At 34.5% G+C, this 72,089-nt stretch overlaps 1 pseudogene across 1 annotated transcript; it reads right to left on the bottom strand.

Moving 5' to 3' along the window:
- Positions 1-35,891: 35,891 nt before the first annotated feature.
- Positions 35,892-36,782, bottom strand: LOC308264008 (serine/threonine-protein kinase Nek7-like; annotated as a pseudogene). The gene has a single exon. The product of its transcript is annotated as a serine/threonine-protein kinase Nek7-like (transcript).
- Between the last annotated feature and the right edge of the window lie 35,307 nt (positions 36,783-72,089).

The raw sequence follows: 72,089 nt of genomic DNA, 5'->3' as shown, positions 1-72,089 counted from the left end.
TTTTGTGAGGTTTTTTTTTTCTGGAAATCTAACCCAGGGGCTTCCTTCAAACTATAATATCAGCACTATTTTTTATTCTTTATTTAGAAACAGTGTCTCACTAAGTTGCAGAGGGCCTCAATAAGTAGCTGAGGCTGGCCTTGAACCTGTGATCCTTCCTGTTTTAGCCTCCCAAGTACTGGGATTACAAGCAAGAGGTTGTTTTTACAAGAAATTAACACTTGAATCTGTAGGATAATGAAGATCATCCTAATCAGTGAACACTGGCATTATACAAGCAGTTGAGGACTTATGATAGAACAAAATCTGTGGAAAAAGGATAAATTAATAACCATCTTTCTCTGCATTTGGACATTGTTGCTCCTGTTTCTTTGGTCTTTGGTCCTTGGCAGGTATTTGCACCATCTTCTTCCTTGTAGTTAGTCCTTTGGATTCATACCAAATGACACTATTGGTATTTCTGGTTTTACAACATGAAACTATATAAGTTACAATATAAGGTTTCTTCAACATTTCTAATATTACATCATTTTATTAAGAAGTCAATGCTGATGAGAAAATATTAGAGAATGGATTTAAAAATACTTAAGATTATAGAATGTTTATCAATATTTCTTAACTAAATATCATTTAATATTTTTGGCTTCCACTTGAAAAGACCACTACATGTTTTTTAATTATTCTGCCATACAAGTCACAAAAAATTAAATTCTAGTTTTAATCCTATTTTATTCAAACAATCAACAATCTTTATCATGTATTTTCACTAGAACTAGCTTTAGTTGATAAAAAGACTAATGTATACTTTTTCTTTTCTATAGAGTTTGAAATTTTGATGGCTACAGGAAGAAGTATAAAGGTGAAAGAAAGATGCAGAGAAGCTATAAGCTGGGTAATAAACCTTTAAATAGTTCATAACTGGTTGTAAGGTAAAGTAAAATTTAGTAACAATTTTCAGAAATATTCATACCTTAAAATGTTGATAACTCATTCTTTTGACATAAATAAGTGTATGGTCCAATAACATCACTTATAATATTACAAATTTAAGGAAATTATATGTTAAAGATGTTTCTCTTAGATAACTTTCTAACAGTCCAATCTCAATTAATACTTCACTTTCAAAATCAACAAATTAATGATAAATTTATCTTTGAATAAAATAACATACAAAATAATGAAGACAAATTGAATTTTTTTCAACTGTGTTGAATATAAAGATTTCATACTGGCATGGTTTCACTGCATATTTCTATGTTAATATTGTCAGGTAATCATCTTGAAAGATTGGAGTGATTAATGTGTTAAAGCATAAACTAGAGAAAATGTTCAACATTTGATATAGACAAAAACATTCAAGACAATGCAAAACATCTGCCAAGAAGATTGCTTTCCAAAAACAGAAATTTATAAGCAATTATCAAGAATTTTAACTCATAATTCCTTCTTAGTGACAGCTTAAGTGCTATTAAGCCTCATTTTTCAGCAGTAGAATTTTGGGATAATCACCATATGCCTGTACCTTGTACTCCTTCACCTTCCTTATTTGTACATGCTGAAAACATTATAATGATAAAATTAAAAAAGGGTAATTAGGTTGGAATATAAAAATATTTTATTTTTTAAAGAAGAGTGGAAAATTTTCTGATATATTGTGATTATATAAAGTTTGAGAACATACATTTTATTTTAAAATTTACCCTTTTATAAAATTGTATCAAGAAAATTACTTCACAGGGTACATATTTTGATGTATACATATAAATTTGCCCACAGTATAGAATTATTAAAAACGTGTATTGAAGGAGCATATGAAAATAGTATGTTTTGTGTCAAGCAAACTGATATTAAAATCATAGCTTAATGTCCATCATTACCTTAGAGTCAAAATCTACCTGTTTATAAGTGGGAAATATATCTGTTAGAGTCATAATGATAAGGTACATGTAGCACTGGTATTAAAATAAACAGTACAGCCCGGCATGATGGCGCACACTTGTAATCCTCGCGCTTGGGAGGCTGAGACAGGAGGATCGCACAGGTTCGAACCCAGCCTCAGCTACTTAGTGAGGCTTTCAGCAACTTAGTGAGACCCTGTTTCCAAATAAAATATTAAGGTCTGGGAGTATAGCCCGGAGGTAGAAAGCCTCTGGGTTCCACCCCCAGAACCAAAAATAAATAAATAAATAAATAAATAAATAAATAAATAAAATAAAGAGTACATAGTAGACACTCAGTGAATAATAGTTATTACTTGGTGTCAAAACTATACTTTTTAAAAACAAGGTTATATCTATTTGATATTATTAGTAGTAATAGGTAATTTATATATTTTATTCTCATAAATTAAACAAACTTTCCATACAAAAATGATAATTCATTATTGAAAAGGCCATTGAAATTATATGTAAGGATAAAAGAGTACTGCCAGAACAGCAGTGCAAAAATTCTATGCATTTTTAAAAGACACAACTCAACATCTTTGTGTGTTATGTACTTTCTTTTGAATTATTCAGCCTACCATCTGTACATTTGAGAAACGGAACCACAATGTAGTTTTGAAATTAAGCTAAATTTCTCTTTCCTATCTGCATTAGAGAAAAATTATATCCATAGTGGCACAGATGTGATCATAATTATAATCCTTATATTAAAACAACATTGGCATTTTAAGTGAAACACTAGATGCTAATGACTGTTCTATAATCTTCAGGATTCTGACATTAGCATCTAGTGTTTCTTTTTAAAAGATTTGATGCCTGGCAAATTTTAAATACCAAAAAATGATAAGCTGTAGTAAGAATGGATAGTACAAGTGCTTTATATTATATATCATAGTATTTATGCCCCTAGAAATAACCCTGTACTACATTTTAATCAGAGTATAGTATATAAAACATGTTAAATTCTCAGTAAAAGTATAAAATGAAGCTATTTAACTTGCTTGTGTATTTTTATGAAAATTTCAAAAGAAATTCAGTTTTTTCTATAGTCTTGAAATAATTTTTATTATATTTTAAGTTTTGACACAACTGTAAGATATATGTTTCAGAATTTAAAATATATTTAACACTTTATCATTTATTCAGGATTATAATGATCATGAATTGCTGTCAAGTCATCACTAAACAAAAACTCTCCTGAATAGCAATCTATTTTATAATTTGTTAACATATATATAATTTATAATTCAGAAATTATTTAAACAAATGAATAAAACAGAATTATGATCATCATTATAATTATTGGCTTTAACATTAGTCTTAGTAACTTAAAGTGACATATACATTATTAGGCTACAAAGCTATCAATTTTTTTTTTTTTTTTGGTGGTACTGGGGTTCCTGGAAGCCCTTCTACCTCCGGGCCACACTCCTAGACCTATTTTATATTTTTTTGAAACAGGGTCTCTTAAGCCAATGCAGCTGGCTACAAACCTGAGCAATCCTCCTGTCTCCACCTCCCAAGCATGGGATTACAAGCGTGTGCCACCACGCCCGGCCTCAAAGCTATCAATTTTATTAATAGACACATAAAGACATTAAATGTCTGCTAAACATTGAACTATATTTTGAATCTAAGTCTCAAATAAATATGGTACAAATTATACAGATAAATGACTACTTAAAAATAATTCATTAGGTTGCTGGGCTGACTTCAAACCTGCAACGCTCATGTTTAAGTCTCCTAAATAATGGGATTACAAGCAAACACCACTTCTTTTCAAAACTTCAGAAAGCCACTTTATAGATTATTATGAGAAGAACTATATTTGATAAGTATAACACTAATTTGATTATTTTTCTTAAAAATTTATCAATAGTTTAAAGGGCAGTCTCATTGTTACAGTCATGAGAGAAGACATTTGTCAGTTATTTCTCTGATAAAGATAAATTCTAGAATATACAAAGAACTTAAAAGACTTTACTCTAAAATAACCCAGTAAAGAAATAGACAATTTAATTAAATGGACACTTCACAAATGAATTGATACAAATGGATAATAAATACATGAAAAAATGTCCAACATGATTTTTAATCATGGAGATGCAAATCAAAACTACACTGAGATTCTATCTAACCCTAGTCAAAATGGCAATCAGCAAGAAGTAAAGAAACAATAAATTCTGGTGAGAATGTGGGGAAATAGGAACTCTTTTACACTGTTGGTAGGGTTGAAAATTACTGTATCCACTATGGTGATCATAATGGATATTCTTTAGAAAATTTGGAATGGATCCATCATATAATCCGGCTATACCATTTCTGGTTATCTGTCCAAATGGACAGAAATCAGAATGTTATAGTTCCATATGCATATCCATGTTTATAATAGAATAATTCACAATAGCCAAATTATGGAACCAAACTATGTATTCATCAACAGATGAATGGATTACAGAGTTATGGGATATAAACAAATAGAATTCTACTCAGCAATAAAAAAGAACAAAATTATTTCATTTGAAGGAAAATGGGTGGACCTCAAGAACATTATGTCAAGTGAGATCATCTAGTTATAGAAAGTAATCTGTTTTCTCTTATTCATGGAAGCTAGGGAGTAATAAACAAGGGGCTTTAGATAATGAAGGAGACAACCAATGGTGCCACTATGGTGGTCTAGGGGAATGGCAGTGGTGAGAGAGAAGATCAATGAAAGAATCACTTCCATAGACATTATATACATGTATGAGAATGCTAATGTCAATCTCAATATCCTGCATGGGGAAGGAGAAGGGAGTGGGAAGGGAACCAGGAAAAGTACTGTGTGCATGTATGTCACAATCACTATGAACTACATTGTGATGTGAGACTGTACTGCACCAATAAAATATTAACAACTCACATACTTTATTTTCTCTCAACGTTGACAAACTTAGTCAAAAGTAATACATAAAAAGAATGATAAATTTGTCATCCATTTACTTCTTAATATATTTTCTGTCTTCTTTTTCACCTGTGATGTTGGGGATTTAACCAGAAACATTCTACCACTGAGCTAGAGCAACAGCCCTATTTCATATTTTTATTTTAAAGCCAGATCTTTCTATAGCACTCCTGGGTATCTTTCCAAAGGGGTTGAAATCAGAGAACTACAGTAATATATGCATACCCATGTTCACAGCAGCACAATTTGTAATAGCCATAGTATGGAACCAACCTAGGTCTCCATCAACAGATGAATGGATTGAAAAATTATGGGAAATACACACAATGGAATTCTACTCAGCTATAAAGAACAAAATCATGTCATTCTCAAGAAGATAAAAAGATCTAAAGAACATTATGTTAAGTGAGATCAGCCAATCAAAGAAAGAGAAGGGACTTATGTTTTCTCTAATATTCCAAAATTAGGGAATATTAGGGCTACAAGAGTAACTCCAGATAATAAAGATGAAACCTTAGCAAAGTTAGAATGGAAGAGTAGGAGAGGAAAAAGGCTTAGGTTGATTAATGGAGGAGCTACATTCAAATATATGTACAAGTATGAATGCAGCATGGTCAACCTGGACACTCATTGTTGGGAGGGGCGAAAAGGGGAAGTGGGAGGAATCAAGCACTGTCTGAATGCATGCCACTTTCAATATGATCCACATAAAAATAAAACATTAAATTAAATTAATACACAAAACCAGATCTTACTAAGTTGCCAAAGCTGGCCTTGAACCAGTGATCCTATTGTCTCAGCCTCCCAAATAATGGGAATATAAGTGTGTACCACCATTCTTGGCTTCACATAACATTTTTAAAAAGAGAAGAAGGGAAAAAAAATAAAGTGAGAATAGTGTTTTAGCACACAGTGTTAATTATATTACTTTCATTAATATTTATTTTCAAAGGAAAGAAACCTCTTTTATTTATTTATTTATTTTTTCTTTCAGTACTGGGAATGAAACTCAGGTGCATTCTACCTCCGAACTACATCCCCAGCCCTATTTTTTTATTCTTTATTTTGAAACAAGGTCTCACTGAGTTGCAGAGAGCCTCACTAAGTAGATGAGGCTGGCCAGGAACTAAGTAGCTGAGGCTGGCCAGGGGATTACAAGCAAGCAGCACCACCCCCTGCATGAAACCTCGTTTTTGGTTTTAAAAACATACCCATTAGCTGGGCGTAGTGGTGCACGCTTGTAGTCCCCGAGCTTTGGAGGTGGAGACAGGAGGATCATGTGGGTTTCAACATACCCATTATGGTTCAAGTTTAATATCCTATTTTTTTCAAGTCTTAGGAAAATGGCTGTATTTATGTAGTAAATGTCTAACATTAATCTTTTATATGCTGCTGAGGTTTTAAAATTTAGAAGAATGTCCCCAAAAACCAATCTTACTGATTGCATAATTAGTTGACAGAAGATACATTTGTAATAAAATGAATTATTCCCTATGAAAACAATAAATCAGATTATAGTAGTCAATGAGCATGAGTTTTGGCTCATGCTTATAATCCCAGTACTTGGGACACTGAGACAGGAGGATTGCAGGTACATAGCCAGCATCAGTTACTTAGTGAGGCTCTCTGAAACTTAGTAAAAGCTTGTTTCAAAATAAATAATAAAAAATTAGGGCTGGAGGTAGAATAAGATAGTCAACTTTTCTTTGAAATAGTAATAATTTGTTCTAAGGCACCTGAGTATTGAAACATTTAATAATTTTCTTCAGAATTCTTAGAGTAATATTAAAAATAATTTTAAAGTATTACTGGAGTTGATAAAACAACTCACAGGCTAGGACACTTACATAAATTATCTGCTGTGAAAAGTTACAAGGTACTATCCTAAAAGTATTTCTTTATTCAAAGGAGCTTGACCCTTTTCAAAAAATCTTAAATAATTATTTTTGTGGGAAAATGGTACTGAATCAGAAAGTTATTTCCTAGTTGAATAATCTATATTGAAAATGAGTTAATAGGAAAAACAATTTAAAAACCCCTTTTTTTCTGGATCTTTGAAAAAAGTATTTACTGACTAAAGAGAATTAACAATTTATAATATGCAAGTAAAAAGAATGCTTATTCCATTCATTTTGTGAGAAAAAAGTTAATGTACTATGTGTGGACTATTAAATATCTGCATTTATTTATAAGAATTTTTTTGTGTTAACAAAGAAATATAATTTGTGGAATATATTGTAGAATACATAAAAAAGAGACAGAAATTTCCCTTGATTTTGGTTGTCTGGAGCTAGATTATCTATACCCGAGCCAAAATAATGGCCAAGGAACTGAAAATGCTTTTGAAGTAATTTTATGCTTAAAACTCATGCATTGTAAAGTAATCTAAATTTCTGCAATTTTATAGAAAGATGGTAATTTAATGTTGACAGAAAATTTATGTCTAAAATAAAAACTAAAAAATAGGGTTCTCTTATCTGTCTACCTAATTTTTGTTCTTTTTCATGATGTAGTCCAAGTAATTATTTTAATATTTTTGCTTCTCAAAGCTCAACTCATTCTGTTCTTTAGCATCTCAGGCAATGTGATTTTAGTTTAATGTAATGTTTGACATTTTATTTTGTTCTCTTCATGGTTTCTTAAAATGTAACCTATTCAGCAACTTTGTGTATGACCAAGTACCAAGGATAGGTGATTAGGTTTTCAATGTCCACATTTTATCATTAAAAATCATAATGTCAGGAATTTTCAACATTTTTAGGATAGTGTTTTATTTTTTTAACTTATGCTTTCTCCCAAAGTCTAATTTTGGCTATATTTCTTTCCTTGGCAATTAGGAACTAAATGAATTCAAACTGAAATTTTCTGTGATACACTGGGTCTCACTGAGTTTCAGATGGCCTCAAATAAGTAGCTGAGGCTGGCCATGAACCTGAAATTCTCCTGTGTCAGCCCTCTCAAGTACCGGTATTATAAGTATGCACTACCATGTCCTACTTTTATCTTCTGCCTGTTTTTTTTTTTTATATTTGTACTTATTCAGATATCCAGTCTACTCAATCCAGCATTTTAACATGTAGCCAGTGTCATAAATATAGAGTTGAATGTTTTGTGGGGGATATTTTATACAAGGTCTGATATTGTTATACATAATTTATTTTTATTTATTTTTTACTAGAAAGTGAACAGAGGGAATTCTGCCACTGAACAACATTCCAACCCTTTAATTTTATTTTGAAATGGGGTCTTTTTAAGTTACCATGCATTTGGCTTAAAATCTGTGATCCTCCTGTCTCAGGCTCCCAAGTATTAGGATTATAAATGTGCACCACCATGCCTGGCTGTTACACATAATTTCTGCATAACTTTATTGCCTGGAATAGGACAGGATGACACTACCTGTTAGATAGATAGGAAATACTTCAGATTTATCCATAGCTTAAAGAAGAATAGAGATGAAGCTGAGTATTAGTATTATTTGCCAACAGCCAGAAATTTTGAAAAGTTTTTATACAAATGTATTTATCTATTTATGCATACATATGTGAATATATTATATGTATATGCTGTATATAATACATCTTTATACTTTTGTTTGCATTTCATTTATACATACATATACATATGCATATATATTATATATATGTGTGTGTATATATATATATATATATATACACACACACACACAAACACACACACACATAGACACAAAACACATTTTTTATACACACAGAAAGAGGTATACATATTCTTCCATGAATCAAACAATAAACATTTGAAATGAGACATTTGTATTTCTACTTTAATGAAGAGAATATTCTGATAAATGTAAACTTATAATAAAATGGTACATAGCCATTTAATTAGGGTATCCAGATTTTAATTAAAATAGTATCAGTTATAGTATAAAAATCCAACAATTGAATTAACATTTCTATTGTGTTTTATAAGGTAATGGTAATTTATAAATAGACTATACACTGTACTGTAAATAACGTTTATTATACACACTACTATTATCCTAAATTCTATTGAGTACCTCAGTAATTCTGTACACTCATTTTGTCATTTCACATATTTGGCCTGGGAAAAGTTGATATATGAATCTTCTTAAGAAAACAGTCCTTTTGGTTTCATCCACCTTTGAGGATCATAAAACATGAATCTCAATAGATATCACCTATGTTATTTGACCAGCTTGGTGAGTTACTACTGAATTCAATTACTGGTTTTCAGTAGTGGAAAATGTCCAAATCCTTCATTGAAGATTATAGGCCCAAATTTGCTCATTTTTTTATACCGATTAGTAAAATTAAAAGAGAGCCTCATAACATATAATATATGCAAACGTATAGTTTTCCAAAATAAAATGAATCAATCAAAAGCCAAATAAAACAAATAAAAATATTTAAAATAAAATTTAAAAAAGTAACAAATGTTTTTATAAATGCATTTCATTTACTAAAGTAGAATCAATTATAATTACACAAGAAAGATTATTTCAGGTGAAGAAAACATTATTGTCTTTTATAAATTTGGAATGATAAAAATTGCAGCAATGCTTATCTTTTTCCTGGCCTAATCTCCAGGTCTAAGTTGAGTACCTACATGTCCTATGTGACCTCACAACACAAAAAAAATATTCCCTATCTTAATATTTACCACAGCACATTTTAAATTATTAACTTTTCTGTGTCTTCTAATTACCTGGTAAATTTCAAAAGTACAGGGATTATGGATTGTTTATTTCAGTTCTCTTTTATTTTTTATAAATTTTTATTGGTGCATTGTAATCAAACATCACAATGGAATACAAGACTTGTGTGGATATCCAAGTACGCATCATCTAATTAGACTTTGTCCAGTCCCCATCCCATTCCCTCCTGCTCCCTCAATCCCATGCTTAATTTAGTGATTAACATTGATATATTTGTTTATATACATCTTATGTTCTAATGAGATTACATCTTCCCCCTTCCCATCCCCTCTGATTGGTCACCTTAAATGCTCTTCCATAGGGCCCTTTCTTCCACTAGATTCCCTCCTATTACCCATTTCTTCCTAGTTTTTGCATATTAGAGAGAGCATCTGATTTTTTTATTTTTGACTTTTCTCTGTATATGCCACATTGTAAGTTCTGATCCCACTCGCAAAGGCCCCAGTACTGGCCTGGTCACCCAGCAGTTTCTGTTCCCAGCCTTGCTGGCTCCAGCACCGGCCTTGCATCATGGCAGGCTCTGATCCTGGCCTCACTGGCCCCAGCGCCGGCTTCACCCCTTGGCAGACTCCAATCCTGGCCTTGGAGACACCAGCACAGGCCTCACGCCTCATGGCAGGCTTCAATCCCAGCCTTGCTAGCCCCCAACACTAGCCTTACCCCTTGGTAGGCTCCGATCCTGGGCATGGAGGCCCCTGCATCAGCCTTGCCTCGTGGCTGGCTTCAATCCTGGCTTTGCTGACCCTGGCACTGGCCTTATCCCTTGGCAGGCTCTGATACAGGTGTTGGAGGCCCCAGTACCAGCCTTACCTCATGGCAGGCTCCCATCCCAGCCTCATTGGCCCTGGCACCAACTTCACCACTCGGCAGGCTCTGATCCTGGCCTCGAAGGCCCCAGCACCGGCTGTGCCTCACAGTAGGCTCCAATACTAACCTCACTGGCCCCGGTACCAGCCTCACCCCTCAGCAGGTTCTGATCCTGGCCTCGGAGGCCCAAAGACCGGCCTTGCCTTATGGCAGGCTCCGATCCCAGCCTTGCTGGCCCCAGAAATGGCCTTACTCTTAGGCAGGCCCCAATCCTGGCCTTAGAGGCCCCAGCACCAGCTTTGCCTCATGGCAGGCTTTGTTCCGGCCTCCCTGGCTCAAGAACTGACCTAGCACTGTTCTCACACCTCAGCAGGCTCCAATCCTGGCCTCGGAGGTCCCAGCACCAGACTTGCTTCACAGCAGGCCTCAATCCTGGCCTTGCTGACCACGGTTCCTGCCTCAACCCTTGGCAGGCTCCGATCCCGGCGTCAGAGGCCCCAGCACAGGCCTTTTCTCATGGCTGGCTTTGACCCTGGCCTTGCTGGCCCTGACACTGGCCTTACCCCTCGGCAGACTCCAATTACGGCCTTGATGGCTTCGGCACCAGCCTCACCCCTTGGCAGGCTCTGATCCTGGCCTTGGAGGCCCCAGCACCTGCCTTGCCTCATGGGTGGCTCAAATCCTGGCCTTGCTGACCCTGGCACTGGCCTCACCCCTTGGCAGGCTCTGATCCCGGCCACGGAGGCCCCTGCACCAGCCTTGCCTCATGGCAGGCTACAGTCCCAGCCTCACTGTCCCCAACACTAGCCTCACCCCTTAGCAGGTTCTGATCCTGGCCTCGGAGGTCCCAGCACCAGCCTTGCCTCATGGCAGGCCCCAATCCTGGCTTTGCTGGCCCTGACACTAGCCTCGCCCTTTGGCAGGCTCAAATCCCAGCCTCAGAGACCCAAGAACTGGCCATGCCTCATGGTAGGCTCAGATCCTGGCCTCACTGGCCCCAGCACCAGCCTAGCCACCTGGGTAGGCTCCCATCCTGGCCTCAGAAGCCCCAGCACTGGCCTTTTTATCTTGCTGTGCATCAGGCTCTGTTCTCTGCCACTATGATCAGGTCGTATACAGATGTTCCCTATTTTCTTTATTCTTTTTTATTTTTTTTGTCATACTGGGGTTCCTGGAAACCCTTCCTTCCACCTCTGGGATCTACCCTGGGGACCCACATTTTTTTTTTGAAACAGGGTCTCTCAGGCCATCAAGGCTGGCCACGAACCTGTGAGATCCTCCTGTCTTCACCTCCCAAGCACAGGGACCAGAAGCATGCGCCCCATGCCCGGCGTTCTTTGATTTTTTTTTTTTTTTTTTTAATATGAGAAAGCAGTACATGTCTTTTGCGAAAGCTGGGACACCAAATTCCTAGTGGCAATGAATTTTGTCCCCCCTTCAAAGGCAGAGGTCCACAGCTTCACTCCAGAGAGCAGGCTCCGCTGCTCCACATACACCCTGGCCTCCCGCTGTGCCCCGAGGAGCAAAGTGGCTATGAGGGCTAATGAGACCCAGAACACACTGCATGGCGCCCCATCCCAACCATGCTAGGCTCCCTCTGAAATGCCCCAAACCCTTTTACCACTTAGAATGTTGACCAAAATTTCCAAACATGTGTGGCAGGAGCAGTCTACTTTTGGAGAGATTTCCTCAAAAATTCAAGGTGGACTGGACTTGATATGTCAGCCCCTCCAAACTCTGGTTACTGCCCCCACTGCTGCCACCACTACCATCTCAGTTCTCTCCTGACCACCTTTCCCACACTATTTGTTTTCCATGGTTCCTGAGCATGTATCGCAGTAGCAGTATGCCTTTGAGGGTATTTCTTTAAAAGTATGGGTTGGATTTGATGCATCTCTGCCTCTACCAAATACTGACTACCACTTCCGCTGCCCTGCCAGCTCGGTTCTCCTCCGAGCACCCTATTCACACAGCATGCTGTCCCAAATTCCCAAGTGTGTGTGGTAGTAGCATTCTACCTCTGGGGCAATTTATTCAAAAGATCAAGGTGGATAGAATCAGCTCTCTGCCTGTTCTGGATACTGGCTGCTGTCATTGCCGCTGCCTCTGCCATCTCAATTCTCTCCCTAACACTTTTCCCACCACTGCATGTTGTCCAGAATCCCTGAGCATGCACAGCGGCAGCATTCCACCTTTGGGGCAATTTCTACAGATGATCAGGGCGGGTTGGATCATATCCCTGCTTCTCTCAAATGCTAGCCTCCACCACCACCGTCATTGCTGTTGCCACCACGTTACTTCTAGTCTGCCACTGGTCTCCTTCCTTACAGATAATGTTCAGAATTCTTAAGGATATGAGGAGGGAGTGGTCCCCCTTCATGGGGATTTTTTCCCAAAAGTTCCATGTGAATTGGATAGGATTTGTCTGCATCTCCCAAATCCTGCCTGCTGCCACCACCATCTCAACCCCTCTCCAATATATTTTTTTTTTAATACGAGAAAACAGTATGTGTGTTTTGAAGTGGTGGTGGGATCAAGCACTTAGCTGCAATGAATTTTTTTCTCCCTTCTAAGAGCAGAGGTCCACAATCTCACCATTCCGAGCAAGAACTGCTGTTAGGAGCACACCCAGGGCCCCATTGGAGCACAGAGGCACTGGGCTTCTCAGGCCATGGGGGGCTCGGCTTCCCGCCCTGCACCGGGCTGCCCATGATGCAGTGCTGTGCTGCCTGGGATGCTAGGTTCAACTTCTCGCTGTGTGCTAGGCTGCTCAGGATGTGGCCCTGTGCTTCCCGGGACCCAAGGTGCTGGGCTGCCAGGAATGCTGGGCTCAACTTCCTGCTGTGCTCTGAGCTGCCCTGGCCTCTGGGCTCAACTTCCCGCTGGGCACTGAGCTGCCCGGTAAGTGTGGCTTGGCTTCCCGCTGGGCTTGCCCCTCCACCAAGCCCAGATCGTTTTTCTTACAAGGTCTGTTATTAGGAGTCCCCAGCATGCATGGCCGAAGTGGTCTTCTCTCTAAACTTTTCTGGGGTGCTCTTCCAAAAATTAATTTTTTTGCATGGTGTGCGCTTCCTTGTCATCCTGCTTCCAATTCCACTGTTATCTACTCTCTTTCCTGGTTTCTAGATAGTAAGTTACGGCTAGAAATGTCTCCCTGAATTGTCCCAAGCAGATATTAATCCAAAGACTGGTATCCAGGGCTTCTCCGAGAAATGCGTGTTGTTTTCAGCGGCCGTGGTCACCGGAGCAACCGGGGCCGCCGCCATCTTGAATCCTTAATGTGAAAGAAATCACATTAAGATTATAGAAGGAAATAAATTTTGAAAAGACTGTCTCTTTAATGCAGTATAAGCCAGCATATAGTCATTTTTTTTTTAGTGTTTAAACTGTCAGATACTCTGCTTAGATATAATAACCAATGAAAGTATGCGCCTTGATAAAGAACAAAATAATCCATTTGAAAACAAAGAGATCTACAATAAGCCATATAATCTGTTCTAATACTCATTTTGGCATTTTTACATTCAACTCTGAACTGTAATTCAAATCTAGATTATATATCACTATTTCCTATACTCAACCTAGCATCCCTCTCATTTACTTTTTTCTGGGAAAATTTCTTGAATCTATTGACAAAAACCATGATCTGTCCAGGTTTCAGTTTTAATATGTAATAATCACCTAAGTTTATTTAATTGACTTACTTTATGAATCATGAAATGACTAAAAATACTAGTTGTCCTTTATTTATTGTAGATTTTCTTTATTCCTCCCAAATAACCATTATCTTTCCATTAAAAAGGTAAGCTCTATTAGAAAGTAAAAAAGGTAAAATTTATGACATCTATCTCTTGGAATTTTTAATTCATATAAGATATGTAAAACTACAAAAGTATATGCTTATAATCATAATTTGAGACAAACTCTGAGTTTCAAATAGAATCTTTGAGTCTTGAAATAAGAACTTGTTTAGCTATGGTCTAAATGTCTTTGTTCTTCCAAAAATTTTATATAATTTTCCAAAAATTATATATAATTTATAAAGTAAATCCTCAATGCAATAATACTAAAAATGGGTCTTTTAAAAGGTGATTAAGTTATGAGGGTGGATCCCTAATGCATTATATTTAAGTCCTTAAATAGAGACCTACAGGAGTTTGCTTGCTCATATCACCTTATGAGGATGTAGTTAGAAGGCTCTGTCTTTGTGAAATGAACTCACCAGACACTGAACCTGATGGTTCCTTGAGCTTAGATTTCACATAGTCCAGAAATGTGTAAAATAAATGTATGTTCTTTGCATGTCACCCAGTTTATGGAATTTTGTTATAAAATCCAAAACAGTATTACTGTAAAATATGAAATTGCATATCAAAGGAAAAAATAAAAATACTGAAACTATTCAGATACATGTGTTTTTCAAAATACAGTACTAATACATAACATATATACATTTATATAGCTTATAAATACCATAATTCATAAGGAGAGTTTTTAACCTATTCCCAACTACTGCAGAGAAGAATTTGAAATCCAGTTAGTTTTTTTTGCCTATGTTTTAAAGGTACCACTCATATTTAATCTACCAAATAATTTTCACTTAGTGATGTAGCTTGAATGATGTTTTTTTATGAACAGCATAAAGTTACTGAACATCCTTTGATTGTTAGAAAATTTGCAGGGAAAAAAGATCATATGAGCATGGTGTGGTAGCACATGCTTGTAATCCCAGTACTTTGGAGACTGAGATGAGAGGATTGCAGGTTCACAGCCAGCCTCAGCTACTTAGTGGGGTCTTCCACAACATAGTGAAATTATGTTTCAAAATAAAGAATAATAATAGGGCTGGGTGTATAGGTTGGAGGTAAACTGTCTTTGGGTTCAGTCTCCAGTAACACATACACACATACACACACACACACACACACACACACACACACACACACACACACACACAGAAGAGCATATATGCATGCAATTTTATTGTGCAGGTAAAGGTCCAAGTAATTTTAATCATTCCATAAGCAGCAAAATTAATTTCTTACTTTCATGAGGCATATGATTTTGTATATGTACTATGTGAATCATGAAATCTGTGAAAAGTTGGTATATTTTATGACACTTTTCCTATCTCATGAAAATACCTAAGTACCCGATTAAAAACATTAACAAAACCAGAGAATAGCAAATATAAATTGAAAAATTTAACATCTTACTTTCATTGTTCAATTTTTTATTTCTTAAAACCAGATTTAAAAGCATTAGTCATAAATGAATAATGGAAAATTTATCCATTAATCATCTAATTTTAATAAATTTGTCAAACTCAATTCTTATAGGTCAGAGTTCTGTTTAATTAAAAGAAATCTGGTGAAATGTTGCATATTTATGACATGAACTTCATAAGTTATAAACTCATTGGAAATTATGCCCAAGTTAGGCATGAGTACTTAGCACAGTACTTGGTAGGCTGAGATTACAGGTTTGAGGTCAGTGTAGTAACTTTGTAAGAAACTGTTTTAAAATAAAGAGGGGTAGCCTGGTGTGGTGGCACAGGTTTGTAATCCTCATGCTTGGAAGGCAGAGACAGGAGGATCGGCAGGTTTGAAGCCAGCCTTGCTGGCTTAAGAGATCCTGTTTCCAAATAAAAACATATAAAATAGGTCTGGGAGTGTAGCCTGGAGGTAGAAGGGTTTCCAGTAACCCCAGTACCACAAATAAATAAATAAATTTGTAATCCCCGCGCTTGGGAGGCTGAGACAGGAGGATCATACAGGTTCGAAGCCATCCTCAGCCGCTTAGTGAGGCTCTCAGCAACTTAGTGAGACCCTGTTTCCAAATAAAATATAAAAAAAATGATAGCCAGGCATGGTGGCACATGCTTGTAATCAAGAAGAAAAAAAGTTGTGCCTAATATATCATTCTGAAAAACAAATTTCTCTTTTATATCTGTTTTGTTGGCAGATCTTCTCCATAATGTTACAGAATGGCTTCTGAGATTCAAGATACCTAGATATTTGGTTGAATAACTGCCAGAGGAGACCTTTTCTTTCCCAATAACACATGTTGAGACTAATCCTCATTAAACCTCATAGAATCCTATGGTATGCATGAACCAATTACTTTCTCCAGTGGTACTGAAAAATGCTAATTGGACAAATTGATTTTTTATAAAAATGATAGAGTGGGAGGTTATGATGGGGGTTAGAACGGATCACTCAGTCATATGAATCAAACAATAACGGGGTTATGAAGGAACATCAGGTGTTATTACTAGAAGGGAGAATAGTTGCCGCCAGGCAAAATTAGCAGTTACCAATAGAGCAAAGGTTTTCTCTCTTAAGGTAAGTTCTAATCACCTGGGGACACTCTTAGGCAACATTTCCTAAAATAGTGAGTTACTTAGCCTCATATATGGCCTGACATTGGTACTATTTTAAACTGTTCAAGTGATTCCAATGAACAGCCATAGTAAGGACTCACTTGATTATAGATACTAATAGTTAATTAAGGCTTTACTCTGGGGGTACCTTAAATTGCTATGAACTGTCTTATTATCTAAAAAAAATGTATCTTATAGGGTAGAGATTTCCACTTAAGAGGGGCCACAGACATTTTGTTGCACATCTGTAATCTTCATACTTGGTAGGTGAAGACAGGAGGATTTGAGATGGAGACAGGAGGTTTGAGATGAGGCTAACCTCTGCAATTTAGCAAGACCTTAAGAAAATTAGTGAGATGCTATTTCAAAAGAACAAATAAATTTCTTGCTCAGTTGGCTCTAGCTGCTTTGCGTAGCCTAGGAATTCTTGGGGTTTCAGAGGCTTCTGTAGTCCAGGTGTCAGCATTTAGAATTACAAGTCTTTCCACACCTGAGTCTAGTTCTAGATAAACCACATCATGATATTTATTTATTTATTTATTTATTTATTTATTTATTTATTGGTGGTACTGGGGTTCCTGGAAGCTACACTCCCAGACCTGTTTTATATATACATATATATATATTTTTTGGAAACAGGGTCTCTTAAGCCAGTGCAGTTGGCTTCGATCCTCCTGTCTCTGCCTCCCAAGCGCGGGGATTACAGGCGTGCACTACCACGCCTGGCTCATGATTTTTGCTTTGAAGAAACCAGGAGAGGTGGGCACTCAGGAAAAGACAATGAGATGCTATAGGCAAAGTAAAGGATTAGAAATCCTAACCTGAACACCTTGATCCCTATGTTCCTTCTTGAAACTTAGTTTCTTCATCTGTAAAATTTATGCTAGATGCCATGTGGGAATTTTCTAGCCCATTTAGATTCTGAGATTATGATGAGCAGAGAGGAAACAATAGCGTTTATCATAGAGGCATTTGTGGCTTGGAGCCAATGAAATGTTCATGATCCTTTTAAATTTTTTAAGACCAAAATATACTTCATTATCTTTTTTTTTTCTTTTATTGGTATTGAGGATGGAGCTCACGGGCACTGCACCTCCAAGCTACAACCAGCCCTATGTTTTAGTTTTTTTATTATTTTATTTAATTTTATTTTGTGGTACTGGGGATGAAACCCAGGGGCAGTCTACTTCTAAGATACACCCCCAGTCCTATTTTTTATTCTTTCTATTCTTTGAAACAGGGTCTCACTGAGCTGTGAAGGGCCTAGCTAGGTAGCTGAGGCTGTCTGCTAGCCATGATCCTCTGGTCTCCACCTCCTGAATTCTGAGATTCAAGCATGTGCCACCACATCTGTCTTTTCTCTTTGTCTTTCCCCTCCCCCCCTGATTATTCTCACCATCATGCTAAAAAGAGAAACTTTGACATAATATCTAAAGGGTGTGAATGGTAGCTTGGACAAGTCTTTATATCTCCTTCCAGTTTTAGTTCTCATATTATCCAGGGATATTTTCTGCAGGACTCTAGATAAAGAAAACCAAATTCTGTCGTGTTATCATCTCATTGTACAAGCCGGATGCAATCTAAAGTCATATGATAAGATGAAGAGTAGCCTTTTTATCTGTTTTCCTGGGCTCTTGAAGTGGCTAGGCAGTTTCCAGATGAGCTGTCATGTAGTTTCATTCAATTGGTGCACGGGGGATGGAGACATCTCCAAGATCAAGATTAATGGAGCTGTAGTCTCTATATTATTAGTGATGCTCAGCAAAGCCTGAAGACTTGAGAGAGAGTGCTTATGACAATAGTTAGAGATAAGGAAGAATTTCTACATATTCAGTAAACAAAACATGTTCAGTTTGAGCAGAATGAAATACAAACAATGCTATGCAAGCAGAAGACAAATAGTTTTATAATTATAAAGCACATTTTGGACTTTTGATTCTAGCCCAAGAATAATAGAAAAGCCCAGAATAGATTATTTCTCTTCTTTCTGTGAGTCCTTTTTTTTTTTTTTTTTTTACTGTTGATTTTCTGCATTCCAAGCCTAGAGTCCATCCCCACATTTCATTTTCACTATTAGCCAAAATAAAAGTAAAACAAAAAAAAAAATTATAAGTGTCAGGAAAACTTGAAGAGATGTTAATTTTTGCTTTATACTTATTTCTACAAATGAGTCATGAAAAACAAATGCTCTTTGTTTTTATTGGTCTAACATCCTCATTCCACCTATATTTTCCATCTACTATCCTCGAGAGGAAAATAGGTATGTGATTTGATCATAGTTGCAGGTTTTGAAGCAGGAGACTCTCTTTTGTTCCTAAAGAAGAGTTAGACATATTTTTAAAAATATTTTTTATGAGGAGTGAAGATGGCCAAGTGAGGCACTTTTGGGCCATCTGGCCTCTCTACCTGTGGTAGGTTGCCCCAAGAAGGCCCAGTTTATCTGCTGGAAAGTACGAGTATCCGTAACACATAGAAAGAACATTTACCTCACCTTTAGGTGCTTTTATATTCATCTCAAAACAAAATTCTGAACGTGGGACTTGACAGGTGTTTCTTTGTTGTCTTCTAGAGTGGATAGATATGTTTCTTGTATCTAGCCACTTTCCATGTTGAAATGTGGGTATCTTTTTACACATTACCTTGATGGTTTGAAAGAGAAAAGATTGCTTTTTTTTTTTTTTTTTTTTTTTTTGGTGGTACTGGGGTTCTTGGAAGCCCTTCTACCTCCGGGCTACACTCCCACGGGCTACACTCCTAGACCTATTTTTTAACTTTTTTATGTGGAAACAGGGTCTCTTAAGCCAACGAGGCTGGCTCCGAACCACCGCGATCCTCCTGTCTCTGCCTCCCAAGCACTGGGATTACAAGCATGCGCCACCACTCCCAGCTAAAGATTGCTTTTTTTTTTTTTTTTTCCACTTCTCAGATTCAACATAAATGAATCTTAAAATAAAGTTATTCTGCTGATATCTCCAAGGAGAAGAAAGCAACTCACATGGGTCTTCTGCCACAGTTTACATTTGAGATAAATGCTTGAATTGTGGTATTTGTGAATTACTTCCTTTTTGTTCCAAACAAACATAATAAGTGGCAAGTATGGATGGCCTCAGGGTTTTTAAAAAATGTCTTTCAGTTTAGTGATTATTATCATGAGCACAGATGAGACTGCAGCAGTGAATTTCAAATATTGATTATAATTTGAAATGAAATAGATGTTAAATTGTTACCTGTATCTCTAAATCCTGGCCCATCCTGTGACAAAGATTTACTGGATGGGAATAAAGGGCCTGTTTTGTAGTTAGACCTTTGATGTGATAAAGAAGCCTAACAAGGAGATATCTAGATTGATTTTGTATCTGAATGAAAAATCACAGTGTCTATACAAATACACATTTACGTGGATAAATACACATGGATGAAAAAAGAAATTTTTCTCCCGGAGAAGAAAGCTGTTGTTTTATCAGAAGTCTGGGAGCATTTGTTATTCTTAGTTTTTTTTTTTTTTTTTTTTTTTTTTTTTTTGTGGTGCTGGGGTTCCTGGAAACCCTTCTACCTCTGGGCTACACTCCCAGACCTATTTTATATTTTATGTGGAAACAGGGTCTCTTAAGCCAGTGAGTCTGGCTTCAAACCTGCGTGATCCTACTGTCTCAGCCTCCCTTGTGTGGGGATTACAAACGTGTGCCACCATGTCCGACTTAATTTTTTTTTAATTCTTCTAAGGACCAAATATATCCAAGAGCTAACCCTGTGAATGCACATTTGTATTTAGCTGAAAGAGTGGTTTAAATAAATCACAATTTGAGTCCAATGATGAAAACCTGTTTGTCTTTCTGAGCTGAGAAACTGCTATATTACATGTTTATCCTTTCGAGGAGTCTTATACAGCACATGAGACTTTTTTTTTTTTTGACCGTAAGAATATTTTAATTAACATGTCTTAATTACATTGTGTAATTATAATATTACAGTCTATTTTACAAGTTAAATGTATGAGAATGTCTGAGATAAAAGTGGTAGGAAAAAAACTAAACCGTGTGTCAGGAACATAAATTCTCCCAAAGCCAGGGACCAAAGGAAGCCTGAGGCTGGAGGAGGCTGCGGCTGACAGCGCAGAGGCCCGGCAAGGGCCTGTGCCGCATGTGCACGGGAAGGGGTTGAGGCGCCCTGCCCTGAGCTGGGGTTAGGAGCTCAACCTGGTCAGTGGGAGGGCCTCCCAAGAAGAGACCATCTGGTTATCTACACAGCACTGGTCCCTTGGTGGCCGCAGGTGGGTTCCGTGTTGAGGGAATCGGGTGAAGTGTCATAAGTCAAACATGTAGAGGACAAAGTAAACAGTTTCCTCTTCCCCCCAGAAAGCCCCAAATTCTTGAAGTGCACACACATTCTTCTCTCAAATGTAGAAAAGGCTCACTCTAGATTTGCTTACAAGAAGATCGTCGTCAAAAAACTTCGTTTCTATTATGACGTTCCCATTTAGGACGATGGCTGGCGTCATCTGGGACTCGGGTGCTGCCTCTATCAAGGACTGCCAAAGAGTTTTCCATGTGGCCAAGACTGAACAAAAAAATGTCAAAAGTGGTTTTTGAGTTAAGATATATTAGACCTATAAAATATCCTGCCTTCGACTTTGGACATATAGGAGTGGAAGAAAGTTTTCATATAACTCTTTTCTCCTAAGAAGAAGCAAAAATATCATATGTAGCACCATATGACTTTTTGTCATTTTTATTGCATAGTTATATTTTTATAAAAATGTAATAAATAAATGTAAAGTATGAATAATTATTTTTCTTTCCCCAAAAAAATCTTTTACTAGTATCTTAAGTTGGATACACAAATTATAATGCCAAGTAGAATAAAGTGAGTAAAAGAAAAAAACTCAGTAATGTTCAAGAACTAAATAGAAGTTACAATAATTAATTATAAATATATATTTGAGGGAATAATTTGAGATTTTGAATATAATGAGTACTAGATAACAATATTTTAATGTAAATATATTTTATCTTTTCAATTTATTGGTACATCATAATCATACATCATTATGAGATACAGGATGCTAGAAGGATACATATACCTATCACACATTTAGCCCTTCTGCAATTCCCATCCCAATTCCTCTCCCCTCCCTTCACTTTATGTTCAGCTTAGTGATCAAAGTTGATATGTTTGTGAATGTACATCATGTGAATTAGGGTGCTACCAAGTTAGATTCTTCCATTTTCCTCAGTTAGGACACATTATTTACTCATCCAAGATTTCTCCTTTTTTTGTCTGGAGTCCTTCCTATGTCACATTTTCTCCCTAGCTTCTGCATATGAGAAAAAATATCCAACTTTTCACATTTGGTGACTGGCTAATCTGACAGCATAATTTTCTCCAGTTTCATCTATTTCTCTGCAAATAAAATAATTTTATTCTTATTTATGATAGAGTAAAATTCCATTGTGCTTATTCCCCATAGTTTTGTAATTCATTCATCTGTTAATGGAGATCTTAGCTGGTTCCATAGTTGGACAATTGTGAATTGTGCAGCCACAAAAATAAATACACATACATTAGTCTGTACTTTGTTTTCTATTTTTTGAGTAGATACCCATGAGGTGGATATCTGGGTCACATAATAGGTTCTTTCCCATTCTTCTAAGGGTCCTTAATACAATTTTGCAAGGTGGTTGCTGTAATTTGCAATCCCTAGAGCAATGTATTAGAGTTCCTACTTCTCCACAACCTTGCCGCATTTGTTATTGTTTGTTTTTAATTATTGCTATTCTAATAGGGGTTAGGTAAAATCTCAGGGTAGTTTTGATTTATATCTCTTTGATTACTAATGATGTTGACCATTTTTTATACATTTATTAACCATTTGTGTTTCATCTTTTGTGAAGTTTCCATTTAATTTACTTGTCCATATTTTGATTCGGTTGTTTTCTTAGCAGTGAGTTTCTTGAGTTTCTTTTATATTCTATAGATTAGTGAGTTTCTTTTATATTCTATAGATTAGTCCCCTATTATGAGTAACTGGCAAAAATCTCCCATTATGCTGGCTCTTGGTTGAGGTTCTTGATAGTTTTCTTTGCTTCACAGAAGATCCTCATTTTAATGCAATCTCACATATTGCTTTTTAATTTATTGTTCTTTTTTAGGTCTTGTTGAGAAAATTTTTACCAGTGATTGATTATGTGTTGAAGTATTGAATCTATGTCCTCTTAAAGTAGTAGCAAGATCTCTGTTCTAATTTTTAGAGACCTTTGATGCATCTTAAAATTGACTCTTGTGCAGGGTGAGAAAGTGAGGTTTATTTCCTTTTCTACATATGGTTTTATGTTTTGCTAATCCATTTGTTGAAGAGGCTATCTTTTTTCCAATATGTATTTTTGGCCTGTTTGAAAAAAGTAAATGGCTGTAAGTGTGGGGATTTGTTTCTGAGACATCTATTCTGCTCTGGTCTATGTATCTGTTTTTGTGCCATTACCATGCTGTTCTTATTACTATGGCTCTGTAGTATAGTTTGAAGTCAGGTATTATGATACCTCCTGCACACTTCTTGATGCTGAGAAGTTATTTGGCTATTCTGTTTTATTTATTTATTTATTTATTTATTTATTTATTTATGTCATTCCAAAAGAAATTAAGGACTGATTTTTCTATGTCTTTGAAGAATGACCTTGGTAATTAGTGAGTATTGCCTTGAACTTGTAGATCCCTTTTGGAATTATGGCCATTTTGACGATATTTATTCTGCCTATCCAAGAGTATGGAAGATCTTTCCATCCTCTAAGGTCTTTTTATTTTATTTTATTAGCACACTATCATTTCACATTATAATGTGGATCATACTGACAATGGCATGCAATTCACACAGTACTTGGTACCACCACCCCCATTTCCCCTTCTCCCTGCTTGTGAAAATGAGTGTCCAGGTTAACCATGCTATATTCACACTTATACATATATTAAGTGTAGCTCCTCCATTAATCAACCTCAGCCTTCTTCCTCTCCTACTTTTTCTTAATAACTTTGCTGAAGTTTCTCCTCCATCAATTAGAGTCCCACTGGTAGCCCTAATATTCCTAAGTTTGGGCATTTAAAGAATACATATGTCCCTTCTCTTTCTGTGCTTTGCTGATCTCATTTAACATGATGTTCTCTAGATCTTTCCATCTTCTAGCGAATGACATGATTTTGATCTTCTTTATAGCTGAGTAGAATTCCATTGTAGGTATTTTCCATAACTTTGCAATCCATTCATCTGTTGATGGAGACCTAGGTTGGTTCCATATTTTGGCTATTATGAATTACATGGGTATGCATATGTTGCTGTAGTTCTCTGATTTAAACCCCTTTGGAAAGACACCCAGGAGTGTTATAGCCAGATCATATGGTGGATCCTTTCCAAGTTTTGTGGGAATCTCCACACTGATCTCCAAAGCGGCTGAACTAGTTTGCACTTACACCAACAGTTTAAGAGAGTTCCTCTTTCCCCATATCCTTGCCATTTGCTATTTGACTTCTTTTTGCTTGTACTTTGATTGAGGTTAGATGGAATCTCAGTGTAGATTTATTTGCATCTTTCTGTTGGCTAATGATGTTGAACATTTTTTCATGTATCTATTGGCTATTTGTATCTCTTCTTTTATGAAGTGTCTATTCATTTTGGTTGCCCATTTCTTGACTGGATTATTTGTTTGGCTAGTGTAGAGTCTTTTGAGCTTTTTGTATATTCTGGATATTAGCCCTCTTTCAGAGTGGTGGCTGGTAAATGTTTTCTTTCATTCTGTAACCTTTTTATTTAGGTTCTTGATGGTTTCCTTTGAAAGCAGAAACCTTTTAGTTTGATGCCATACCACTTGTTAATTATTGTTTTAATTTTCAGCCTTTAGATGTAAGGTGAGTTTCTTTCAAGCAACATATATTTGGATTATCGTTTTTTTTGTGTGGTGGTGGTACTGGGGTTCCTGGTAGCCCTCCAACCTCCAGGCTAAACTCCCAGACCTATTTTATATATTTTTTTTATTTCGAAACAGGGTCTCTTAAGCCAGAGAAGCTGGCTCCAAACCAGTGTGATCCTCCTGTCTCCGCCTCCCAAGCGCAGGAATTACAAGCGTGTGCCACCTTGTCCAGCTGAATTATGTTTTTTAATCTACATCGCCAGTCTATGTCTTTTGATTGGTGACTTAATCCTTTGATGTTCACATTTGTTATTTAAATACGAGTCTTGTTTCCTGCCATTTTTTGTTCTATCCTCTGTTTGATATAATGTTATTTCTTCTTTGCTTAGTTGCCTCTCTGATCAACTTCATCTCTTCTCTTGTTCTGAAATTTGCTTCATTTTTCTTCTTTATTGTTATTTTAGGTATTTTTTCTAGTGTTGGTTTTGTATTCATAATTTTTTGAGATTCTGCTTATCTTGAAACACTTTTGTTTCTACATCAATTTTGAATAATATCCTTGCTGGAAATAGCAGTTTTGTTTGGAAGTTGTATTTTTTCAGGGTCTGGATTATATCATACCAATCTCACCTGGCATTGATGTAAATTAGTAGAACTGCTGATTTTTGTTTTGGTATCATTGTTTTTTTTTTCTTTCACATTGTCACTAGTTCTTTCTGTTCTTTTTTACTTTTTTCTTTTGGTCTTTTTTTCTTTGTTTAGCTCTTTTAAAATTGGCTCATATCTCCTTAATGTCCAATTCATGCTGTTGAATTGATTTTTCTAAATTATATGCTAGACATTTATTTTTGGAGTGGTCATCTTCTAAGGGTAAGATTCTATTTTCTATGTGTCTAGTGGCCTGCAGCAAACCTCAGATGTTTTATAGTTTGTATTGATGCCTTCACTTCAATGATTACTTCCTTTACTTCCTTCAGAACTTCTTTCTAATTTCTGTTTAGGGTGTTAGATTATTTGTTTCTTCATTTATTTCAGGTTCTTTCTGAGCTTTATTCAGAAATCCTTTATCATTTCTGTTATTAAAGTTCTGAATTATTCTTCTGGCAATCTCTGCAATTCTGTGTTGGTGGGTTCTGATATTGTGGGTTGTGGAAGCTTACTGCTTCCCAGCTATTCTTCCCTCTCATGATTTTAGGTTTCTTAAGTTTGTTGCTTTTGATAGCTTTCTCTCAATCCATAAGTATCAGCTGGTATATACAAAGGCAAGTTGTGTTGTATTCAATGATGAAGATTGAGTGAGGAGGAAAAAGCTGGAGATATGGATGCAAGAATATGGTAAAGTAGCAGAAAGGACCAAGTAGAATAAGAGTTTAAATACAGTAAGGTAATCTATAGTAGTGAAGACAAAGAATAGAAAAAAAGGGACAGAAAGAAGATAATAAATAGAAAAAAGGGGAAAAGCTTGTAATATGGCTAGAAAAGAGTGCAAACCAGCACACATACACATTCAGATACACAAAAATAAATAAATAAATAAATAAATAAATAAAATTTTACATTTATATGAATAGAGTGCACACCTGGCCTCTGAGTCCTCCTGGGTCTGCATAGATATTTTAGCCACTTTAAGTCTTCTGTCTCTATTTGGTTCTTTTTTTTTTTTTTTTTTTTTTTGGTAGTACTTGGGATGGAATTCAGGGGCATTCTCTCCCTCTGACCTATATCTCCAGTCCAAATTTTTATTATTTGTTTTGAAACGGAGTCTCACTAAGTTATGGATAGTTTCACTAAGTAGCTGTGGCTGGCCACAATGCTGTAATCCCTCTGTCTCAGCCTCCCAAGCTCTTGGATTACAAGCATGTGCCACAATACCTGGCTCTTTTAAGTACTTAAGCATGTTCCAAGAACTCTCATTGTCTCAGTACCATAGCAATGATGCCACTTTGCAGCTCCACCTTTTGGTCTCCTTTAGTGATTGGGGCCCTGGCCCAGTGTTCCTTTCTCTGTATCTGTGCAGGTGCTGAGTGCCACTGGTGTCTCTATTGCTACAGGCCTGGGTCTATGAGCTCTGCATATGGTCTTTACCTGAGTCTCTATCTGTCTACCCCAACAGTCAGTATCATTGGGGCTAGAACCAGGCCATGTATACATGGGAGTCTACATTTTCCACAGATAGGGCTGGATTTGTCTAACTTCTCCCCAAATACTATAACTGAGTGGCCTACAGTAAAACCCCAGATGTTTTACTAAGGCACAGCACCCTCTGCGCTTTAGGGTCTTTTTCTTGATTGGCCCTGCCAGCTGTCTGATCATCTAAACCTCTGCTGTTTCTAACAGCAGACACCAGTCCCACTTTCACTGATGTAAACTGCAAAGTGTTAGACTCTATTGTTTGCCAGATGAGTTCCTGTGCTGAGAAGTCTTCTATGGGGATGACTAGTTCACTTAAGATGTTGTTGAGTGCTGCTCCCTCTAATTTTTTGGAAGAGGAGGTGAGCTCAGCTGTCCAGGCAGTTGAATCTCTGTGAAGTGTGGAGTGAGGTGCTGATCACTTACAATTCTAGTGAGCTACATCTTCGCACTTTGAATCAAATCACTGGCATTTTTTGCTGAAGTCCTGATGTGGTTAGGCCAAGATGCTGCTGCCATAACAGCAGCTATTCCCCAGGGGAGACACATGGGTACTTTACTATTCTCTCTTCTTTCTTCAGGCTTTGTTTCTAACACTTTTCAATTTTTTGTTTCTTAGTTTAATTTTTGTTACTTTTTTTTTCTTTCAAGACCCTCTCTTTATTGCAATTGAGTTTTGAGTCTGCTTCACTCAGTTGTAATTTTACCCTTTTTATTTCTTTCTTATTTTCTCTCTTACTTCTGGAGGTAGCAGAGTGACTGGCAAAGGAAAGTACCACACTAAGAGATGAGACATTGTATGTATGTTTGAAAGTATTACTTTGAATCTTACTCTGATATATAATCATAAGGCACCAATGAAATTATTTCTAGAGGTCTAAGTCCATGGTGGGCCAGTTCCTTTTCTCTGGACCTATAGTGATACAGAGTATCATTCCAGCAGAGCATATTGAAGAAAGACAGCTCAGCTCAAGATATCCTGGAAGCACAAAATATTTTTTATTTTAAATATAGTGGTATTAAAGTTATGTAATTTTTTAAATTATTTTTTAAAAGATCCAGTGAATTGCTGTGTGAGAGGGCACACACTTGTAATTCCAGTATTCAGGAGGCTGAGAGTAGAGGATTGTGGTTTGTGGACAGCCTCAGTTACTTAGTGAGGCCCTCTGCAACTTAGTGAGACCCTGTTTCAAAATAAAGAATATAAAATGGGGCAAGGGGTGTAGTTTGGTGGTTGAATGCCCCTGGGCTCCATCCCCAGCCCCCCCCCCAAAAAAAAAAAAGATCCACTGAAATATTTAGTGTTGAGAATCATAGTGTCTGTGCTTTACACAGAAATATTTTTTCAACAAAGATAAATTATAAAATAAATAAGTAAGAAGGGGCAGGCATTATGTTTAATTAGAGACAAGCCTTTTAAAATAGAAGCCATTACTCAACTTTTCTCACATAATAAGTATAGGCCCAGTGTTTGCCAGATGTTCAGGTTTTCAAGATAATTTATAAATTTCTACTTTTATATGAGGCTACTTTTATATGAATATATTAAAGTTTGGCATTTAATTAAAACATTTAAATAGTGTTTATTTCAGATATAACAAATGTAAAATCAGTAAGCCTTTAGACCATCTTTGAGATCTATAGTATAGACATATATACAAGTTTTAGAGAAATAGCCTCTGGGATTGGGAGCATGAGAAGGCAGGAGCAACCACCTGAGGAGAGGTGTTAAATGAATTTTTTAAATTAGAAAACAAACATAGCATGCACGGTACATGTACAGAAGGTGGTGGTCTTGAAATATATTCATTTCAGAAAGATTAGTCTGTCCAGTTATTTGATTTTTATGCCATTGAGACCTTTGCTTCTACTTGGGATCTCTGTATAAATTTGCAATGTAGTCCTACATTGACTTCATTAATTTTTGTGCTTCTCTAATGAGATAGAATAGAAAATAGATTAAGTTTGTTAGTTTGTGTGGTCCTGGGGTGGGGGGTGGAACCCAGGGGATTTTCTATTTCCAAGCTATACTCCGAGCCCAATTTTTATAATTTATTTTGAGAAAAGGTCTCAGTTGCTGTCTCAGTTGCTATCCTGTCTCAGCCTCCCAAGTGCTGGAATTACAAGTATATACCACCATGACTGGCTAGATTAAGTTTTAATCAGTAATATAAAATAAGGTGGCATTACTTGAAATCATGTTATCTCATGAAACTCATATCTCCTTTGGTTATTTTACATTACTGCTCTGGTAAATTCCAGTTTGGAAAATATATTTGAGGTGGTTAAGAAGTAGTCAAGTTTAAAAGAGTATGTCAGTCTGAACTAGGGATACACAAAAGAAATGTAAAATAGTGGATTATGAGAAAAAATTGAGGAGTATTGATTCAATAGAATTTACTAATGAGAAAGACTAGGGAAATAAAATTGTCAAAAAAAATAGCTGGGTTTTAAATTTATTTAACTATGACCCATACTATCTTTCATTGAGCTAAAAGATTCAGGTGTGAAAGCAAGTTTGGGGCATGCTGGCAAGAGATTTGGGGAAACCTCTTTGTCTTGATGTCTATGAATTATTAAAATACCAATTTTGCTTACTGAAGAATTTTGAAATAATATAGATTTGAGATCAGTAATTTAGTATTTAAAGCAAATTACCATGAAAAAGGAAGAGAAGGCTTCTTTAGGATAGCTTATAATGAATATTTAATAATACCGGTTTAGTCTTAACCAGTAATCACTTTCTTGTTTTTCCATCCTACAATTGTGCACTTGGCCCAAACTAGACCAATCATAGTACGCTGTTGCCTTGACCACACATATTGGTAAAAGAGTAAAACTAGAGATTGAAAAAAGATTTCTTTTCTTCTCTTTTTGTGACCTGTGAATAGATAATCTTAGAAGCAAATCTCTATGACTCCTAATTATATTAATTATAAAATTAAAGATGAAAAATATAAATTACTTTTAAATTACTATTAGAAGGTCCCTACACTAAAGAGGAATTTGTAGTTAATCAAACTAAAAATGATAACTGTTGTGGTTGAGAGAACTGTTCCGGGGACCCTATTAGGCTCCTGAAATTATTCCAGTAGCTGTGCGTTCTTGTTCTGAACTAAATATAAATAAAACACTAATCCAAAACTCTTGCTGAAAGCTTAAATGAGCTTACTATTACAAAGATGAAAATAAAGTTTAAAGTAAGCACTATGCCATGAAGGGTGACATAGTGGGATGACTTGAAAAGAAGTCATCAAAAATTCCTGAATACAGAGTATTTTATAACCAGTCTTCTGACCTGACTAGATCCATCCTTTCTTCTGGACAGGTCTTTTGATATGGAAATTCCTCCCTGTAGACCTGAGTTTACTCCCAGCACATACCCTATGCCTTTTGTTACACTCCAAAATATGTTAAGTTGCTTATTGGGACTCTGAGATTCTCCCACATCCTTGAGGAAGTTTGCTTCTCTTAGAAATGTCAAAATACCATAGGCTTTTGGGCTTCTTCTATTTTTTGCTAATTACCCTTGTTGCCTGGAAATCTGCAGCCCTTTTCTTGAAGTACCTGGCTTTTTCTTACTACTGAAGATAGATTTTGAAAATTAAAAATATTTCCAAATATTGGTACATTAATACATTTTCATGCCTCTTCCCAATACTGGCACAGTCACACTCTTTTTTAATTGTTAAAGTAACAAGTAATTTACTTGTTATATAAATATACTATACCTACTATAATAGTGATTTTATACCTATTATAATAGTGATTCATCTTTAATGAATGTAGTCAATTCTTCCAAAGGAACTGAAGGAAAGAATATCTGTTTCAAATAAATTAATGGATTTAAAGTAAAAAATTTAAAAATCGATGAGAATAAGAAAAATAGCATTCATTGTGCTTTCCCTTGGCTCATAAACTTTTATTTCATTATGTAATCAAAGTTACACATTATTACTGAAGTTAGAAATTAGATGCGCTATTGCAATTAATAATGTGATATTTATTAAATTTTAAAATTCTCAAAATATCTACTTATTAAAAATCTTTGACATTGATATTTATCTTACCTTGGTTTTCGGATTGAAAATAAAAATCTAAATCTACATGTGAGTCTGACATCAAGTTCATAAGAAATTTATATACATGTGAAAGTGGAATAACATCAAAAAATTATCCTAAGGAGAACTGAGCCATGTAAATAGTCTGTGTTAGGCTAAGTAGTTCATAATATCATTGATTTAGATTCCCACCAAGATTATGTTCAAACCAATAAATTTACATTTTCACAAGATGCATTTATGCTGAGAAATACTACCTGATATCCTGAGTATGAAGGACAAGTTAAAATAATAATGAAATAAATAAATAAATGATTGATTTTGAATTTCTTTAAAGTAACAATCAATGATTTCACTCACTGCTCATATGTGTGCAATATGTGTTTGTGTATATGATTCTTGTTAAGCAGGTGACAAAAATTGTTACTTCTACTCTTTTTTTTTTTTTTTTTTTGGTGGTACTGGGGTTCCTGGAAGCCCTTCTACCTCCGGGCTACACTCCCAGACCTATTTTTTATACTTTTTTATTTGGAAACAGGGTTTCATAAGCCAGCGCGCACGGCTGGCTTCGAACCTGCGCGATCCTCCTGTCTCTGCCTCCCAAGCGCGGGGATTACAAGCGTGTGCCACCACGCCCGGCACTTCTACTCTTTTAAATTAATTAATCTCTTTATTTTCCCATGAGAACTTTCATTTCTAAAATATTAGGCTTCTTCTAGAATCACAATCCTAGAATTTAAGTTTTTTTCATTTTCTAGGCTTTGAGATTGAACAATTTTGAGTTTAAAATGGCACATATTTATTAACAAATTATATCTGAAAGTAATTTAGTAAGAAAAAACCTGGTAAGGCCCTATTTAGCAATATTATTTATTGAAAATTTTCTTAATCTCTTTGTTTCATTTAGTCCAAACATAGACTTTGAATAGGAAGTAAATTCAAATTTTATATTTTATTTACGGTCTTATGAAAAGAGAATAAAGGTGAATTGTGTCTCTCTGTACTTTCTTTGAAAAGATATTTGTTGTTAAATATATATTTTATGTTCTTTTAAGAGTAACTAAGTAGATACTCAAATTTAATTATTTTAATATGTTATAAATACCCTTGCATTATGCTGATAGAATATATGAGGTGCCACTTCTAATTTAAAATAAATCCAAGTAGCTTCTAATGCATATAGTGGCCAATTTGCAATTATGTTCTCCATGATGAGATTCTTTCAGGAAATGAGAGGGGATATTTTAAATGAAGTTGTAGACTTGATTGGTTTTAATTTGTGACCTACAGGTCAATAGTTATTGGGTATAATAATCTTCTGGTAATGAGGACATTCAAGCACATTTTTATAATGAGAAATCATATCTAGTTATGGTTCAAGATGATGATTTTTCTCTTTGCAATTCTGCCTTAATTTTATACAGTTCATACCTCTAGCATTTAAGATATACCTTTACTATACAAAGTGATAAATTTATCCTTTTATTTATGATAAAGTTTATAATATCAATTGTGTTCAACACAGTGCTACATTTATATGCTTACATTATTAAGTACATTGTATGTGTTACTGTTTTTTGTGGTAACTCTGGTATTAGTGTTTGCCTAATTACTTTTTTTTCAGGATTGTGTTTAAGAGATTCACATTTAGCCAGGTATGGTGGTGCATGCATGTAAACCCAGCACTTGGGAGGTGGAGACCATCACAGTTTGCATAGTGAGGCCCTTTGAAACTCAGTGAGCTCCTGTTTTAAAATTTAAAAAAAAGACTAAAAAATAGGGCTGGCTGTGTACCTCAAAGGCACAATGCTCCTGGGTTCCATCCCCAGTACCACAAAAAAATTTCACATTTCTTTACTAAAAAATAGGGCTGGCTGTGTAGCTCAAAGGTACAATGCCCCTGGGTTCCATCCCCAGTACCACAAAAGAATTTCACATTTTTTTACAGTATTAACTTTTTATTTTTATATATTTATATTAGGGTATTATACAATTTTCAAAGCTAACAGAATGTTTTTTATGTGTCCTTAAGGCATAAGAAAATAAAAGTATTTCACAAAAGAAGTCCATATTACTGTAATATGGACTTCTTTTGTGAAATACTACATATTATTGTGTACTAATAGTATACTATTGAAATATGAGGTATAGAGTAATTATTCATTTGTGGGCTATAAACAATACATTCATTTTAAAGAATAAACATTTATTATGAATAACATTTTGGTTAAAATAAATATCTTGGTAAATGTTAACAGCAACACCTGAAGTGTACGGATACAAGAAAGGTGTTTTGTAATAGACACTATGTAGAATGACAAAGCATTCATGAAATGGTTGTAATATCTTACTAAATTTACAATAATTGCACATTTTGAGCACTTTATTTATATAAGGATACCCTTCATTGATCATTTCTAAATCTAAGCATACAAAACAATGTTACACCATGTTTTTCCTGGGTAACTGTTACCAATCAGATGTACTTTTCATTTTGCTGCTTTTCAAATCAATTTAAATATTTAACTTAACATAAAATTTACATAACATTATAAGCAGAACAACAAAGAGAACATTCATAGGTGATTATAAGGATTAGAGCTTCTAGTCATCTTCATACTTCATTGAAATGATCCCATTCAAAATTTGGTTTGACTCAGTAGTTTCTTCAGGAACAGTATGAACACTTGGATTAGAAAAAAGTTTCCACACATAGAGAACAGTAACAGATTTCCTTGACTATTAAACCCTTCCCAGTTCTTTTTCATAGTCACTGAGAAGAAAAGCTTAAGTCTTCTGTGAGGAGGTTAAGCCAATGAGTTTTAGATCCATGTATTTAAAAAACAAAAACGGAGAAAGTCTTTTTCAATCAGAGGACATATCATCCCACTCAATCCTATTCCATTCAAAGGAACATGACACTAATGGTTACTAAAAACAATTGTATTCAGGTTTGCAGGATAAATATCTTGATGTTCAGTGTAAATGTTATGTATGAGTCACCAGACTCCCAGAAATAGAGCATCTAGCCCTAAGAAATTTGGCCCAGGTTTCCTTTGCCCATTCTGAAATAAACTTACCCTTCTCATATCATATCTAACCACTTAAATTTTGAAAAATAGATTTTATACGTTTTGCCATATATATATATATATTTAAACTACAATGACTTAAAAATATTCAAGAAAACCACTATGTGAAAACAAAACAAAATGAAACAAAAAGCCCTGAGCAGGTCTAGCTGCTGAAGGCAGATGATCTCTGAATGTGAGGTTTCCAGGTTGGCAGGACTATCCAAAGCCAGGGTTTGTGAGAGTATGCACAATGTCCTTTGCTGGTCACTGACACTTGGCCTTTCAGCTTCACAATTCTGCAAGGTCCTGATTGCTACTAATAGGAAGGTAGCTGGGCAAACATCTCCACAACAGCATTTAGTGTCCTCTGCCTGTTTCCTTAAAATAAATTAAGCACTGCAATCTTCATCATCTTTGTGCACAAACAGTATTCTGCTCCAAAGCTTCTCAACAGAAATGGTAAAGACGTATTCATTCTGGCTATAGAAATGGCCAGTTCTCATTTCCTTAAGCATACCCTCAAATTATAACCTTCTCAAATGAATTGAAACCTTATCAACAGTCACAGGTACAATGTAACACCAGTCCTTTCCTCTTCTCTAACAAGACAAAATACATATATAATGGGTGGCCCAAATTTCAAAAAGTTAAAAAAAAATTCAATCTAAGAAAAGTGTTGACATACTAATTGTCTTTCAAAAGGGAATTATGTTCTCAGAAATCTGAAACACTAATGGATAAAATGCAAGCACAATATAAATAAGAAAGTAACTTGAAGAATATAAAAAATCTAAAAGGGACCAATCAGAACCTCAATAAATTCTATGAATAAAAACATTGCTTACATTATAGTGTATAAGTATGATTTAAGATGCATTTAGATTTATAAAGAAATTAAAATATAGTACTGCAAGATTTTTCAAAGAATATTTTAATATACAAAAAATAATAAAAACACACAAAAATCTTGGGCAATGGGCAATTTTAAAAACTACTATCACACCAGCCAAACAAATTCTTAACCACTTTTTAAATGTATTCATTTATACCATTTTAATGCAGAGAGAATATCAAAGATATTAAAACAAAAGACTTTTCAGTGTCTGACTCACATTTTGTCCCCAAATCTTTTCACATTTAAGAGTTACATTCTGCCCAGTGTGGTGGCGCACGCTTGTAATCCCCACGCTTGGGAGGTGGAGACAGAAGGATTGCGCAGGTTCGAAACCAGGCCCGCTGGCTTAAGAGACCCTGTTTCCAAATAAAAAAGTATAAAATAGGTCTGGGAGTGTAGCCCAGAGGTAGAAGGACTTCCAGGAACCCCAGTACCATCAAAAAAAAAAAAAAAAAGAAAGAAAGAAAGAAAGAAAGAAGAAAAAAAAGAGTTGCATTCTGAATGTATAAGCTGAGAATTAGAAATGTTTCTCAGTTTGTTACATTTAAGAGTATGTGAAAGCTTCAATGCTAGGATAAAGCATATACTTAAAATTTAAAAAAAAAAATCACCAAAGATCACAATTGTGTTCATCTCCGTGTCTATAAGTGACTAAACAAGCAACCAAGTGGAGTGTTCAGATATCTTTGCTCCATTTCATGTCTATCCTGATGTGTGCCAAGTTCACCTTCAGTATTTGGCACTCATGGTCGATCTGAACAAAATTATCAGCACAAAACTTTGAATAACCCTAAAAGTGTTTAGCTGCTAAAAACTATTATGCTTCTCTTGCTTACAAACATGCATTTTGATTATCCTGAATTCACAGAGGGTTTGCAAGAAGGTAATTTAGATTGGTAAAAAAATGAAGCGTATATGAAAACTGGTTAAGGATTCAAAGCACATTATTTCTGAAATATTACTTGTAATACCCAGACAAAAAAGGGAGGTATAATTCCAAAATACTTTAAATCATCCTGATTACATTCTTCATGCCCGTGTGTCTAGCTGCTAGCAGTGCACACGTGCATCCTCTTTGCCACGTCTGGTCGCTTCTCTGGGTCTGGGTTGAAGCACATGTTAACCAGCTGTCATAGTTCCTCTGATTAGTGATCTGAAGGAAGAGGTGGGTAGTCACACTGTTCTTTCTTCTTGCACATTGAGTATAAGTTCATTTTGTCACCTTAGAAGGGACTCTGTAATGCGGCCATCTCATACAGTAGAGATGTCAGATTTGAAGTTGTATCCATTTTCATGTATTCTCTCTGGAGCCATGTAATAAGTTGTACCCACTATAGAATGTGCAGCTGTGGTTTTGGAGCTGAAAAACTGGCCAGGCCCTAGGTCTCCAAGTTTTACCATTCAATGTTTGTAATGAATACATTAGCTGGTTTTATATCTCTATGCATGACTCTTCAAGAACGCATGTGCTCCAATGCGCTGCAGAGCTGAACAAAGAACTTCCAAACAGTTCTTTCACTAATTAGCCTCTTTTGTTTCTTAAAATATTTATCATTCTGGATAGATCACCAGTATCTGCTAATTCCAAAACTATATTTAGTTCATTATCTTCTATAAATGATGCATAATATTTAATGACACTTGGATGGTTGAGTTGCTTAAGGAGATCTGTTTCTTTGATGCAATCAACACGTGCTTTAGCATCCGTTAAATCAAATATCTCTACTTTTTTTTTTAAAGCTACTGGTATTACATTCAAGAGACAGGCTGCTCTGTAAACTTCACTAAATTGTCAGCGATCAACTTTCTTCTCTATCCGAAAGTTGGCTAATGTGTTATAGCCCATGTCCGTAAGGCTCTCTGTGGTTGGAACTGAGCAGGGGGCCCTTGCATTCCTTGTGATTGTCATCCATTCTCTGAAGCAAAAGGAACATTAGAACTCAGGAAATGGGGGGCTCTCGGTTGGTTCTCCTGCTCTGCACCTCTGCTGGGCTCTGCTGCTGAAAGGCCCGCTGGGCTGGGGATCAGCCTGCTGGGCCAGAGCCCTTTGGCCACCTCCCGCCCGCTGCCCACAAAGGCTGCAGGCCAAGCAGGCACCCACCCAGGGACTGCAAGCCTAGAGGCCCACATATTTATTTTACTAAAATTAAATGCAGAATTTTCAGGTAAAAGAAATTTAGAGCAAAGATGTTCTTGTATAAAACTATCATACATAAAAACAAAAATAAAACTAGCACTTCCAAGCTAAATGAGAATTAATCATAGAAAAATAACCAGAAAACTAATCTTTGTCCATTATTACTTGAATCAGAACTTCACCTTGAACTTATTTAATGTAAATCAAAACATACTCATAACTTTAAGAAGTGAATGACAACGTTATTTAACTGGGTAGATAAGTGTATTACCCATGAATAAAAGTAATTAGGGTTAGAGTATGGATAATCCATTTTGAGGGGTTGTGCTATTATCAGAAACACTCTAGATAATTTTTCAGTATTTTAATTAACTATCATAATTACTATGTAAGATAGGTAGCATCATTATACACATAAAATATAAAATCTTAGACAATAAGTTTAAGTAAGTAGTTGAAGTCACATTGATATAGCAATCTTTGTGCTTTCAAATATCATGCTTTCTGAACCACCATTCTTCAAAATGTGTTCTTATTTATTCATTTTATTAATTTATTACAACAATCCATCATAGTGAGGTTCAGTGTGTGATAAACACACACACACACACACACACACACACACACAATCTGCAGATTTACAAAGTAAAAATTTAGCAGCAGTGCATTTTAACTTCTACACTGGGTTTTACTTTCTTTCATATATTAGCCTGCAGGAGACAAAAAGTATTATTAAATTATTAATTTTGACAGATGTTCACTTCAAACAATATGCTTATGAAAAGGAATGTCTGGAAGCCCAAGATTACAGTAAACTGCTTACATAAGCAGAGAACTGGCTGTTTCCAATGATATCTAAAGTGGTAAAAGCTTTGGCATTGCTTTCATTGGACTTGCACTTATTCTGGTTCTAAATGAGTTTTTCACATTCTTCAATCTGTATTTGAACAATTATGCTTTACTCATCTCTTTTTCAATAGGGTCAGAGGGGAGTTTGGAGGCAACCGATGCTGTGAAAATACATTCCATTCTCGTTTACTATATTGAATATTCCCTTTGTTTACTTTTAGGAGAGTTGATAGACACAGTTCTTCTTTTCAGTAAATGTATCACAGAAAGTTAGAACTACCAATTAGAATTTCTTTAATGTTAGCTCTCTTTTCTGTGGTTAAATGGTTATAATATGTGAAAAATATGCTTATGTAAGGTTTTTTATATTTAAAAATATTTGTTCACAATGTTGCATTAAAAATAAACCCAGAAAAGTGATTATTGAAAAAAAATAAAATAATTTAAAATATGAGAATATCAAAAATAATCTCTGTTGGTTTTCAATACATTTTTCTGTGTGTTCCCCCATTATGTATTTCCCTTTTGCAATACTTCAATTTAGAGTTTGCTAAGTGGGATAAACTGGTTCATTACTACAGAAAGAATTATGTCACTTAAAATGTAATAGCATAGTTGTTCAAAGTGAAAAAATGAAGAGCAGTGGAATCATATACTGAAAACACCAAAAATTAGATGCCTTAATAGTATATACATGCAAATACTTAACTCTCCCTTTAAAAGTAATTCCTTGGACATCTGATGGTTAAAATACAATTGATCCTATCCAAGGCTGCATTCAAGATCCCTCTGCCAAAAGTAGCAGCTCACCTCCCTGAAGGTGAGCGCGGCAGAGCGCTAGCTATGTACATAAAGGCTACCTGCGGCCGGGGCCGGCCCGCGCTGGCATCAGGCTCATCTCCTCACCCGTGTCCTCGACCTCACGTGCTCTGGACGAGGTGAGGTCCTTCTTTTATTAAAGCCTCAGCATGTCTCCGTGATCTGAACTGTTTGCTTTCTTTCAAGATAAGTTGTATCTTCCCATGGAAAATATAGTAGCTAACATCATCATTCACATTAAATGAGGTTTTCTTATAACAAACATTTATGTTTAGTTTTCTGAAGTCATCGTGACCAATATTCTGGTAATTTCTGTTAACTGATTGTGGCAAACGATGTTTAATGTGGAAAGAAATTAAAGCTTCCTTCACCTGTTGTAAAAAAAAAAATTTATAAAAAAAAATATCAAAATATCAAAAACAGGGACACAGACACTAAGTGTTTGAAATATTGATGAAAGAATATATTTAACATGGTCAGGCTTTTAAATAACTTCAAATTGTTAAATTTTAGCCTTTTGGAATCCTGAAAAAAATGTGTACAGTAGAAAGCAATATTGAGCAACTTATGGAAGCTTCATTGTAAAAGACTTTTTAAAGGTAGAAATTAAAGTTTAAAAACAAAATAATTAAATATAAAAATGAGGTAAAACAAAAGTAATTTTTATCATGGAAATAATAAAAAAAGATTTCTTCCTTATTTATCCCACCTATTGTAGCAATCAAGTGACCACTTCCCACTGACTGAAAAAGCTTCAGCAAAAGTAAATAAAACTTCAACCTAGCATTGCGGTGCATGCTTATAACCCCAGCATTCAGGAGGCTGAGACCAAAAGATTGCAGTTCATGGATTTAGTTCAGCTACTTAGTGATGCCCTCTGCAACTCAGTGAGACCCTGTTTCAAAATAAAGAATACAAAATAGGGCTGAGTGTAGCCCGGAGGTAGAATGTTCCTGGGTTAAATCTCTAGTAACACACACACACACACACACACACACACACACACACACACACACACATTAAAAATTAAAAGGATTTAAAAAATAGGGTTGGGGGTGTAGCTTGGAGGTAGAATGCTCCTGGGTTCCATTCTCAATACAAAAAAAAACCAAAAAACCAAAAAAAAAAAACACCTCAATGAAACTTCTAGATAAGAGTAATTTGCAAAGAAAAAATTTACTTTGTTCAGATTTTCAGACCAGTCAAGCATTGAAACAAATAAGAAATAAGTATACATAGTTTTATATTACAAGTCTTTTGTATAAAATACAAAGAAAAAGAAAAAATATAAAATATATCTGCAGTTCACCAAACATATATGAAAATTATTGTATACTACATCTTAATTCTGTCAGTCAATTTGTATTTCTGTCTCTCTTCTTCCTTTTCTAGAACTAGAGTCATAGTATATTTGGTAAACTCATCGTTTCAATTCAGAGTTATCATGTATCTTCCCACAAAATAAAATGGTATTTTATAACTCTGTTGAAATGGCAGTATTTTATTTCCCATGAAGTCTTTTTAAATATTGTAATGAAATTGGCTATATTTGGACATTAAAGTTCACATTAAAAGTTATATAATGCTGGTTCTGAAAACTGACTGCTGAAATTCCAAATAATGAGTCAAATGTAAAAATTGACTCATTATAAAAATTATAAAAGAGAAATATTTCTTATCTACATTTTCAAGAAAAAATCTGAGGTACAGAGAGATTAAATCACACAGAAATATTTATCTTTTTAAAGAATTGTTATGAGAATTGAATGAGTTAGTGGCTAGAACATAAAACTACTGAAGTGAATAGTAGGTGTTATGAAGGCAATAGTAATTTTTTTTCTAAAAGTAGAACTTGTAAATCTACTCAGATTGAGTCTTTAGAATGTTTTATGCTTATAAAAATTGTCCATATTTATCCAATGGAATGTTCACACAGCTTTTTATCTTTATGTATGTATTGAAGTACTTAAAATTTCCATCTAGTTGTGATGATACACAACTATAATCCCAGTCCTTGAGAGGCTGAGGCTGGAATATTGCTAATTTGAAGCCAACCCCAACAAATTAGCAACATCCTGTTTCCAAATAAAAATAAAAAGAGTTTGAGCTTAATGGAAGAGTGACTCTGGGTTCAGTTCCTAGTACTGAAAAAAAAAATATCTATTACAATTAGTTCTATTCCTAAATCCAAAATTAGGATTAAATCTGACAACCAATTATTGAAATGTATTTAAATTTTTTTGAAATTAATTAATATTACAGACTGTCGGAGTCCACTTGGCTGGACCGAGATGGCGTCTAGGCTTATTGCCAGCATGGACTCAAGATGGCGCCTAGGTTTGATGCCAAGTCATAAGACTCACAAGACTGATGTCTCCTTGAGCATGCGCAGTGTGTCATATTACGTGCCTGCAGAATGATCAGTGACACAGCACCTCGTGCTACCACCAGCCTGCCTATGAGAGAGTCAGAAATGTGCATGCCCTAGCTGTGGGAAGCTTGGGGTTGGTAGGGAATAGAGGGAGGGATTATGATGCTGATATATATTGTGCTTGCTGTACGCATAGACAGACATATTAAGAGAGAGGGATTAAGAGACATTTTTGTAGAAAATTAAGGATCCATTAAAGAAGAATTCATGTTTCAGCTGAAGAGGTGTCTGTGTCGTTCTCTAAGTCCCTGCTGGTCGGAGTCTTGGGGGACGATAACAGACAAAATAATATAACAAAATTTCTAACTTGGTTTATTAATGTTTTATCCATAATTTGTTCATAGGTCTATTTTTGTCAATGTAAAGTATGTAATCCTTGGATATTTATTTGCCTTCTTCACATTCATTAAAGAAGTACATGTTTCTACAGCACTGAAAAATTTAGCACAGTGGTATGTGTACAATTACTATATTGGTGTTGTCTTAATTAGAATATTTTGGTGATTATAGAACTTCTGTTCCTTACGAATATTTCCATAGACACTTATTTTCATTCATTAAAAATATATTAACACTTTTTATGTAATATATTTTATGCTTTGTTTTCACAGATTTCTATTTGTCTTGAATTTTTTCTTTTGCATTTCTTTTTCATAGGGTCTGTATATGGTGTGAATGTGTGTGTGTATGCATGTGTGTGTATGTGTGTTTAAATGAATGGTCTTATAATTAATCAAATTTTTTGCTTCATATTTGATGTAAGATTATTATTTAAATTTTTAATTTGTCTTGGTTAAACTTTCAGCTTCCATATTTTAGTCAGCTTTTCTGTCAAAATACTTGCAAGATAAATAAGAAGGGAGGAAAGTTTGTTTGGATCATGACTTCTTAGGTTCAGTCTCTAGTCCTTTGGGTCCAAGACAGGGAAACTTGATGGCAAGTCATTCAAAGGACAGTTAGGAAACAGAATGAGAGAAAAAGGGATCAGAATAAGGGACAGGTATAGAGCACCTGACAAAGAATAAGTCTGAATCATGTTTTCTCAGTTCTCATAGCCTCAAAGCATAGATTATTGAGTTCATTTAGATCAACTGTATTCTTGCTCCTTTATTTTAATCTCTTTGACTACTGACTTAATTCTTGTTTTGTCTTTATTTTCACAACAAATTCCAATCTCATTCCCACAATTTATTAGCCTGATTAATATTTTTTTGCCACAAACCCAATGACGCTTTACTTAAAAGATCTCCAAAGACATTTTTACATGGACCCGGGGTTTCTTTGAAGTGACTGGGGTAACTCATATCTTCATAGAATACGAGCAAATCTATGTTTATTCCCTTTCACTAAACATTATTGAATGTTAATTTATACACTAATCACTGTGCTAGGTGTTAAGAAATTAAGAAGAAAAAAACAGACTTTACTGTGGAACACCAATCTCTTTATTGCTTTTTAGTTGCTTTCTTAAGATAATATAGGATCTCTTTATGAGAGATATATTTTTCAACAGAACACAGTTAAATTTTTAGTTGTATTAAATAAGTTAAAAAAAACATACAACTGCATTTAATATGAGGGAAATTCCTGTGTCCTGCTTGTTTAACTGTGATTCAGTGCTCAGAAGAGTGATAAGAGTAGATATTAAAAAAAATATCATGTTATGTTAACTGTTTTAATGCTATTGATTCAGAATGTCAAAAAAAATCAAACAAAAGAATGTACTGTATCAGTCAAGAAAGGTCTTTTGGAGATTATTTTATTTAAAGTGAAGATAGAAATGAATAGTTGACCTAAAAGATATTTTATTCAGAGTTTAAAATTTATCATAAATTCAGATGGGAGCCAATTCAAAAAAGCCCAAATGCCCTATTTTATTAAGTACTTATTTGAAAATGATAAAACATGCTTTTATGTATATTGAGACACTCTAGCATAAATTATTTTATTATATTAATTTATTGTGTAAGGAAGTGAACATGCATAAAGTTAGGAGAAAATTAAAAATGTATCTTGAGCTAAAAGAAGGCAAGTAGTTCTAGATTTTAATATTGTATATTTGATTTGTCTTTTTTATGGCAATCCATCATTAAGAACATTGTTATTTTAAGTCAAAATGTAGGTGTAGAAAAGTATACAGACAATCAATCAAGTTTCTTTTTCTTCTCATTCTTCTTAAGTAGATGTGTTGAGAAAAAAACTTAAAAAGGGAATTAGAGAAGTTAATAAGGCAACCTCATTAGTGGGAGTGATGTCAAAAGAGCACTTGTGTGGACAGGGAAGAAGAACCAATGGACACAAACAATGGGAGGTGCTGAAGGCAAATACAGATAGAAATTTTATTATAAACCATGACATTGTTATTGGAGAAGCAACAGCCATGGCTGATTATACCTTGGGGCAATAAGTAGATATGGTGGTTTAATCTAGAGTAAAAGCACAAAGTCAGCCTGAGGTGAGCAGAGTGGGTTTTAGGCTCATTCCCAAGCTCTAATACCAAGAATAAATAATATGTGCTGACTAAGTGGGAGAAACAGCAATGTCTTTAAATAGACAGAAAAAAAAAATGTGCTTTTTAAGATCACTTTTTTATGGAGAAAACAATCATCATGAAAGAGTGTCAATCTAAAACTACCACTCAGGATTGAGTTTATGCAACAACTAAGGAAAAGTAAAAACTTGTTTTCACATTCTTCAGCCTTTTCTGTATAATTCTGTATTCCCCTCGGTTCTTTACATTTAAATGGAAGAAACATTTTGTCACAGCCAATTTGATACAGCTAATATGAACTATGTGTTAGCTGCAAAAAACAACTCAGTCTTGAAAACAAGAAGTAAAATTTCAGAAAATATTCCCTTCCTACCTCAAGCTTGTGCTTCATCCCATATCTCAGCTTCTCTTTATTATATCCTATAGATAGATAAAGAGGTGAAATGGTTGTTTTAAAACATATTCAAACTTTGCAAATGTTTATAAAAGTTCTAGGGGATAAGTATAAGTGATTTACTATTTTAGTCAAATAATTTGTTTTGCATGACAAAAACTGTCACAAAAACTAGATACCTGGACAAAAAAATTTCAGCAATTAATCTTGATTTTTTATTTTTAAAATATAAACAGCACAAATGTATTTGGCATACATATTAGAAAGCTTACATTCTTTATATGAAAACATGGCTTATAATTTTATTATTATTATTACTTACTTTTTTGTGGTACTGGGGATGGAACCCAGAGGCTTTCTACCTCCGGGCTATACTCCCAGCCCTATTTTATATTTTATTTGGAAACAGGGTCTCACTAAGTTGCTGAAAGCCTCACTAAATAGCTGAGGCTAGCTTCGAACCTGCGCGATCCTCCTGTCTCAGCCTCCCAAGCGTGGGGATTACAATGGTGCGCCACCACGCCCGGCTTAGAACATGACTTATAATTTTAAAAAGCAGATACAAAATATAAAAGAGAAAACAAATGCACACATATTATTACAAGAAAAAATTAATAGAGAGAAATAAGTTAAGACTTTGGGCAACAAAAACAATATGTTCAAAGTTGAGTTGATTTTTAAACATAATTTTTAACATGAGATTTTAGTTATAAAAGCATTTATAATATTCAAGGTAAATTTCACATTTAAGGATTAAATTTTAAGAATATCGTTAGTTTTATTTGGCTATGAATATATTTAAATTATGGAAGCCACAATTAGAAGTATATATGTTATAATAAAATAATATCTAACCTATTTTTATCTTAATAATGGTCTGAGTGTACACCTACTAAACTATTTTAAAAAATAATTCTAGAAAGATAAGTGGGACTATAGGGTGGTTAAGGAGAAACTCCTGTCACATTTTACTAGCTAGGGCTTTGACACAGGTCTAACTCAAAACTTAAATACTTTCGTGGAACCAGTTCTGGCATGAAAAATGTGTCCATCTGGCTCATGGCTCAAACCAGTTTATAAAACCTGATTGTTTTTACCAATTTCTAATACTTTATGTAGTGGTTAATAGATTAAAATATTCTAGAGGGAGAATATACACCAAAACCATCAGCAAATACTACAAATTGGAACATTATGTATTTTTCTTTCTCTCTCTTAATCTATAGAGATGATTGCTAAATAGTTATCAGCACAATGCTGGATGAAACACAGTGATATAAAGAAAATAAAAATGTGTTCCTCAGCAATCACTTCTATGTGAAGTGGGTTATTAGTCAACTCAGAGTCCTGAGCAGTTTAAGGTGGTGATTAAATATCAATTAGTGTCCAAAATTTAAAAAGGCCAAGGCAATTGTTATTTTTATATATTTTGAACTGTACTATCATATTTGAGTTACCATATTAAATTTAGGTCATTAATTTTAAATGTAACATTGATTAGGGGAACCAGATGAGGTAACACAGAAGTGTGATATCTAGAAAGACTGGCACATGTTTATTCAAGAGTACCAAGATGCTAAGACTGAAACATAAAAATATTAAAAATATTTTTAAAAAATCAAATGTTCTTCAGTATTTCCATCATTTGGAAAAGTATTTTGACTTTTCTAAAGGATTGCAATGGAAACACACACACATACACACACACACACACACACACACACACACACACACACACATTCATGGAAACCAAAGTCTTTCTTTGATAACTTAAGTGTTATTAACAATATACTTACTTTGTACCTGGCTAGTTTCAGATCATTTAGAAAAGAAATAGCTGTATATAATTTAATAACCATCGTGTTGTAATATATATATATATATATATATATATATATATATATATATATATATATATATATTATTGGTGGTACTGGGGTTCCCTTCTACCTCTGGGCTATACTCCCAGACCTATTTTATACCTTTTTATTTGGAAACAGGGTCTCTAAAGCCAGTGCGGCTAACTTCGTACCTGCGCTATCCTCCTGTCTCCGCCTCCCAAGCGCGGGGATTACAAGCGTGCATGACTGGCATGTTGTATTATATTTTAAAGGCATAATCTGACCTTCAAATTAAGTAAGAAAAATAAGATGCAATTTAACCTCCTAAATCTTTTCTAAATAATATTTTCACCATCTACTATAATTATTTACATTATTAAAGTGTATGAAAATTTATTATAAAAATGTACTTGATGTAATCCTTTCTTGCACAACTATTTTCATGTTGACTATTCCTGAATATTTTAAATATTAGAAGGATCAAGTATGTTTTTATAAAGTGTTCCTGTTAGCACAGTGAAAAAAGCAAAAACAATTTAGTATAACCATTACCACTCACAAAAAAAAAACAAATGCTACATTTAGGAAAAGGAATGTAGTCCTTTATCACAGTTTATCTTTATATTTAAGTTTGTTGCATTATTGTTATAGCAGCAGTAGTAAATGAGGCACCCTTCTTTTACTTTGCTTCAGAAAGTTGTCATATCACTCTTATGGCAAAGTGAGGTAAATGAAAACTTCAGTGTGCAAGCAGATAGTGATGATTTTCCATAAAATAATTCCAGATCTTCTTCAAACTACCCGGGTTATTAAGCAAAAATACCTTTTTCAATTATTTGCTTAAATTATAAGGAAAATGGCTGAATCTATATGATGAGTAGTGGCTGAAGTAGCCCATTCTCTTTAGTTGAATTTGGCGTTTAGATAAGATTTAACTTGCTAATGTTTTTCTTTCAGTGTTAGCACATTTAAAAAAAGAATAAATGTATATTTCTTTGCCTTCTTATTTTAAACCAACTAGCAGTATGCAAATATTTTATTGATCATCAACTAATACTCAAATTTTGAGTGACTGCAGAATAAATGCTCTACAAGACAGGAAATTGATTCACAGTGAAAAGGAGAAAATTCTCTGCATTCATGGGCATTTTTCAGTTTTTGAGAAAGTGGGAAATTTACATAGCTAAATAACAAATCTAATTTATACTTTAATTAAGCATCTCAGTTAAAAATTAGAATAAAGAGTCAGAAGATTTAATATCAAGATCAGGTTTTAAAAGAGTACATAAGAAAATTCTTTCCTCACCTAAATTTTCCAGCTAAAGTTGTGGAATGAGAAAATGGTTGTCTTTCCTTTAGCTTTCTACATATATTTTTCTTTAAGCAATATATAAATACAAATTTCTATTATTTACATACTTGTCACCAACATACACATACTTATAGAAACACAAAATCTCTCTCTCTCTCTCTCTACACACACACACACACACACACACACACACACACACACATTCACTTTGTTTGCACAATTACCACCTCCTAAGAATCCTCTAAATACTTATAATTCTATGCTCTTCACAAATATGTTGGATATCATAGCTAAATACACATGTTTTTGTTTTATTTATTATTACAAGGCAATAACAGGAAGCAGCAAACATCATTGTATGTATTTTCCTTATTGCTCAAATTCTAAGCATACATTAAGAAGATTAATTTTTAAATTTTTAGAATATCTAATCATAATTATATGAGAAAGAGCACTCACCTATCTACCAGGTTCTAGATATATGATAGAATGTGGATTTTCATTTAAATAACAGTTGTTAAAGATTTATTACCTGCTGCTAATGTTGATATTCTAACTCATTATCCTGTTACTTAACTATGTGAACAACCACTTGGGAACCAATTTTCTATTATACATAAGACAACTCTAGATCAAAGATGCAAAATTATTTGTCAAACACTAATAAGAACTAAGTTATTATTTAAAAATTGTCATCAGATGTTTTAGTCAGCTTTTCAATTGCTATGATCAAAATACTTAATGAGAACAAATTAAAGGAGAAAGTGTTTATTTGGGCTCATGGTCTCAGAGGTTTGTGGTGGCAACAGGGTGTCAGGAGATATGATACTTTCACATTTTGGAACCTGGAAACAGATAGCAAGGAGAGAGGACAAGGGACATATATAATCCCCATGGCCACACCCACAGCAACCTACCTGCTCTAACCACACCCTACTTGCCTTTGTTACACCCCAATAAATACATTCTAGTTATTAGCACATCAACAGATTTGTCCACTGATGAGATTGGAACCACCATGATTCATATATTTTACCCCTGAAAATTATCAAATTTCTAATACATGAGCTTTTACAGAGGATATTCTATTTCCAAATATAACACCATATTATAATATTAAAATATTATAAATCCAGTTAAAATTCCAGACAAAATTATTGAATTAAGAGACCTTAAATTCCACTTAAAAAATATATGTAGAAAGCTAAATAAAAATTTAAAGTATTTTAAATGGCAATGTAAGGACTAGGAAAAGATAGTTCCTACAGATGGAAAGATCAATAATTTATATTTTCAAAGAAAGGCATTAATAGGTATGTTAATATAAAATTAATTTTTATATGCTTTGTCAAGTACAATGATAATAATATTACCAAAATGTACTTCTAAACTATTTGCTAAATAATTTCCAAGTAGAAAACTTTACCTGATAACAAAATTTTCAAATTGATTTTTTTAATTGAAATAAAAAAGTTTTAAAAATGACTTTCTCTTAGTCTCCTCATGGTCATTTAGTTTTCAGATTCACATTTACATTTGATACTTATGCATATATTTAAAATGTGATAATGTAAGCTTAGGCCTTAGCTTCAGTAACGCCATGATTTTTTTCTTAGGTGACCCCAAGGCACTATTGTTGGTCAGCCTGAGAACTAATGTACATCACCAGGTGCCTTGCTAGTCATGCATAACTGCCTGTTTGGCTTTTGGTAACTCCTGCTTAACTTGCACCTGCAGGGAACCAAAGACCTTTAGGAACTTTCTCTCCTTAAAACAATTAAAAGGTGGGGAATAGAAAAGACATGGGTTGTTGAACTTCTGCACAATGCTGTCCCTGGTTTCTGTACTTTCTACTTGACTTCCATCGCCACTGAAAGAAACTGTTGAAAATTGCCCATATCTGTGAGAACCTAAACTCTTCACTCCTGAGCCTGAAAAGTGGTTGGGGCTGCATTCAGGACTAAACACTCTGCAGTGAAGTTGCTGCAGGGCTAATAGAGACTATCTATTTGGCTTAAACTAAGTCTGAATGATCTTCACTGGTGGTTGCCCTATAACAAAATATTTCAGCAGACTTTTTAAAATAAATTAAGAATTTTTAGAAAAAGAGACTTAGTTGTAGGCACTGTCGTATTTTCACATCAGTCACTTTGTTTGCACAATTATTTTCTTCCAAGAATCCCCCAAATATTAATATTCAACAATTCTATGGTTCTTACAAACTGACACCTTAGATGTAATAAATAGCTTAATATACATTTTTGCTTTATTAATTGCTGCAACACAATAACAGAAATCAGCATGTATCCATTGTAGGGAGGAGTAAAATTATGAATGTAAAAGCAGGAGCAACATAGACACTCATTTTTGGGAGGGAAGGAGGGAGGGAGGGAGAAGCAGAAGCAGGGGAGAGGGCACCAATCACTGTCTGAATGTATGCCATTTTTAATATGATCCACATAAAAATAAAAAGATAAAAAATTAAAAAATTACTTTTCTATTATTATTAAATCCTGTGCATAATTAAGAAGATTCAAAGTTTTGTTAATTTTTAGAATATTTACTTGTAAATTATTTTGGAATTCATGATTTTAATTTTTCCTCTTCTTTAATAATTTAGACATTTGAAAGTTAAAAAATAGATTTTTTATGTATAAGAATTTATATTCATCATTAATAGTTGCACATAAGCCTTACTTATTTATCTGTGCAATATGTCTAATAATAGTTTTCCTATACTCCATGGGTTGTCCTCAGACATTGCTAATTAATGTCATAATATGTTTTGCATTCACAAGTAATAGGGGTTTCATATGTATTTTTAAAAATCCTAACATAAAATTGTTTATTCTCAATATTCTTAGCCAACAGTAGACCAAAATAGCCATGAAAAAGCAAAGATAAATCTTCAAGAAAAGTGTAATCAATCAAATGGCCTAAATTTCTCACTAATAATTTTAAATCTTTGATTTTAACATATAATTGATATATTAAGCATAAAAAATAAAAATATGAATAATACAAATTATTAAGGTATGATAAATAAATGGGGACTATGAACTTAGAAATATATATTTGTTATTCTTTGCTTTTTATTTACATTTATATTCTTTTTTTTTGTGGTACTTGGGGTGGAACCCAGGGGCTTTCTACCTCCCAACCTATTTTATACTTTATTTGGAAACAGGGTCTCACTAAGTTGCTGAGAGCCTCACTAAGTAGCTGAGGCTGGCTTTGAACCTGTGCGATCCTCCTGTTTCAGCCTCCCAAGTGCAGGGATTACAAGCATGCACCACTACGCCAGGCATAATTATATTTTATTTTAAAAATTAGAGATATTAATAACATTTAGTCACTAAATGGATACTTATACCAAGCTTCAAAAATTCAGTTCTGGCTGGGCATGGTGGTGCACACTTGTAATTCCAGCATTTGGGAGGCTGAGACCCGAGGATTGCAGTTTGCGGACAGCCTCAGCTACTTAATGAGACTCTCCGAAACTTAGTGAAACCCTGTTTCAAAATAAGGAATAAAAAAAGGACAGGGGGTGTATCTTGGAAGCCTAATACCCCTGGGTTCCATCCCCAGACCCACAAAAAAAAAAAAAAATCAGTTCTGCATAGACCTAATTTTGAATATATTAATAACTTTAAAACTTTTTCTATCATAATTGTGATTGAAAACTGATAATATGATATACATTTTGAAATTTAATTTCTAAATAGGATGACAATCAATTACATATAAAGAGCCAAAGAGAACATGGTAGATGGAATAAAGGCAGCCTTAAGTAACTGAAGAAGTATGACCTATTCACTCTCAAATCTTGCTATATGTGGCAAGGATTTTCTTTCACTCAGTAAACTGTTTTCAGACTCTTGGTGGTTTTCTTTGGTAGCAAAGAAGCTTTTCAACTAATTGCAATTCCATTTATTTATTCTCAGTTTTATTTTCCAAGCAGGACTAATATCCAGAATATATAAATGATTTTTAAAACACTAAAAATAAAGCAATAAATATGAACAGTTGCAATGAATAGACAGTTATCAAAAAGAGAAATACAAATGGCTAATAAATATGTGAACAAATGTTCAACATCTTTAGCAATCTGAGACATGCAAATCATAACTACCCTAAGGTTTCCATCTAAGTTCAGTTAGAATGGCAATCATCAATAATACAAACAATAATAAATTCTCATTAGGAAGGTGTGAATTAGCGGTGAGTGGAACTGAAAGTTAATACAACCTCTATGGGGATCAGTATGGAAATTCCACAAAAGACTAGGAATAGAACCACCATATAATCAGCTATACCACTCGCTGGCATCTTTCCAAAAGAATTAAAGTCAGAATACTATTGTGATATGGGAACATACGTGTTTACGGTGTCTCAATTCATGATAGCCAAACTATGATCTCAACCCAAATGTTCACCAACAAAAGAATAAAATGTCCAGAAAATGGTACACACACACACACACACACACACACACACACACACGCAGTCATAAGGAAAAACAAAAGTATGTTATTAGTATAAAACTGAATGGAACTAGTTAATATTAGATTGAGTTCATCCAGCTGTAGAAAGTCAAAATATAATGTTTTCTCTAAGATTTGGAGGCCAGAGGAAAGGCACTTTAAATAATTGAGCAGAAATACTAGTAGAATAGGGACAGAGGTTGGAAGGGGAAAAGGAAGAACTAATAAAACAGTTCCAGTTATACTGTGCTCACATATGAAGTTATCACTGCTAATCTCACTGTTATGTATGGAGGAGGTTAGCAAGGTGGGGTTTGGGGGAATTCGCCAAGGCCGGTGTGTATGTTTGTTTATATGACTTTGAACCTCACTATCATTTATCATTGTAGTGTACTGATAAAAAACATATTTATATTAAAAATATATTGCTGCCCAGTCATTCAAGAGGATTTTATTTTATTTTTTTTAGGTACTGGGGATGGAACCCAGGGGCATTGCACCTCTGAGTTACACCCCCAGTCCAATATTTTAGTCTTTTTATTTTTGAAACAGGCTATCACTGGGTTGTGAACGTCGCTGAGGCTGTCTGTGAACAGCGATCCTCCTGTCTCAGATGACCACCAAATGCTGGAATTACAAATGTGTGCCACCAAGGCTGGCTTTCAATCTTGATATGAGAATGGGATATTAGAAAAAATTCCATATTGATTTTTGTCTCATTCAGTTCTTTTTAATAACTAAGTGTATATGTTTATTATATGTTAATATAATATTCTAATTATGTAATTTGTAATAAAAAACTAAACACATATTGAAAAATGACAGATTTTAATCCAGTATAGTTATAAAGTTTGGAGACTACTACTACAGAAACTCGACCTTGCACACCAACCAGAACACAGCAAATTCAAGGAAACTCTAAAAACATTTTAGCACATAAATTAAACTGAATTTAATTAATGTAAAAGATAAGGTTCAGGATTCAGCTGAATAGAATAACACATGTCTAGTGTGCAAGAGGCCCTGGGTCTAATCATCAGTATAGCAGCAAAAAAAAAAAAAGTATAACAAAATATATGTAAATAATTTACCTCTATAGAGAAAGATGAGAGGAATGCATATTTCGTTTTTAATACAATCATATAAAATCGGACCTATAATTGCATATTCTAATTTTCAGAAAGAGATTGATTAAAATATATTTCTACTAATTTTCCTTCTAGTTTTAAATAGAAAATTAAACCAGTATTATAATTTATAAAATACTCTTTTTCTTTTTTTTTGGTGGTACTGGGGATGGAACCCTTCTACCTCTGGGCTACCCTCCCAGACCTGTATTTATATCTTATTTAAATCCTGTGTAATCCTCCTGTCTCTGCCTCCCAGGTGCGAGAATTACAAGCATGCGCCACCACTCCAGGGTATAAAACACTTTTTATGACAATTAAAGGACTAATGGTGGAAGAATAGGCAAGATAAATTTTAAAGTTTTTTCTTGAATCAATTTTTTTTGTGGTACTAGGGGTGGAACCCAGGGTCTTTCTACCTCCAGGCTATACTCCCAACCTATTTTATATTTTACTTGGAAACAGGGTCTCCCTAAGTTGCTGAAAGCCTCACTAAGTAGCTGAGGCTGGCTTTGAACATGTGCAATCCTCCTGTCTCAGCCTTCCAAGCCCAGGGATTACAAGTGTGTGCCACCATGCCATGCCTGAATCAATTTATTTTTAAGAAATACAGAGAAATACAATTAAACATGGTTATTGTGAATACTGCTGCATTAAATATATGATTACCATTATTTGTTTACAGGCTAATTTTATTTCTTTTGGTTATATAACCAGTAGGGGGATTGCTGAATCATGTTGTCATTGTATTATTCATTTATTGAGGAATTTCCATAATGGTTGTACTAATTTATATTCACATCAATAGTATTTATAGGTTCCTTTTTCTGTACATTCTTGTCACCCTGTGTAATATTTAGTCCTTTTCATTTTCTTTTTTCTTTTTGAACTGTATTTTGTTTTATCCATTTGAAAGTGTTTTGCTAGGATGCTGAGGCAGCACTTGAACCTGCCATTCTCCTGTATCCGTCTACTAGGATTATATGTCTCTGCTACCACACGCAGCTATCTCCAGTCTTTTTTACAATTAGGTGATATCTCGATATGTGTGTGTGTGTGTGTGTGTGTGTGGTCCTGCAGATGGAACCCAGGGGTCTCTACCTCCGAGCTATACCTACAACCTATTTTATATTTTATTTTGAAACAGAGTCTCACTAAGTTGCTGAGAGCCTTACAACGTAGCTGAGGCTGGCTTTGAACCTGTGTGATCCTCCTGTCTCAGCCTCCCAAGTACTGGGATTACAAGCATGCTCCACCATGCCTGGCCTCTATGTGGTTTTGATTTACATTCCCTTTATTATTTGTTTTGTTAGGTATCTTTTCATATACTTGTCATCTGCTTTTATTACCTCTATTGAGAAAAAAAATAGCAAAAATCTTGCTAAATTTTAATCACAGTGTTTGTTTCATTAAGTTACTTGATTTCTGTACATATTCTGAAACTAAACCATTATTTTATTTTTTTATATTTTAAGCTATTGAACTTTTGAGTTTTTTATTTTTATTGGAGCACTATAGTCCCATATCATAAAGTGGATCATGTTGACAATGGCATATATTTACATAGTACTTGGTGCCCTCCCACCTTCATTTCCCATTTTCCCTCCTTCCAAAACTGAGTGTTTATGTTGATTATGTTGTATTATCATGTTTACTTTTCATTAATTAGCTTTCATTAATAGAGCTTTTTCATTAATTAACCTCAACCTTTTCCCTCTCCTCTCCTCTTTTCTGGCTTTGCCAAGGTTTCCCCTGCATTATCTGGAGTTTCTCTGGAATCCCTAATACTCCCTAGCTTGAGCATATTAGGGAAAACATATATCCCTTCTCTTTTTGTACTTAGCTAATCTCAATTTAATCTTCTCCACTTATTTTGATCTTCTTGTGAATGACGTGATTTTATTCTTCTTTATTGCTGAATAGAATTCCATTATCTTGAGGGGGAAGGAGTGATAAGTCAGGTCCCTCCCCTCCCCCAAGTGATCTCGCAGCAGGGACAGGAGGTGGAACCCTGGAGGCAGAGATGTTGGGAATCCAGGTGCTTGAGAGTAGGCTTTGTGATACTACAGATGTCACGAGTGAATCAGCATTCCCATGCTTAGTCCCAACCCCCATATTACTGGCTTAAGAGGAGAATTTCTCCAAGCCAGGTGGGTGGCTCAGCCAGTCAATTGGGACTAGTCCCTTCCCCCCATGACTGGCAGATCCATCCCCGAGAAGGGCCGAGCTTCTTGACGGATTAAAGCAGATTATGTACATGGCTGTCCAAGCGCCTCCTTTCATATCTCCACAGATATTTACAGGGAGTAAATAAACATGCATATAAAAACAAAACAAGCAAAAAAACCTAACAATTTTAAGAATTAATCAAAGGCAAAATAAACAATAAAAAGTACAGTACTACTAATGTACATACACAGGGCCCATATAATGTCTGTTATCTGTAGCATCTTCTGGAGTATGTTCCAATATCTCTTATTTGCTCCATAACCTATTGTCAGTTTTTGGACCTACTTTATGAGTCTTTGTGCCCCTCTCTCACCATTGACTGCTTTCTGTTCAAGTGTCAGGTTGGCAGTTGTCACAGTAAATTCTGTGTAGAAGCAGGTTTCTGTACTCTCTGGCCCTGGGTTCTGTGCCTTATGGCCCTGAGCTCTGCACTCTCAGGCCTAAGGTTTTCAGTCTGTGGCCCTGAGTTCTATGCTCTCTCCCCTGGGGGGGCCACACACTCTGCCCTGGGCACTACATTCTCTGGCCCTGAGCTCTGCAATCTCAAGGCCCTATTCTAAGCACTTTTAGGCCTTCAGTTCTGTGCTTTCTGGGCCTGGACTCTGCTTTCAGGCCTTTGGCTTTGCACCCCTAGCCTTGAGCTTTACACCCTCAGGATCTAGGCTCTGCACCTACTGACCCTGAACTCTGTGCCTTCTGGCCCTGAGTACTTCACTCTGGACACTTTCCTGTGTTTCTGTAGGGTATAACCTGACCACCTCAGGGGTAGGCCAGCAGATCTTAGCCCCCCCTCCACCCGGTGTCCCCATGGCTGCTCTGGGTGGTCATCTGCTGAGTAACGCAATGCAGTTACCTTGCCATCCTGTGAGCTGAGTCTCTGGAGGGCACAGTGTACTGCCCTCCAGTACAGAATCCAGTGGTGGATTCTAGTGAGCACAGGGGCTTTTGAATCTTTTATTACATCCCTGAAGCATGGTGCTGTTCACTTAAGATGTTGTAGCTCTTCCATTGCTTTCTGTACTTCAAGTCTTTGGTTTACTTGTTAGAATTTCTTGGGGCTGTGGAGCTCGTAGTTGCAGTATAGACTAGCAACCTGAGATGACTGCCACACCAGTTCAGTCACATGCTTGGGCTATTTGCTCCTGATCTCATGATCTGAACTTCAGATATTCTTTTGCTATAATTCCCTTTTTTGTGCTTTTATTCATAATTGTCTTCATTGATATTTGTGTTTCTTGGTAGTTGATTCTGTATCCCATATTTGCCATTTTATTCCTTCTCCTATTTTCTCTTTTAAAAATATGAATGGTACATAAAATGTAGAATATACACACATTGGAATTTTGCCCAACCATAGGAAGAAAAAAAAAAGCCATTTTCAGGAAATTGAATAGAATTAGAGAATATTCTGCTAAGTAAGATAAGCCAGTCTTAGAAAATCAAAGGCTGTATATTTTGTATATGAAAACTAGAACAAAAATAGAAAACAAAAGAGATTTGAGATAAACAAGAGAAACTAGTATAATAGTGAAAGAGAACTAGTGGATGAAAGAAGTGAAAAACATGGCTTAAAGAAGAAAACAGTTCAAATGATGCTATGTACATGTACAAAATTTTTGACACCAATCTCAGTATGTATGAGGAAGGGTAGTTAGGGTGGGATCTGGGAGTAAAAATTTTAAATGCTGTGTGCATATGTATGTTTATATCAATCTGAACCTCATTATGATGCATAACTGCAATGCATCAATAAAAGTATATATAGTTTTGTATATATACATATATATGTTTATATACATATATATATATAATTGTTTGTTTTTCTGTCATTTTGAATATATACATGTGTGTGTATGTGTGTGTGTGTGTGTGTGTGTGTGTGTTACTAGAGATTAAACCCACTAGCATACCATCTCTTAGCTACACCCCTCAATTATTTTTACTTCATAAATTTTGCTGAAGTTGACTTGGATTGTTTCTGACTCACCAACTGATGAATCTGATATCTAGGTTAGTATCATTTCTATGAAATCTGCTATGAATTTTTGTATGTATTTTGTGAAGTTATATTAACTGCATATTTATTTCAATCAAATGCATTATACTTAACACTAGGAGAAATGTTGTTCTTTCATTGTTAGAAATATGGCTTCTGTATTCATTGGATACTCTGGACATTGGCAAATATATTATCTCTCTACCTTTTATATCTAAAGAATAATTTTCTAGAGAAAATATATTTTTGTATCTTAAATCATATATGAACATATATATATAAATTAATTTTGAATAATTAATTTTTGAAACAGAAAAAATGAGGGAAGTATTGTAAAAGTAAACTATAACTATATTTTAGAGTACACTTTCTGTTGAAATATGAATATATATTAATAATGGACCCAACCATCATGTTAGAGCAAAAGCCAGTATTGAATGGACACACAAAAATTAAGTCTGGCAATGTCATTTGTGTTCAATTTAATCTTTTTCCTAATTCTTAGGAAAAACTGGTGGAAAAATTGAAACATTTTACAAACACAAGTTTTAAATAATTTACATGATCCCAAAGTAATGACAAGCTTTCAGTTCAAAAATAGATCATGATTGTACTGAATACATTTTGTACATTAATCTGTTCTTTTTGCTAACCACATATATCTCAATACAGATACATGGGCTTTTTAAAGAGTTAAAAAACTATGTATCATTTATTGGAGAGTTTAACTTCATGAATTATATTATTGTTCACAGTTCAGATTATTTCCACATCTAAAACTAGAATTGTTTTCCACATTCTATGTTCATAAAATGACAGCAAGCTCTTCACATTTTGGAGCTGTTCTCAAAGTTACCTCAGGATTTTGGCTCCTAGAGTTAATATTTCCCTTTATAACAATTGTGGGGAAAAGTCAATCTTTTTTGGATTAGTGCAAGCCTACTAAGCTCAGTCAAATTAACAGTGTTTTTTTGGACAACTGCAATCTTATTTGTAGGTCTCACTTTGATTCTTTTGGAAAGCAATGCATCCAAATTTCTCTCTCTCTCTCTCTCTCTCTCTCTCTCTCTCTCTCTCTCTCTCTCTCTCTCTCTCTGTGTTACTGATAATTGAATTTAATTTGGGAATATATTCTACTTCTAATTTACATGCAAAACTCTATTTTACATTTTATTTGGAAACAGGGTTTCACCAAGTTAATGCAAGCTGCTGGCCTCAAGCTTGTAGTCCTCCTTTTTCAGCCTCCAAAGTATTGGGATTATAGGAGTGTATTTCCATCTCTGGCTGGGTTTCATTTTTTTTTTTTTTTGTAGTACTGAAGATGGAACCTGGGAGCATTCTACAACTGAGATAAACCCCCAGCCCTATTTTTTATTCTTTATTTTAAAACAGGGTCTCACTGAGTTGCAAAGGGCCTCACTAAGTAGCTGAGGCTGCCCATGAACCATGGTCCTCCTGTCTCAGCCTCCCAATGCTGGAATTATAAGCATGCACAACCATGCCTTGCTTAGATTTCAATTTTTAATGAAGTTTTCTATTGTGCATTGCATCAGTGCTATTTTATACTTAGAAGAAAGAATTAAAAATCTGTCACCTTAAACATGATTTAATTTAATTAAGAATTTTTTCAAGGATTTGTTTTTAACATTACTGTGCCATGTCAAGAGAAACAAGGAAGACTCTTGTTATAGACAACTTCACACTTTAGAAATTCAGTTAAAAAGAGAAGGCATACATCAGTACATACTTTGTAATTTAAGGCAGCATGACAAGTTATCTGATCATAAATGTCATCTACATATGGAAACTTTTTAAATTTTTAAGTAGAGAGCTGAGGAAGGTGTGAAAACATCTATAAAAGGTTTTAATAACATTCAGGATATTTATTTGAAAATTTAGATGTTCGATAAATATACTATAACTAGGAATAAATATCAACCCCAAACACCTTAATTACCTAGAGGTTGCAGAATACCTTATGTTCTTTCAGTATATCTCAGAAATACAAGGGAAATTGCACATGGCTGGCAATTGAATATACTGAAAACAGCTTTGCTAATCAGATATGGCCACAGTCCAAATACATCCACTTGACATTTACCCTGCAGGCGTATAACTTTCAGCTTTTCCAGGTGAGTGACATTCAGAAAATAATTGGTCCTTGAATTTTTTAAACTCATATTACCATTAAAAGTGTCTATTTTTAAAAATGCAAAATACATATATTTTGCAAGCTATACTTTAAATGGTATTAGATGAATATATAAATAAAAGCATCATTTTTTTCAGGCAACTTAGCCTGTGCATTTCTATACTTAAATCTGCAAATGAAGATTGTTTGAAACTCTATAGTATTCTTCTATCCATTAGAAATGTGCCCCAAGGCTGCCAAGTGATTGGAACATCCAATATACCTAATAAATAATAGATGTTCCTATTGACTATTGTTAATGTGGACCTAGTCGTCCTTCAGGATATGGAAAAAACATTCAATTATTAATTAGTAAATGGCATTCAAGAAATAAAGTATTTTAAATTTAATCAGTGAATCTAAAAGATCTGTTGTTGGAATAATTTATTTATTTGTGTTTTGTGTATTTGCCTCAAATAATTGTGATATCTTCCTATCTAGAAATTTGGAATCTCACAAGGCACTATTCACCTCAAAGATTAGATTTTCATATTCCTTCAAATGATATCATTCTGTAACTTTAGAATGTTGCATATTATAAAAATTAGGGTATTATATGTGTATTTTTATGAGGAATTTTTGCATATAGTATTACCCAAATGTTGACTTGTCTTCTTATATATTTTAACATTAATTAAACATTTATAAATTGTTACTATAATTATTACCCCATAATTTGATTTTTGAGATCAATTGCATTTTAGATGACATTGTATATATGACTTGATATTATACTTAAACCATGTAAAGGCAAAAACATTTATTTCATAATTACTAAAGAGTTTTTAAATGGTGTTATAAACTCTTTGACATTCACAACTAACACTATGTGATTTCCAAGATTGTTTGCTTGCTTTTCTTTGCACATACAATGAATTCCTTGTGATTGTCATCTCCCTCCCTGCATTTTCTATATTTAAAGGTTCAATTTATTACTAGCTTATTGCACCACATTCCAACAAATTTTGTTCTTCAAACTGAACTATCTTTCTAGCTTGGGGTATGGTTCATTGTTTCTTCCTCTGCTGTCCACTTGCCAAAATGCAATTTACTCTTCTATCTTATAATAATATTTCATACTTATTGTGTTTCAGGCATTATTCTAAGTGTTGTATTTTTGTTGAGTTAATTCTGAGAGTAATGTATGAAATGGTTATTAATCCCCTTTTAAGTTTATGGCTAATAAAATTGAGACAGAGTGAAGTTAAGTTATAGTTGGTAGTCAATAAGCTAGTTAATAGAAGAACTATTTATTTCCAAATATTAAGCTTCCAAAATCTACATATTTAATTACTCCTCTACTTCTAACTAACAGATCTAATGTAAAAATATCTTCTACTAAAATATCCTAACTTTTTAGAAATAAAAATGCTTTTTATTTACTGTGTTTTTTTATATCTTTTGAATTTCTATTGGTGTTTTTAAAATTTAAATTACATGCAGTAATTTGGGTAAGTGAAATAAAAAAAAGTTACTCATACGTTTTATAATAAAATAGTAAAGCAACATTAAAATTTAAAAGTCCTTTTTGCACCCCCTCATACTTCATTTATCTTCAAATACTTTTTCTACTTTATTTTATAAATAAAATCTTAATAGATAAAATAGATTAAAAGGCATTGTCAGCAAAAAGTTTTAAAACTATGTTTTTATATATTATTTCATAACTTTGAAAAATTAGGGCAACTTATTTCTGAGGATTTACTTACTTTAGATTAAATTATTTTTCTGTTTAACACTTTAACTTCTTGAAATTAGCAAAGCTGATAACAGATTCAGCTCCTTAGTGAGGCCCTCTGGAACTTAGTGAGACTCTGTATCAAAATAAAGAATAAAATATAGGTCAGGGGTTGTAGATCAGAAATCAAATGCTCCTGTGTTCCATTCTAAGACCCACAAAAAAGAGAAAGAACTTTGAAAAATTAAATGATCATTAATTAAAATTGATAAACAATAAAACAACAACAATATTATACAACTGCTTGAAGAGGTAGTGAATATGTACATTAAGGGTAAATTGGATAACCAGACAAGTTCAAATAGTTACAATTTACTGTCAAGGCACAGACCAAATCCTAGGAACTTAAAGTTTGAATTGGTTGGCTGCTAAATTTTAATGTTACTAAGATTTATGTTTTTACACTGTTTAAAATTAAAATTAATGCTATTTAATTATTTAATAAGTGTGTGTGTGTGTGTGTGTGTGTGTGTGTGTGTGTGTGTGTGTTGGTAGGTAATAAATAAGTGGGAATGCCTAGTAATTTATCCATTAATGCCCATATTAAATTTTTACCTGAACAGATGGCCTTTTATTATTCATGATTGGCTTTTTACATTAGTTGATATTTGTGCAATAGTTTAATATAAGTGAATTACATGAAAGAAAAAAACTAATTTTCTTTATTCTGGAAATCTTTTTTCTAAACTTCCTCTTCAATCACTAATCAATGCTTCCAAGCACAACTAGAATGAATATTTCTGTTCTTTGGTGGGCAAATTACAAACTCATTTAAAAAAATAGAAGGTTTACCTCAAAAAATATTTCAATACTATTTTTACATAAGCAAATATTTGGGATAGTGAATTGTGGAAGGCCATAAAAAATGAAGAACATAATTTTAGGCAAGTAAATTTATAGATGTGATTGGGCTAAATTATTATTTAATATTTAGTGTACTAACATATCTTTATCATCATGGAAATAATAACAGCATTAATAAAAACATTTATTGAATACTTCTGCAGGACATTGATTTCTATAATTATTTTTTACCAAAAATTACATTTACATGAGATAAGATGTACTTTCTTTTTAAATAAATAATTACTTAAACATTGACAAAAGCATAAAATTATGTAATCACCACCATGGTCAAGATAAAAAAAAATCATCTCCCACCCCCTGATTCCACAAAATTCCCTCATGATTTTTTTGTAATTATTTTTTTCATCTCTAATCCATGACAACTACCCATAGATTCTATAGTTTTGCCTTTTTTAGAATATTATATAAATAAAATCATACAATATATGGGCTTTTAAATCCAGTTTTTTCACTTAGAATAATAAATTATACATGTATCTATCAATATTCAATTTCCTTTTATTCTGCATATAATTTTATGTTATAGATTAACAGATATTTAATACATTCACTTATTAAAAGACATTTCAATTACCTCTAGTGTTTGGCACTTTATGAATAAAACTACTAACAGTTGGATGCAGGTTGAGAATATAGTTTTACTTTTCTCAGTTAAATATTAGGGTTATGATTTCTAGGTCATATAATAAATATATGCTTTATTTAATAAAAAAATTTTAGTAGCTGGGCATGGTGGCGCATGCTTGTAATCCCCGTGCTTGAGAAGCAGAGACAGGAGGATCACGCAGGTTCAAAGTCAGCCACACTGGCTTAAGAGACCCTGTTTCCAAATAAAAATAATACAAAATAGGTCTGGGAGTATAGCCCAGAGGTTGAAGGGTTTCCAGGAATCCCAGTACCACCAAAAAAAAGTAAAACAGCTTTCCTCTTATTGCATTTGCTGAAATGTTTGGATTTAGGGCTACCATTTGGTTTTGCTTATCTGTTTCACTTTCTTATCATGTTTAGATTAAATATATTTTAATATTATATTTTATTTATTATTGGATTTCAGGATATATCTTTTTGTATTATTTGTTTTTGTGATTATTTACTTTAAGCTTCCAAAATATACCTAGGAGTAAACCATCTAAGTCTTCTACCCTCCCAACATTATATTATAGTTGACACAAACTATGTCCACATACATTATATACATTAAGAATGCTACCAGATGATTCTTTTGGTATTTTAATTACTAGCTCAAAATTTTTATTGAATTGTTAAAGAGTTCCCTTGTATCTGGAACAGGAATTAAATCTTATTTTCATATATCAATAATAGTTATATTCATTTCCCACTAATTGGTCATGCTAGACACACTGAGAGTTTTGTCGGTGCAGAATGGGAATTTGTTGATTGCATTTCTTTCCATGTTTGGGATGGAACCCAGGGGCATTTGACCTCTGAACTATAACCCCTCCCCTATTTTTTATTTTTTATTTTATTTTTATGTGCCACCACACCAGGCTTGTATTATTCTTAAAGATTTGTCAAGAGTTGTTCTGGAGCAAGCTAAGTTTCCAGGTGTCTAGTGGCCAATTAAAACAATAATTTGAAACCAAAGTAATAATCAGACCTCTACTCACTTCCTTGGATAGTATAAGAAAGTTCCTAGGCAGGAAAATTTATTGGCTCTTCCAGCATTCAATTTTTTTCCACACAATAGTACCAGGTGAAAAGGGTCAAGCAGATCAACTCAGACATGGAATATCTCACTGTAGAGGGAATATCACACACACACACACACGCGCACACACACACACACACACACACACACACACACACACGCTCATGGTATTTCTACTGAGTGGAAAGAGAAAAAGAGAAATGGCTAGCAATTAAAATTAATGACTCAGAGAGAAAAAAAGTGGTTTTGAGACCCACTATCTATATTTTCTAGAAAGAAATAGCAGCAGTGCCTGGGGAAGACTCCAAGTAAAGCTCTTTCCTGATTCTAAAAACATCAAAAATACACACTTGGTTTAGGAATGCACAAAAAAAAGCAAACCCCACTGTTTCCAGAGTTCTTGACTATAACTCTTTTTAGAGACAGCACTGCATTGAACAACTGAGTACCACATCTGGTACAAAGAAGATATTCTTTCTCCAGGAGGCCTCCCAGGTAAAGCTGTTGTAATTGCCAAAGAGTGAACCTTAAAGATCACATTTAGAATTTGGCCTTGGAACCATTATCCTCAATAAATTGTCGAATTTTTTCTTTATGTTCTTTTATTTTTGTTTTGTATTTATTATTTTTTAAAGTTAGGTAATTTTGATAATGTTTTGAATATATTAAATATAATGTTGCAAGCCTCCAATACTGTTGCAATGTTCTGGAAGCTTTTAGCCTCTTGTTTTGCTCATGTTTTGCAGGTTTTCCAAATAGAGAACATTGCTTTTATTACATAATTCCTAGTGTGACATTCTACTCTCGAGACTATTTGCTGTAATACTGACTGAAATCATGAATCAGGCATGGTAAAAGGTGATGGACCTGAAATTCTGAAAATTACTTAGCATAATAGACAAAAAAGTCCATAGCATAATAATTTGGACTTGGAATTGACTTAATATATATGGCCATTTTACTAACACTGTAAGTTTCTCTGGGCAGGTCCACAAAACTGTCATGGCAGGAATTCAAAATATATTTGTAAAAAAAGGAGCATCAGCTCACATAGAAACGCTGGAAAATATCTCCAAACATTTAATGAAGAACCTGAGCTACATCTCTACAATGTCTTCCAGAAGACTGACAGAGAAAAGACCTAACAAATTCAATTTGGCCACCATTATCCTAACACCAAAAGCAGACAAAGACAATGCAAGAAAAGAAAAGTATGGATCAATATCTGCCATGAACATAGCTGAAAAATCTTCATCATTTTATTAGGACTTAATTCTAACAATGTATAACAAAAAAATATACAACATAACAAGCTGGGCATTTGAGAGGCTAAGAAAAGAGGATCACGGTTTGCAGACAGCCTCAGCTACTTCTTGAGGCCCTTTGCAACTCAGAGAGACACTGTTTCAAAATAATGAATATGGCCTATTTCAAAAAATACAGTGGAGGGTGTAGCTCAAAGGTAGAATGCCCCTGGTTCCATTCCCAGTACAACAACAAATTAAAAAAAAAAGAAAAAAGAAAAAAGAAAAAAGAAAAAAGAAAAAAATACAGAACATATCAAACCAAACTGGTATTTATACCAGCTTACATAAATGATAGAAGAATAAAGAAAAGTTAATACACAGACACACATTTGAATACTATTTAGACTCTTAAAATAAGAGAGGTCTATTTGTGACAACTCAGATGGAATTGAAGATTATGGTGAGTGAAATGAATCAAACATGATAATGACAACACTATGTTTTCATTTATATGTGGAATTTAAAACAATTGAGCACATAGAAGCTGAGAGTTGAAAGGTGGTTACCAGAGGTGAGAAATGGTCTAATTCAAATTGATGGTCAAATTCTATGAAATCTTACAGAAAGATATTTTTGTTTTTATTTTGAGATCTAAGACACAATATGATGAATGCAGTTAAAAGAAGTGCATTATACATTTCAGAATTGCTAAGAGTAAATTTCAAATATTCTCACATTAAAAATTATAATAGCTATTTTAGATGATAAATATAGTGATTTTTAGACAATTACTTTACATTGTATTAGGAAACAATGACATCACATGTATAATGATGTCACATGTATAAATAATTAGATGCAGTTTATTTACAATAAAAAACTTAAAAACATAAATATTATTAGATGAAAACCATATCTTCAGCGATCTAAAGAAAAAAATCACATATTCATATTGATAGATTAAAAAAGAGCATTTAGGGCCGGGTGTGGTGGCACACGCTTGTAATCCCCATACTTGGGAAGTGGTGGAGATTCGAAGCCAGCCTTGCTGGCTTAGTAGACCCTGTTTCCAAATTAAAAAAAATATATATATTAAAAAATATGTCTTGGAGTGTAGCCTGGAGGAAGAAGAGTTTCCAAGAACCCCAGTACCACCACCACCAAAAAAAAAAAAAAAAAAAGCATTTGACAGTATACAGCCCTAACCATTCATAAGAAAAAACTCCCAGAAAACTATGAATAAAAAATAATTAAACTTTAAAGAAATATTTACCAAGAACTTGCAGCTAATGCAATAATAAATTATGATAAACTAGTCATTTTTCTTCTAAGATTACAAATAAAGCAAGGATGTCCTTTCTTACCACTTCTTTCCAACATCATGGTGAAAGTTCTAGGTAATGCAATAAAGAGTAGAAAAATAAGTACACTTTGGGAAAAGAAGGGCAAGATTGTTTTTGTCCATAGAAGACAGGATCACCAATGTATTAAGTATAAAAATATGATTGAGGGAGATTCAAAATGGTGAATGTGGGATGCATTGCCTGAACTATAAAAAATAATAAATAAAGCAGCAGAGATATTCACGAACAAAAATACAAACGCGAACCATGACAGAAGGAATGCCAATACTCTGAATGTAAGATCTACTGCAAAGAGCCCAAGCACATGACTGACCTTGCATGGCAGCCAGGACCATATTGGGCTGCCAGCCCAAACTACATTTTCCAGCTTCGTCTCCACAGCCTCTAGATGTTCCTACAAGAAATCCAAGAAGTTGAAATGCAGAAAGTGGCGGCAGAGCTCCAACATCTTAAACAACCAGCACCATGTTTCAGGGAAGCAGAAAAATATTCAAAAGCTTGCGTACTCACCACAGGTGGCACCCACAATGGCACACTGCAGTCTCTAGAAACATGGCCCACAGGACAGCAAGGTAACCATGTTGCATTACTTGTTACTCAGTGGAAGACCACCAAGAGCTGCTGTGGGACCATGGTAAACTAAGACCTGGTGGCCCATTCCAGAGGTAGTCCAGTTAGAGCCTTCAGAGACCCATGAAGGGCCCATAGTGCCCAAGGAACAACACCAGCACAGAGTCACAGGGAGTTGCTCCAAGACTACACTGGATACCCTCTTACAGTTCAGGTATGGAGGTGCAGGCTCAGGGTGGGAAGGTGCAGAGCAGAAGGCCTGAGATTGCAGAGCCCAGGCTGTAGAGTACAGAGCCAGGTCCAAAGAGTGCAATTCCCAGAGCCAGAGAGCACAGAGCCCAGGGCCAGAGGGCATTAAGCACAGAGCTGGAAAGCACAGGGCCCATGGTTGGGAAACACAGAACCTTGAGCTTACATGAAACTTAATTATAGCGACACCTGACATTCTGACACCTAAGCACAAAGCTGTCAGAGGTGAGAGAGGGGTGAAAACACTCATAAAGTGGGTCTAAAAGCTGACAATAGGTTAGAGAGCAAATGAGAGACATTGAAATATACTACAGAATATAGCACAGTGAACAGACATACATCTATTATACAGACCCAGGCAATATATGTGCAAATTAGCAGAACAGCTATTTTTTTTTCTTTCACACTATTGCTAGTTATTTTTGTTCTTCTTTTTTGTTTGTTTCTGCATGTTCTTTTTTCTTTTGTTTTTTTTTTGTCTTTGATTTATAATTATTAATTTTTGTAACTTATTTTTTTACTTTATGCATGTTTGTTCCCTTCTTCATTCCTTTTACAAACTTTCTTCCTCTAGCCTATCTACACTCTTCTCTCAAAATCATTTTTCCCTTACTGTATTTCCTTGTTTCATTTTCAAGCTATTTTATATTTCCATACCTAAATACTTTGTACTAACTATAAGAAACCTACTATTTAACCTTCTCTCATTATCAACTAGATACTACCTTACTATAACTAAATTTTTATTCACCTTAACCATATTCTCTATATTACCTGACTCCTGTACCACTTAACCCAGCTTCTTCCCCTTTACCTAGTCCTTAGCATTGAAAAAAGCACTGGTTACCTTTTCATGAACTTGCTGAAACCTCTAACTTCCTACTGTAAGATTGAATCAGACACATCACCCACAGAATAACACACAAAAAAGAAGAATCAAGACATCAGAAAAACAATCCTGAGAAACCTGAAAATATGAGAATTAGGAACAGTGAGAAAATAAGGGAAATTATGAATACTGACCAATAAGATATGCAAGAAGTAGAATTCCAAATCCTGATCTTCAATATGATGAAAGGCCTCACAGTAAGTGTACAGGGAATGAAAGAGGAAATGAGGACATTAAGAAAGAATTGGAAAAGAGGCCTGGAGAGAAATGAAAGAGTCAATAAATAAAATGAAGACAGCAATAAAAATAAATGCTGAAAAATTAGATGAAAAGGAAAACATAATATCACTCTTAGAAGACAGTTCATTCAAAATGAAAAGTACAGTAAACAGCATACAGAAGTCATTACAGCAACAAAAACTAAATATATGACAAATATGGGACAACATGAGACATCCTAACTTATAGATTAAAGGCATTGAAGAAGGGATAGAGGTACAGAACAAGGGTACTCAATCTCTTCAGAGAAATAATTTCAGAGATTTTTCATAAATGAAAAGAAACTTGGACATATACATGCAAGAGACATACAGAACATCATTAAGAAAAAATCAAAGATAGACCTCACATTCCATGTAATAATCAAAATGACCAACATAGAAGCCAGGGAAAGAACCTTAAAAGCAGTGAGAACAAAAGAATGGGTGACATATGGGGGCAAAACAATAAAAATCACCCCAGACTTTATAATGCAAGTCATGAATGCCAGGAGAGAGTGTATGGTGTTATCCAGAACCTGGAAGAAAACAACTTCCAATCAAAACTGTTATATCCAGAAAGGTTATTAATAAAAATTAATGGAAAAAACTAGTGTTTAAAATAAGCAGAATCAAAAAATTTGTGAATACAAACTCAACACTGGAGAAAATACTTAAATAAACCATAAAGAAGAAAAAAGAAACATATATCAGAACAAGAGAAGAGATCAAGTTGATAAACAGGGCAACTAAGTAAAAAAGAAATAATATTATATCAAACAAAAGATAGAACACAAAATGGCAGGAAAAAAAACACATTTCAATAATAACCCTAAACGACATAGGATTTAACTCATCAATCAAATGACATAGACTGGCAATATGGATTAAAAAACATAATCCAAATATATGCTGTTTGCAAGAAACTCGCCTTATAGTCAAAGACATTCATAGGCTGAAAGTGAAAGTGTGGAAAAAGCGATATCATGCTAATGGAGACCCAAAAGGGGTAGGGGTAGAAGCACTGATATCCAACAAAACAGATTTTAAGCTAAAACACATCAGAAGAGATGAAGCAGAGCACTTTCTTTTATTAAAAGGAACAATTCACCAAGAAGATAAAATGATAGTAAATGTCTAGGCCTCAAATATGTGTGCACACACATTTGTAAAACAAACCCTTCAGAATAACAGATTTCATATAGACCCAAATACAATAATATTGGGAGACTTCAACACACCACTTATGACACTGATTGATCTTCAAAGAAAAGATGAGTAAAGACTCTTCAGAACGAAAAAAATCTATAAACCGAATGGACCTAATAGGCATATACAAAATATTTCAACCAGGAACAGTAGAATATACATTATTTTCAGCAGCCAATGGAACCTTCTCCAAAATAGATCACATCCTGGGCCACAAAGCAAGCACCAGCAAATTCAAAAGATTTAATATAATTCCCTGCATCATTTCAGACCACAATGGAATAAAAGTAGAAGTCAACAACAGGAAGACCAAAAGAAACTATTTAAATACATGGAGATCAATTGACATAATATTGAATGAGGAGTTCGAAAGATCAGAAATAAGGGGTAAATAAAGAAATTTCTGGAATTAAATAAAAAACAGAGACAACACATACCAAAATCTATGGGACACTTTGAAGGCAGTTTTAAGAGGAAAGTGTATAGCATTGAGCACCCATATAAGAAGAACAGAGAGTCATCAAGTAAAAAACCTAATGACACATCTCAAGGACCTAGAAAAACTGGAACAGTCTAGTCCCAAACCAATTCAAAAAATAAAACAAAAAGCTGGTTCTTTGAAAAGACTAATAAGATTGACAAACCCCTGGACAACCTAACCAAAAGAAAAATAGAATCAACTTAAATCATTAAATTAGAAAATTAAAAAATGAGGCATCACCACAGACAGTGGGGAAATGCAAAGGATATTTTGAATATTTATACTCCAATAGAATGGAAAAGATGGAAGAAATAAATGAATTTCTAAGCACATATAATCAACCTAAATTGAACCAAGAGGACATAACAAACCTAAACCAACCAAAAGCAAGCCAAGAAATAGAAAGCAATAAAAAGTCTGCCATAAAAAAAAAAATCCCAGGCCCACTTGGGTTCCCAGCTGAATTCTATGAAACCTTCAGTGAAGAAGTAATCCCAATAATCCACAACTTGTTTCAAGAAATCAAAAGAGATAGAAATTTTCCAAAGTCCTTCCATGTGGCCAGTATCACATTAATACCAAAGCCAAATAAAGATGCCTTAAGAAAAGAAAATTACAGTCCAATATCTTTGATGAACATAAATGCAAATTTCTAAAGCAAATACTGGTTATATGCATTCAAAACCACCTAAAGAGAATTGTACTCCACAACAGAGTTGTTTTAAATCCAGAAAAGTAAGTGTGGTTCAACATATGCAAATCGATATGTGTTATTCACCACATAAATAGAACTGAGAACAAAAACCACATGACCATATTAGTACATGGTGTTGACAAAATTCAACACCCTTTCTTTTTTTTTTTTTTTTTTAAAAAAGCACTGTAGAAAACTGGAATAGAAGGAATGCAGATGTGAGGCGTTCTGGCTGAGATATCTGTCACCCCATTGATCGCCAGGGTTGATTCGGCTGATCTGGCTGGCTAGGCATGTGTCGCCTTCCTCCCTCACTGCTCCATGTGCATCCCTCCCAAAGCTGTGCACTCAGTCAAAGAGGACGACCTTCCCCGAATAGAGGAGGACCGGTCTTTGGTCAAAGATATAAAAGTAGCTGAGCTCCCCTGCTAGAACCTCCAAAACAAACTCTCAAGGTCCATTTGTAGGAGAACATAGGGTAGTCAAGCTTCCAAGACTCCAGACACATCCAAATGAGGCGCTGCACATGGAAGTCTGTCTTTCTTTAAAAAAGATAAAATAAAAAAAATAAAATAAATAAATAAATAAAAGGAAGGAATGCATTTCAATATCATTAAGGCAATCTATAATAAACCCAAAGCCAACATCATATTGAATGAGGAAAACATGTTTTCCTCATTCATGTATGGGACACTTTGAAGGCCTCTTCAAAGATGTAAAAGACCTCTACAGTAAAAACTATAAAACATTAAAGAAAAAAATTGAAGGTGACCTTGGAAGATGGAAAGATCTCCTTTGCTCATGGATAGGCAAAATAAATAACATCAAAATGAACATTTTGCCAAAAGTGATCTACAGATTCAATGCAATTCCTGTCAAAATACCAGACATTTTTCATAGACCTAGAAATATCAGTCATGAATTCTATATTGAGAAAGAAAACATCAAAAATAGCCAAAGCGATTATCAACAATAAGAACCATGCAAGAGGCATTGCATGGTTCTTCAAAATGACTTCAAAATGTACTACAGAGCAATAGTAGTAAAAAAAACCGCATGGTATTGGCACAACAACAGGTACACAGACCAATGGAACAGAATAGAGGATACAAAAACAAACCCACGCACCTATAGTTGATTGATCTTCAACAAAGGTGCTAAACTCATACACTGGAGAAAAGACAGCCTTTCAACAAATGTTGCTGGGAGAACTGGCTGTTTATTTGTAGAAGGATGAAACTAAATCCTTACCTCTCACCATGCACAAGAACCAACTCAAGATTGATCAATGACTTAGAAATTAGACCAAAGACTGTGAAGTTATTAGAGGAGTGCATAGGCTCAACATTCTAACATGTAAGCACAGGCAGTAACTTTCTCAACAAGACCTCCGAAGCACAGGAAATTAAAGCAAGAATTAACACGTGGGATAGCATCAAATTAAAAAGTTTCTGCTCATCAAAGGAAACCATCAAGATGATAAAGCCTACAGAATGGGAGATCTTTACCAGCTACCACTCTATTAGAGGGCTAATATCCATAATATACAAAGAGCTCAAAAGACTCTACACTAGCAAAACAAATAACCCAATCAAGAAATGGGCAACTGAAATGAACAGACATTTCACAAAAGAAGAGATATAAATGGCCAATAGATACATGAAAAAATGTTCAATATCATTAGCCATCAGGGAAATGCAAATCAA

The sequence above is a fragment of the Muscardinus avellanarius genome, assembly GCF_963383645.1.
Source record: "Muscardinus avellanarius genome assembly, chromosome: 6".
NCBI classification, from domain to species: Eukaryota; Metazoa; Chordata; class Mammalia; order Rodentia; family Gliridae; genus Muscardinus; species Muscardinus avellanarius.
This window is presented reverse-complemented; position numbering and strand designations above follow the sequence as displayed.